Below are 72,089 nucleotides of genomic sequence, written 5' to 3' on the forward strand. Positions count from 1 at the left end.
GGGGGTGTAGTTTAATTTAACTTTTACAGTGCCTGAATAGCCTTTTTAAAGGCTATGCACGCATATGTGGGGCTCTATCTGCAGGATTTTGCTGATAGAGCCCCTTTAAGGGAATAAGGTTAATGGTAAATGAATGCTCTATTGTTCTGTAGGAGTATTTGATAAGACAGTACAGCAGTACTATCTTAAAGTTACCCATATATCATCAATAGTTGTTGGCCACACACTCATTTACTTCTTTATCCCAATATTATCTATTGGTATAGAGTTGGGACACCCCCATACACAAGGTCATTGGTCTCAATGAAATCAGCAAGTTTGGCTAAGTTTGATCTTATGTGTATGGTTACCTTAAATGTATTGGCATACCTTCAATAGTTGTCGGACAACAATTATTCCTCCTGACTAACCCATACACGTATATGTTCTGTTTTAAAGAGCATTTATTTGTTATTTTTTTAACCACTTCCGGACCACCCATAGACTTTATACGTCCGGGAAGTGGTTGCCTTGTTCTGACAGGACGTGCCAGTATGTCCTATCAGAACACAGCAGTTGCACAAGATTGTGCAGCTGCAGATACTGAGAGCCAGCTGTAACTTCAGCCGGAGCTCCCCCGAGAGCTTCCCTTCCCTGCTTTCTCAATCGCTGCGTATACAGCGCTCAATGAGTGCTGTATACACAGCTATGGGCGCCGCCATGATGCAGCCGCCCTCTGACCTGGCGGTCACGTGATCCACCGGGATCAGTGTCTTAAAAGAGCATCTGGGTCCTACAGGACCCCAACAACACCATACAAAATAAAAATTACCATAACAGAGAGAAAAAACAATTTTATAGAGTTTTTCAGTGGCACTTTAAGTTATTAAATAAAAAAAGGAAAGTGAAAACCAGACACAATTTCCCTCCTATTTTGTTTATATTTTCCCAGATATAAAAAGAATTAAAACACATTCGAAAACAGAAACAACATAAAAATAAAGCCCTATGTGTCCCCGAAAAAATTAGTTGAATGAGACATATGAGAAAAATGTTACAGCCCTGTACATTCAAAATAAACCTAAAATGTGCCTGGTCCTGGACCACAAATTGGCCCGGTACTGAAGTGGTTAATAGCAAACGTTGTTGAAGGAAAACAAAAGGATAGGGAGTTAAAATTCAGCAAGCCCTGGGGGAGAGTCGAGAGCCTCCTATATATTAGATAGTTGGTCAAACTTCCTGAAATTGGCGGATTCAGACGACTGATGTGTAAGGGGTCTATAGTTTCCACCTCTCCCCTGCCAGCACCAGGTCCGTATCAATGCTTGCTTAGATATAACCTCTACCCTCCTCTTTCTGAAAAAGAATTGGTGTTAAAGCCTAAAAATACATATTAGTGGCGACTCTACTGTATAGAAATCTTCACCAGCCATACAGTCCTATGAAAAAGTTTGGGCACCCCTATTAATCTTAATCATTTTTAGTTCTAAATATTTTGGTGTTTGCAACAGCCATTTCAGTTTGATATATCTAATAACTGATGGACACAGTAATATTTCAGGATTGAAATGAGGTTTATTGTACTAACAGAAAATGCGCAATATGCATTAAACCAAAATTTGACCGGTGCAAAAATATGGGCACCTCAACAGAAAAGTGACATTAATATTTAGTAGATCCTCCTTTTGCAAAGATAACAAGTGATTATGAAGATAATCTTGTTTCCCTTAGTCCTAACAGCGGCACAATGTGGGGGGGGTATTTCTGCCCCTGTGTGCTGGTAGGACAGGCGGATTTTTAATTAGCCAATCAAAAGCGTGGCTGGCCCTATAAGAGGGCACAAGAACCTCCCCTCTGCGTGTCAATACAAAAGTACCTCCATATTTATACACAGTTTTATACGTAAGATATGATTCCCAGGGTGGGAAATCTTGTGCCGCTGTTAGGACTAAGGGAAACAAGATTATCTTCATAATCACTTGTTCCCTGTCGTCCGTACCAGCGGCACAATGTGGGGATATAGCAAGTAGGCCCAAAGATGGGCGGGATTATTCCATGACAGAGCTCAAAATGGTTTGGGCAAAGGCAGAGGAATCGGACACCCGGTCCCTCAGGCGGTAATGCCGAATGAACGTGGACTCAGATGCCCAGGAGGCAGCTGCACAAATCTGATCCAAGGACAACGCACTCCTCTCAGCCCGAGAGGTGGACACTGCCCTGGTCGAGTGGGCATGAAGAAAAGATGGGACCGGACGCCCTTGGGCGGTATAGGCGACTTTTATGGTATCGGAGACCCAGCGGGATATCGTGGCCTTGGCGGCCTTGGCGCCTTTATTCTTCCCCGTATAACTGATTAACAGGTTTTCGGCCTGCCTAAAAGGGCGAGTACGCTGCAGATAAATTTGCAGACATCTGATAACATCCAGCCTGTGCCATCTTTCCTCTTCAGATGAAGAGGGGAAGGGAAAAAATGCTGGAAGAGAAATAGTTTGGTTCCTATTTGCAGCGGATGGAATCTTGGGACGAAATCCTGGGAGGAACCTAAGCTGCACATGGTCCGGAAAAAATATAGTATATGGCTCCTCGGCAGACAAGGCTTGTAGCTCACTAACTCTTTTGGCAGTTGTAACTGCCAATAGTAGAGCCATTTTGCCAGTTAGTAACTTAAGTGAGACTTCTTCCAGGGGTTCGAATGGTTGGTCGCAAAGAGCGTTCAGGACCGGAATAAGGTCCCATTGGTGGACAGGGGTGTTCACCACCGGTCTCAGCCTAGTTGCCCCTTTAATAAAGGTGCTCACTAAAGGATCCTGAGACAAACGCCTCCCCAGATAGGCGGACAGGGCCGCTACGTGTACTTTGAGTGTGGCCGCAGCCAGACCTCTGTCTAGTCCGTCTTGAAGGAAGTCCAGGATCGCCTCAGTCGGGGGACCAGTGGAGTCCACTTGATGCTGCAGACACCAGGCATTAAAGATGTTACTAATTCGACGGTAATTCCTGTTAGTCGAATCCGCTCTGGCGCTGGATAGGGTCTTCAAGACGGCTTGTGACAGTCCTCTATTCCTCAATAGGGACTGGTCAACCTCCAGGCTGTCAGGTTGAGTCTCCTCAGATCCTGGCATCTCAGCTCTCCTTGGGTTACCAGATCTGGGAGAGGGGGAAGCCTCCAATATATGCCCTAACTCATTAGTATGAGCTGAGCAAACCAAGCCCTTTTTGGCCAGAACGGGATTATGGCTATTCCCGAGGCTTGGTCCTGTCTTATTTTGATCAATACCTTCGGTATGATTGGAATTGGAGGGAATATGTAAAACAGCCTGAACCTCCATGGGATGGACAGGGCATCCACTGCCAAGGGATTGTCCTCCTGGTATAGGGAGCAGAAGGTCCCTACCTTGGCATTGAGTCGGGTAGCCATTAGATCGACCTCCGGGAGACCCCATCTCTGGACGATCTGTTGAAAAACGTCTGGATTGAGAGACCATTCTCCTGATACGGTAATACCCCGACTCAGATGATCCGCTACTATGTTCAGGGAGCCCTTTATGTGAACAGCGGATAACTGGGCTAGGTTCTTCTCTGCCCAGGCAAATATAAGATTCGTCTCTCTCAGTAAGGTTGGTGACCTGGTGCCCCCTTGTTTGTTTATGTAAACTACCACCGTCATGTTGTCTGACCTGATCTTGACAGACTTGCCTCTCAACTCCGGGGCAAAGTGCACTAGGGCCAAGTACACAGCTCTGAGTTCCTTGAGATTGGAAGATCCCAGCTCCGGACATCTCCATCGTCCTTGTACAGTCCTGTCCTGGCAATGGGCTCCCCATCCCCACTGGGATGCATCTGTTGTCAACAGGGTCCACAATGTTGGGACCGTGGACCTTCCGTCTTTCAGGTGTATCCACCATCTGAGGGAAAGACGGGTAGCGGGAGAAAGGCAGATCTTCTTGTGCAGTCCCCGTGGAGACCTGTTCCAGGTTGTCAAGACTTCCATCTGCAGGGGACGCAAATGCCATAAAGCCCAAGGGACTGCTCTGGCCGAGGATGACATTAGGCCGAGGACCCTCATGGCGGTGCGGATAGTTACCCGCCGGGTGTGTAATAGAAACCGTGCACCGGCCTGGATCCTTTCTTTCCTTGGGCTGGAGAGGAAGATCTGCATCGTTTCTGAATCCACTATGAACCCGAGGAACTTCCTCCGTGTGGAAGGAACGATTTCGGACTTCTCCCAGTTGATGATCCATCCTAACTCTTGTAGGAAACTGATGGCAAGGTTGAGCTGCTGGAGGAGAGCAGCAGGAGACTGAGCTTTCAGAAGCCAGTCGTCTAGGTAAGGAACGATGAAGAGGCCCTGTAGTCTGAGGGCCGCAGCAACCGGAGCGATCACCTTGGTAAATACCAGGGGGGCGGATGTGATGCCGAACGGCAGAGCTGTGAATTGAAAGTGCTCCCTGTGGCCGGCCATAGAAACGGCAATCCTGAGGAATTTCCTGTGGGAGTGAGCAATAGGGACATGAAGGTAGGCGTCCTTCAGGTCGAGGGTAACCATCACGTCTCCTGGCTGGAGAAAAGCAGACACGGAATCCACGGTTTCCATACGGAATGACCTCTTCTTGATAAAGCGATTGAGATACCTCAGGTCTATTATCATTCTCCAGCCCCCGGTGACTTTGGGGACCAGAAAGACGGGGGAGTAAACTCCCAGACCGAGATCTGAGGCTGGGACCTTCTCCAGGGCGCCTTTGATGACATACTCGGCGACCAAGGCCTCTAAACTGGCCTGTTGGGAAGGTGGAAGGGTTCTGGTGACAACAAACCGATCTGGAGGTGGAAGGTGGAATTTGATAAGATAACCGTGCTGTATAATTCTTAGCACCCATGGATCTTGAATATGGGTGACCCAAGCTCTGAAAAAAACCGAAAGACGTCCTCCCACAGGAAGGGGGGCCACAGGGAGCTGCCCCGCGTCAAAATTCCGGCTTCCTCTTGGTGTCCTCCCTGGAAGCACCACGTCCGGAACCTCTAGGACGATATCTGGGACGCCTTTGCTGGGTTGGGCGTCTATAATTAGAGGCGGAACCTCTGCCTCTAGAGGGGGCACGTCTGCCCCTGGCAGCTTGAGGTAAGGACTTCCCCTTACCTTCAGCTAATCCCTCTATGATAGTATCCAAGCCCTGCCCAAATACTCTTCCTGGCTCAAAAGGGAGCGCGCAAAGAGCAGCCTTGGATGCAAAGTCTGCACGCCAAGGCTTTAGCCACAGGGGTCTGCGGGCCGCAGTGGACAACGCCATCGACTTGGCTGAAATTCTCAACTGATGGCGAGAAGATTCTGCCAAAAAATCTGCGGCCCTATGAATATTCTTCATGGAAGCCAAGATGTCATCCCTGTCCACACCGGAATCAATATCCCGCTCCAAGGTGGCTAGGCGGTTACGAAGAAAATCGCCCACAGTGGTAGAGGCTATGGCTACTGAGGCTTGGGCAGAGGAAGCAGAATAAACCTTCTTTAGGGTGGCGTCAGCCCTGCGATCCAAAGGATCCTGAAGATTTGATCCATCTTCAAGGGGCACCAGGGTTCTACGAGACAACTTCGCCACGGCTAGATCCACCTTCGGGGGAGGCCCCCAGGAATCCCACTGAGTTGAATCCATAGGGAACAGATGCTTAAAGATCCTGGATAATGAATGTCCTTTTTCTGGCTGCTTCCACTGCTGCACCATGAGGTCGGTCAGCGTGGCGTCCGCATGGAAGGCAATATGTCCCCCAGAGGCAGACGTGGAGGCTTCCCCGTCAACATCTCGGCCCACTGTAGACCGGATGGACTTCAGCAGCCTGCCTGTTTGTTCATAGTGGAACACAGGTCTGCTGGAAACTACAGAGTCGTCCTCGGAGGAAACATCCTCTGCCACCCGTAGATGTTCCAGGGGAGGGAGGGACGAGGAACGATGCTCTGTGCATGGTCTCTTGGCGAGCTGAGACAAGGTAGACTGTATGCCTTTAAGGGAATCATCCTGCAAAAATAAAGAGAGAGTACAAGCAAGGGAATTATCCTTACCCAAGCGATGCCCAACTCACCATCTCCTTGACCCAGGCCATCATATCTCTAGGAGAAGGCTCCTCAGGTGGGGGGCCTCTGCAACCACGACAACGGGCCCACTCATAGCCTAAAAATAATAGGCGGGTTATAGGGCCGGTAGTACCCCAGAGGGATAACCTCTTAAGCCGCTACCTACCATCAGGGAGCGGTGTGTCACAGTCAAAACAGGAAAGGTGCTTCCTTTTGGCAGTAGATTTCCTCCTATAATCCCCAGGGGGGGTAGTAGAGGAAGACATATCCTACAGAGAGACCATAGACCATGCAAAATTGTCACCAACATATTCTACCAAATATCAAAAGAAGGGGTAGATCTTACCGTGTCCTAGACCGGACAGCAAGGTGACAAGAAACTGAAAGTTTGGTTTGGAGGCAAAAGGAGACTTGAAGCTAAGCAACAACCTCTGATGCACAGCCTTCCGCCTTAGAAAGGAGAAGGTAACTAATAACCGGCCGGCCTGACCTTTAACCCGGCCGGCCGGAAATGGGAGGGGCCATAATCACATGTACCCTCCAGGAAGAGAAAAAGGTTACCCCCCCCTCTTCATACAGCCCCAGCAGGGGCGCCTACCCCCTCAATTCCTGGCCCGGACGTGCGTGCAGGCTAGATTCTGCAATAAGCAGAAAGCCGGAGTAAACATCCTTCGCCGGCGCCAGGACTTTCAATGGCGCCGCTATACTTCCGGGCACAACCGGAAGTGTGCGCCCGGCAAATGCGGACGCAGGAAACTCTCCGCCGGGAACCTAGTTCCGGCAGAGCACGTCCGCGAGCGACAGCGAGAGAGCCCCGCGGCAGAGTGCCGGGCCAACTCACCAGCACGAGATGTGCTGACAGGTGAGCCAGAGGGAGAAGGAAGGGAGGGAGGGAGGTAGGAGGGAAGGAGCCACGCAGGCTAAACAAAAAAACTTTTTTTCCCCAGACAGGGGAAGGAACCTTCAATCAAGAAGGTCAGAAACTGAAAAAAGAAGAATTATGCTCCAAAGGTAGGTAACCCATAGAGCCTAAAATAAGAGGACACAAGTCCTCCCCACCTGTCCTTGACCACACAGGACAGAAAAAAACACGCAGAGGGGAGGTTCTTGTGCCCTCTTATAGGGCCAGCCACGCTTTTGATTGGCTAATTAAAAATCCGCCTGTCCTACCAGCACACAGGGGCAGAAATACCCCCCCACATTGTGCCGCTGGTACGGACGACAGGGAACAGCCTCTAGTCGCTTCCTGTAGCTTTTAATCAGTTCCTGGATCCTGGATGAAGGTATTTTGGACCATTTCTTTCTACAAAACAATTCAAGTTCAGTTAAGTTTGATGGTCGCCGAACATGGACAGCCCGCTCTCAAATGATCTGAAAACAAAGATTGTTCAACATAGTTGTTCAGGGGAAGGATACAAAACGTTGTCTCAGAGATTTAACCTGTCAGTTTCCACTGTGAGGAACATAGTAAGGAAATGGAAGACCACAGGGACAGTTCTTGTTAAGCCCAGAAGTGGCAGGCCAAGAAAAATATCAGAAAGGCAGAGAAGAAGAATGGTGAGAACAGTCAAGGACAATCCACAGACCACCTCCAAAGAGCTGCAGCATCATCTTGCTGCAGATGGTGTCACTGTGCATCGGTCAACTATACAGCGCACTTTGCACAAATAGAAGCTGTATGGGAGAGTGATGAGAAAGAAGCCGTTTCTGCACGTACGCCACAAATAGAGTTGCCTGAGGTATGAAAAAGCACATTTGGACAAGGCAGCTTCATTTTGGAAACAAAAATTGAGTTGTTTGGTTATAAAAAAAGGCGTTATGCATGGCGTCCAAAAAGAAACAGCATTCCAAGAAAAACACATGCTACCCACTGTAAAATTTGGTGGAGGTTCCATCATGCTTTGGGGCTGTGTGGCCAATGCCGGCACCGGGAATCTTGTTAAAGTTGAGAGTCGCATGGATTCCACTCAGTATCAGCAGATTCTTGAGAATAATGTTCAAGAATCAGTGACGAAGTTGAAGTTACGCCGGGGATGGATATTTCAGCAAGACAATGATCCAAAACACCGCTCCAAATCCTCAGGCATTCATGCAGAGGAACAATTACAATGTTCTGGAATGGCCATCCCAGTCCCCAGACCTGAATATCATTGAACATCTGTGGGATGATTTGAAGCGGGCTGTCCATGCTCGGCGACCATCTAACTTAACTGAACTTGAATTGTTTGTCCAAAATACCTTTATCCAGGATCCAGGAACTGATTAAAAGCTACAGGAAGCGACTAGAGGCTGTTATCTTTGCAAAAGGAGGATCTACTAAATATTAATGTCACTTTTCTGTTGAGGTGCCCATACTTTTGCACCGGTCAAATTTTGGTTTAATGCATATTGCACATTTTCTGTTAGTACAATAAACCTCATTTCAATCCTGAAATATTACTGTGTCCATCAGTTATTAGATATATCAAACTGAAATGGCTGTTGCAAATACCAAAATATTTAGAACTAAAAATGATTAAGATTAATAGGGGTGCCCAAACTTTTTCATAGGACTGTATCTATTGAAAATTATTGATATTTAACAAACATGACTGAGGAATTATTCATTCAGCATTGTCACTGTTAATTCTGGCAAGATAATAAAATTGTAAATGCAAGGAGGAAAAATATGTAGAAACAAAACCCACCGAGCGTGAAGAAATGTCCATTATGCGCCTATTAGTGGATTTTGTTATTACAGATTCCACTGCCAAAGCCACTGACTCTACGACTTGTAGATAAGGGGAGTTCACAAGGAGTAACGTGCCGCGTGATGTGGCACATATACGGCATGTGAGACTTTGAGCGCCGTATACGCTCCCATTGATTTCAATGGGAGCCGGGATCGTATACGCCGCAAAATCACGGCCGCATAATAACGCGGCGTATACGATCCCGGCACCCATTGAAATCAATGGGAGCATATATGGAGCTCAAAGTCTCACACGCCGTATACGTGTCACATCACATGGCACGTTACTCCATGTGAACTCCCCTTAGGATAATAGAGGCAGTAAAGGAATGTATGGGGCTGTATTTAAGGTGCTATGAACATACTATAGGCTCAGCAAATGGACAGAGGGGAGGGACTAACATAATATTAATGATACTACGAAAACAGTGACAATTCTATGTTAAAGAAACAGTGACAATGCCATGTTCCACATCACTGAGGTCTATTGTAGTACCAAACTGTATTACTCAAAAGCACTTAGAGCTATAGAGACTAACTACAGATGGAAAGCAAGAACATTTTTAGACCTGAGTCCAAGGTTTAAACAAATCCGTATTAAGTAGACTGTAATACTATTATTAGGGTGCAAAATATATTGATCTTAACCCCTTTTTCCACCCCACTTTCCAAACCCGTGCCATAAAACATATAATACATCTCATATTAAGCAAACTCCAGAAACAATAGATGTGCAAATAATCCACAATGATACTGGAAATCCATTTGTCAAACATTTGTAATTCCTATTTTACAGTTCAGGGATTGAAGCAGCTATAGATTAACCTGTGTAATCCTAGCGCATAAGATTGAAGCAAACAATATCACAAGTCCCCGGCATCTTTATTCCCATAGGTCTTTGTTTTTCTACATCTGAAAGAAGACTTTAATGTAATTTACTCGTTGCAGTAAATCCTGATAAACTTAATTGGAACAATGGAATTTCAGGAAATAGAACCAGCGAGAATTACGGTTTGTTTGGGAATACAAGCGACGTTCTTTCTACCATTTATCTGAGGGCTGCGTTATCTCATGGAAAACACGCTGCATTGTGGGGCAACGGCGAGTCTCGAAGGTAATTTATTATACGCTATTTACTGTAAAGTCTAGACAAGTTGTGAGTAATTGGGAAATATTTCTAAACCACAACCATCTTGAAGGCAGTTTCAGTCTCACTTCCACCTATAAGGAGATCAAAGGTCAGTAAAACTGCAGAATGTTTATACCTTTCTTATAATAGAAGGGGAAAGTGTTGCGGTACGAGGAGACGCACACCTGGTTTTATACTTAGAAAAGTTTGGGACTTATTCCATAGTGGTTTTCCATGTTATCAGCCGAGCATTGTTTCCATCAAACAGTGGAAAGTAATTAGTTCTAATCATGTAGAAAGGTCTCTGCTATATGTCCGCGCAGCAGAAGTTCTACAATTTTACCTAAAGATCTTGTTATACACTCATCGGTATTTGTAAAAAAGAAGATTTATAAGAAAGAGAACGTACCCACTGCAGCAGATGCCAAAATACCAATGGGAACATGCCATCATCTGCCACTTGCTTATTATCCCTATTCATCATAAAGGAGGAAATAAATAACAGCTACAATGCAATGCTGTCCACTAATGGTCAGTGGCCAAAGAGGATCAGCTCTGCGGGTAGTAAGTGGCTGAATGGCAGTTGTGGGAAGTAACCATGGGGGCTCATAGCAAAACTTAATGTGATAGAGCCCCTATCTACCATGATCACCTTAAGTCACGAGTTCTGAATTGGAAAAGTGTACAATTATTTTGGTCTCCTATACACACAGGGATAACACACACAGTGATTTTATAGTGCAGGTAATGTACACAGTGATGTCACAGTACAGGAATAATATACACAGTGATGTCACAGTACAGGAATAATATACACAGTGATGTCACAGTACAGGAATAATATACACAGTGATGTCACAGTACTGGGATAATGCACACAGTGATGTCACAGTACAGGGATAATGCACACAGTGATGTCACAGTACAGGGATAATACACACAGTGATGTCACAGTACAGGGATAATACACACAGTGATGTCACAGTACAGGGATAATACACACAGTGATGTCACAGTACAGGGATAATACACACAGTGATGTCACAGTACAGGGATAATGCACACAGTGATGTCACAGTACAGGGATAATGCACACAGTGATGTCACAGTACAGGGATAATACACACAGTGATGTCACAGTACAGAGATAATACACACAGTGATGTCACAGTACAGGGATAATGCACACAGTGATGTCACAGTACAGGAATAATATACACAGTGATGTCACAGTACAGGAATAATATACACAGTGATGTCACAGTACAGGAATAATATACACAGTGATGTCACAGTACTGGGATAATGCACACAGTGATGTCACAGTACAGGGATAATGCACACAGTGATGTCACAGTACAGGGATAATACACACAGTGATGTCACAGTACAGGGATAATACACACAGTGATGTCACAGTACAGGGATAATACACACAGTGATGTCACAGTACAGGGATAATACACACAGTGATGTCACAGTACAGGGATAATGCACACAGTGATGTCACAGTACAGGGATAATGCACACAGTGATGTCACAGTACAGGGATAATACACACAGTGATGTCACAGTACAGAGATAATACACACAGTGATGTCACAGTACAGGGATAATGCACACAGTGATGTCACAGTACAGGAATAATATACACAGTGATGTCACAGTACAGGAATAATATACACAGTGATGTCACAGTACTGGGATAATGCACACAGTGATGTCACAGTACAGGAATAATGCATACAGTGATGTCACAGAACATGGATAATACACACAGTGATGTCACAGTACAGGGATAATGCACACAGTGATGTCACAGTACAGGGTACACAGTGATGTCACAGTACATGAATAATGTACACAGTTATGTCACAGTAGAGTAATAATATACACAGTGATGTCAAAGTACAGGAATAATATACACAGTGATGTCACAGTACAGGGATAATTTACACAGTGATGTCACAGTACAGGGATAATACACACAGTGATGTCACAGTACAGGGAGAATACACACAGTGATGTCACAGCACAGGGATAAAAAATACAGTGAAGACACTGGAAAAAGGTTATCAGCAGTGGGGGTCTGACAGCAGTAGCTACATGGAGAAAAGAGGCATCTGCTTCCATCTCAGGTCACCATATAGCTGCTGTTGGGCAACTTCATTTCCTCTGCGAACTTTCTCCTTCCATTATACCTATAGGGAAACCGACAGTATTTCCATAGGTATAATTGACATTCTGCCATTTCCAAAACCGTGACTTTTTGGAAATGTACGTCCACTGTGCGTATTTTTACGCAATGTGTGGATGAGATTTTCTAGAGTCCCATCCACTTTGCAAGGACTGTAAAACGCCATGTTTATATTCCAGTAAAATAATAATAATATAACACATGCACTTTCCTATATTAAGGCTTCTGTGATCAGTGCTCTTCTGGTATCATGTAGTGGACATGTCGAGATCAGAGAAATAAAATGTAAGCAAATCAGATATGTTTCCTATCCCTCCGAAAGAAACACCAGTTTACACACAAAGATTACTGGTAAAATCCATTGTAGTCAATGGCAGGAAGACTCAGAATATTATCACCATGCTGTACAGTACGCATTATTAGCAGATGGCTGGCTCTCTATGGCCTTATACCTTTAATATAAGAATAATATGTTGTTGTCATTATACCTTCTAACATATTGCTGAAATGAGTGCTTTATAAATAGAAATAGTGTTGCAGTATGTATGGACCATAAGTATCCATCATCTTCCTTAATAGTAGTTATTATGGGATGTATACTATAATACAGCCTATTCCTACATCACCTGCCCTATGAATGGCTGTACCGCGGGAGGTCTAGTAACTCATTTGTCTTACAATGTATCACTGCACTTCCTAATTACTCTATTACAGACAACATTTAGTGATCGGATTCCAGATCACTAGACCTCTCTATGACATCTTGGTTGCAGCGGCTTTCTCTGATATAATTAATGTCACTATAAATAACACTTAGAGAAAAGAAAAAGCGATAGTTGACATAAACACTAATCTCACATCTGAAGCCGAGCCATATTTCATTATTTGGGCCATACAAAGGGTTCAAGTGTCACCTGGCTAATGTTTTACCTTGTAATGAGGGAGGGCTCCGGCTTTGATGTTACAAAAAATTACTCTCAATCAAAGCCGTGTAAACTATCTGTGACTTCTATCTAGTCCAGTCAAGTAAATCAATGACATGGCGGCTGACCTAGCTTCTTCTTTCATCTTTCTCCATTTCTACTCTACTTACAGAAAAGAACATTTTTTTCAAAGATTCTATTAGGTAATTCTCAGGTAATAAAGTTCTCTCTCCCAGAATCAATAAGAACGACTTTTGCTCCAGTGGAACCATCGTATTTATCTATTTACGTAGTCTTTGACTAGAACCCAGATAGGTAGGTTACAGTCACCTGAATCAAACAGGTTTTTCTCCTTGAGTATCGCTGCCTGCATTGCTGTTTTTGTCAATATGTGTCTAAGATCTTTGGAGCAATGAGGATGTTGTTGTTGCTCCAAAGAGGTAAGTGGCAACACCCTCATTGCGCCAAACACATAAGGGCTCGTTCACATCTGCATGTGTCCACACTCCGTACTTCAGGTTTCCGTTTCCTGCCTAAAACAGAGCAGGAGACGGAAACCTGCAGGAGTCTCTCTCACCCATTCATTTGAATGGGTGAGAAAGCTGTCCAGCCGTGAGCGGCGGTGAGCGTTTTAGGCTCTCCGCCGTGAAACCGGGTTTTATAATCCGGACACAGAGTCGGACATGCAGTACTCTGTGTCCGGATAAAAAAAAAAACGGTTTTCGCGGTTTGGCATGCAGAAGACGGAAACCATAGAACGGAGACCCTGAACGCAGGTGTGAACCTAGCGTAAGTGGCAATACCCTCCTCATTGTTTACATGCTGATTCAGGTTGACCCACAGGGTTGATGTGCTGGGTTCTAGTGACAGACTGGATTTAGGGCAAAATGAGTATTGCATTAAACGGTGTAATGGTCCATTTCTCCTGTAGTGGCGCTGTAGGCTACTAGGAAACATTGCTGCCTTCTTCACCCATCTAACACTAGGTTCACTACTACATTTGGGTCTCCGTTCTTTAGGTCCAATTGGGGACCCAAAAAACGGAAACCCAATCCGTTTAAAAAGCGGTTATCCTTGGAAACCTGTGGACCCCATATACTATGATGGGGTGTACTTGGTTTCCGCCCCAAAAATTGCAGAGAGAAAAGTTTTGCTCGCATGTGGAATGTAATCCCAAAACAGAAACCAGACGCAGGTGTGAACTCATCCTAACAAAGATTGTGTAAAGAAGACAATCCATTTAACAGGGGTTTCTAAGTATACAAATAACTCAAAAAAATTAAAAATCTGTTTCCTACACTGTGATCATTAAGCCTAAGCAATTTGGGTGCAAATTTTCTCTTATTACACTCACCACATTATGACTGGTTTCCTGATGGGGGGAGGTGTTGCACGTTTCACCATCATGTAAGTGATGTGGCTTCTCTTTGTGGATATATTGACCATGCAGAGGAATGAATTGACTAAGCCTGCAGTCTGAGTCAAACCCAATACATGACACCTCTGATGACTAGGGTTGAGCCGATCTTTAAATTTCAGGATCGATTTTAAAATCTGATTTCCAATCATTTTCCAGTCGATCCAAATCCTGATCGCCGATCGGAATCTGATTTTTTCCAATCCCGTTTGTTCAACCCTGGTCAATGCTTCTCTATGGGAAAAGTCACTTTTAGGGTTGAACCGATCTTGAGATTTCAAAATCTGATTTCCGATCATTTTCCAGCCGATCGGGATCCGATCTTTTCCGATCCTGATCGCTCAACCCTACTGATGACATAATATACATTGGAAAGGAAGAATTTCCTACTATGTTCTAGGGTTCTGATAGTAGCTGCTACTTGGCTCTTGCTTTGATCTATGGCATTTTTAGCTCTGTGAGCTGGGTATATGTGCCCACACAGCGGCAGGGCTCAGGCAGCAGCAAGATGATTGGTGATTGGGGCCCCTGCAGTGTGATTAAGAAGATGGGGCCAAGGAAGAAAGTATACAGCAACTCGATCCCATGTCAGGCCCGGTTCACATCTGCGTTTGGTATTCTATTCAGGGAGTCCGCTTGGGGACACCCTGAACGGAAAACTATACGCATTAAAAAGCCACACCGACCTAATAGAGACTATAACATGCTCCATGTGGTTTCTGCTCGGTTTCCGCACAAAACATACGCAGATAAAAGTGACGCTTGCAATAGTTTTCTCTCTGCATGATTCATGCAGACACCGAGCAGAAACCACACAGACCCCATTATAGTCTATGGAGTCTGTGTGGTTTCTTAGATAACCACTTCTTAATGCATATAGGTTTCCATTCGGGGGGTCCCCAAGTGGACTGCACAAACAGAATACCAAATGCAGATGTGAACTGGGCCTCAAGTGCCCATGGTCTGCATGAAATACATACTGTATATATATATATATATATATATATATATATATATATATATATATAATAAACTGGATATCTGGTACTGTATACTAATCTATAGCCCACTTGAGATACTGTATATGAAATATCTGTATAAAGCACAATGAGCATACTGTGACATGTTAGAGTTAGCCGGGGGCCCATCTGGTGATTCACCTGTTCACTTGAGGGGCCAAGTCTGTGTATTATCAAGAATATGGAAGGGACTATGACTGTAAGATTAGACTGCACACAGTTTGTTTGTAGTCTGTAACCATGGAGACATATAGATTTACATATGAGCTGTAGACAAATTATAAGAAATAGTTCATTTGCAAAGTTGGATTATTTTCCATTTACCTTTCACTGGGAAATAAATCAATCTGGTAATTAAGTTGGACATAGAATGTATGGATAGAAAATACAAGAAATGACTACAAGATGATTAAATAACAAACATATAAAGTATAAAGCCAGCACCAATAGCCCGACAACAGCCAGAACATCTGATGACCTGAACATACTCATTTAGCTTTTATTGCTCCTTTGTGTTGCTACAAATAACTATAAAATAACATTAACATTCCTTTCTAAAAGGGTTTGTGTCGTAAATGAATCACAAAGGTGCAATTGTTTCATTAGCAAATATGGACATTTTCTTTACTGACGAGGTGAAAGAGAAAAATGAGGCAGGGGGTGACACCCAATCCTAAATACACAAGTTATTAATACATAATAGGGGTTAGTTCGTGCACATAGTACATGCTATTACCACACTCCTTTTATATGTCTCTCTGGGCAGGGGCTTTAATGGCCTCACTAACAATCCAATGCATTTTCTTCCACCTGATAGTGAACCAGAAATACCCGTTGTGTTACATCTATCACTGACAAGAGGGATGAAGGTCTCAATCATTACATTCCTGCCTCCGAACAGAATATTTACTCAAGTCTGACACATTTCCCAGTAAATCACCTGTGAGTTGTCAAGAAAAAGAAATCCGCTTGTCTATGTGGTTTTACGTGTTATGTCTGTGCATAACCAAAAAAAATTGTCCTAGATTTATTAATAGTATAAATAAACCTAAACCAGTAGACTGAAAATACACCAGGTTTATCACAGTGACTAATGTTGGATAATAAATCTGGTGTATCTTTACCAAATCAAATCAAACAGGCTTTATTGGCAAGTCCAAATAGATATTTGGCATTGCCAAAGCTAGTAAAGTGTGGGGGGGAGTGGTGGGTGTCTAGTATATGTTTATAGCACCTTTTAGTTGCAAGAATTTTTTTTTTACACAATTTTGCCATATTGTGGCCCATTTAAATCCACAAGTCTAGCGAATTGAAACAATTTTAACCCAAACTAGATTCACCAAAGATGCGCCATATTGCACCAATAATGAGAAATTCGCCAGAAGCACCAAATATTACATATATAGATTAAAAGTTGATCATCTTGCTTTATAAATGATTTTGGTAGTGGTAGAATTTTTTTTAAGAAGATGACAGTATATAGAAGAGAAATAATGGAGGCTCCACATAAGAAACTCTTTTTATAATCAGAATTCCCTAACAGACAACCCCATGAGTGTCAGAAAGTCTTCTAAAGGTTCTGATTTCTCCCTAAAAAGAGGGCAAGAGAAAGTTAGCAAGTAGGGGAATAGTAGCCCTGCACTACTCAAGACAGCAGTGATAACATTGCCTCAAGATAGCAGTGAGGGGTGATGGAAGACTTGGACCACTTGAGGGTGGTGAAGCCTGGGACGCAGGAGGATGACGGAACCTGCACCCAGGATGCCCCTGACCCTTGTTGTAAGAAAAGTGCAAGATGAAAGATATACTCTCCTTGTGTGGCCAGGGAACCATCTAAGGTGTGAGAGGTCAGCTCCATGAGATTACTGGTGGAAGATCAAATCCCATTGCCTGAAACTGATAAGAAACTAAGTATTGTGAAAATGGGTGAGCCATGCCCCATAAAACAGTAAGCTATATAGTGACCAGCCAGCCTACTACCAAATGGGGGTCAATATCCAATATAACGAGTTTGTGGGAAAGACCATAAATCACTCTGTGATAAAGGTGTGTACTGAACCATAGCCATATTGTACAGCAAATCACAGTGAGGCCAGGACAGCATGAAGTTGTTACTATATTCCCACCTCAGCTTTGCCAAGAGAGAGAGAAAGAAAGTGATGGAGAGGAAGACATGTAATGTAGATTGTGAGCCCCATATAGGGATCACAATGTACATTTTTTTTTCCTATCAGTATGTTTTTGTAGAATGGAAGGAAATCCACACAAACACAGGGAGAACATACAAACTCTTTGCAGATGTTGTTCCTGCTGGGATTAGAACCCAGGGCAACAGGATATTTCTGTTAGACCAAGTTATGGAGTCAAACCACTAAGGACCAAGCCTCGGCAATAGTCTAACTGCAACACCCTTACCATCTCTGAGAGGCTTTTAGTAACCGTAAAGCAACCAACTTCTTTTACAAACTTATTGTTTCCTACAAATTCCTTGAAACCACCAAAATTGTTGCTTCATAGGGGCGTTTCTATGGGGGGAGCAAATATAGCAATCGTTACTGAGCTCCAGAGTCTTAAGGGTCCAAGACCTCTCTACAACATAAGGAGACACCGGTATTATACGTAACACATGGTAACTAGCAGTCCACTTACAAATTTTGATCTGGGGCCCAGAAGCTTTAAGTCATGCCTCTCGCCTCAATCTTTGACTAAACATCTGTTCCCGCTATATTCTGTGTTTGACTCTGTTACTTTGCCATCCTCATGTGGGGTCCTGAGACAGACCACTCACAAGGCCAATAATCCTGGTAAAGAGTGAGACTAACCCCAAATCATGATGTTATATAAAGGTAGTGATCCGGCATAACATGGTAAACAATGGCTACATTCACTGCTATCTCAACCCTAAGAGTTAATGTAACAATTGAAATGTATCAGCAAACTGTTACATAGTGTAAGACGTCTTACTTCTCCCACACAGGAAATAGCGGCTTGGCTAAGATATGGAACTATTACCAAGCAACATTATTACAAAATATTTGGAAACCTAAGATAAAGTTGGGGATTATTATAAAACCAGACATCACATTTCATAAATACAGATATGAAACATGATTCAGTAGTTTGGGATTCATCACATCTTGGGTATTGACCAAGTTCTAGCTCAACAAGACAATCATGTTATTAGGTTTATCACTTTTTTTTATTACTATCTTATTTTTAGCTAAGATGTTTTTTTTCTTTTTTTATTCTTACATTTTGCATATGTCTAGAGGACAAGTAAAACATTTGATAAATTTGACAAGTCCCATATCTGTTCCTTTCTAATACATGATCGAAGTGAGGTTTTGTCGCTTCCAGATGTGCCTCATAACAGAACATCTTATGCATGTTTTTGAATTCTTCAACTCCTCTGCAGGTTCTGCCATCAAATTTAATCTAAAACCCATATCAAATCTTCTCTGCAACCATGACCAAACCAGCTGTCCTCTCCTATTTATCCAGTTTAGCTCCTTGACCCATTAACCTCTCCCCTTACTTCTCCACTTCTTGTCAATCCTCCTATTGACTTTTATCTCTGAGAAAATCCAATTTAGAGGGAATCTGTCAGCAGTCTTGATCCTGAAAAACTGCTGACAATGCTAAATAGGAACAGCTTAGACAAGATAAACCAACAGCACCAAGTGAATGGTATATAGCGCCATATTGTTACCACTATCAGAAGGTGTATATCAAATATAGAGTTGTTTCACCTTAATTAGTTGTGGGCTAGGCCACAACCTCCATATCACAATATAATTGGTGGTGAAGTGTTCACCACTGTTCACAATAAGACGTTAGGTAATGTAGCAAAAGGACCAATCCACACCAAACAACATGGTCAAGCCAAAAGAAAAAGAACTGCGCTCATCCGGGTCAATTTTTCTTAGAATCCAACAACACTATGCGTTATAGTAATATATCTCCCCCTATTCAAGTGTGAATAGGAAATACCATGCCATTACCTATTCACACTTGAAAAAGGGAGAGCGCGGTTCCATTTCTTCTGGCATGACTATTTGGTTTGGTTTGGTCCTTTTGCTACAAAGCTACGTAGAAGAGCTGTTTACACACATCATAACTGTGAAAAACCCAATTAATCCAGGGCTAAAAGTCCTGGGAGTGCTATGAGGGCGGTACTGCACCCTGAAGTGCTCTCTGCAGTCAGTTACTCCACAGCCCTCCCTCTCTGCTCTGGGAACTGAGCTGCAGTAACTTGGCATGGCCACTAGGCAGTAAATGGAGCTGTCTGCTTCTGGCTCTGTACACTGTGCCAGTTGACAGCCATGACTCATAATAACAGTTGATCGTTTTTGGGTGTCAGACCCCCACTAATCTGATATTGATGATCTATCCCAAGGATCTAAATTCCAGGGGGGAAGAAAAACACATTAAGGGTGAATTCACACTAAGTAAACGCTAGCTTATTCTGAACGTAAAACACGTTCAGAATAAGCGGCGTCTAAAGCAGCTCCATTCATTTCTATGGGAGCGGGGATACGAGCGCTCCCCATAGAAATGAATGGGCTGCTTCTTTCACTCCGTGCAGTCCCATTGAAGTGAATGGGGAGTGCCGGCGTGTACGCTCCGGCATGAGCAGAGCTTGCCGTATACGCCGGCACTCCCCATTCACTTCAATGGGACTGCACGGAGTGAAAGAAGCAGCCCATTCATTTCTATGAGGAGCGCTCGTATCCCCGCTCCCATAGAAATGAATGGAGCTGCTTTAGACGCCGCTTATTCTGAACGTGTTTTACGTTCAGAATAAGCTAGCGTTTACTCAGTGTGAATGCACCCTTACTTATTTATATATATTTCAATTGATCTTCAGAAAACTCAAACCAACCTGCATTCTGCACAATGTGTTTCTATCTTGTGTTAGCACCCCAAAGTTTTTGCCTCCACCCTTCAACCATATTTCCTACCACAAACACTTCATTTTCTCTCACAATTGTGCACCAACGTTATAATAGGATTTGGATTGAAACTAGGTTAATAAAACGAGAATACAAAGAATAACATAACATATATAGATAGGGCTCACAGTTTCTGTGTGCATAGTTCTTATCCATATTGAACTGAACAAAACAAACATCTTTACCAAAAGATAATGGAACATAACATTCACAAAAATAATAACATAGTTTCCCAGAGATTACATATATAAGATATGCTGCCTTCTTTCCTTCATCATCACGCTTTATCTCCAACATGAGCAAATTCAGAAATAGTGTGTTAGTATAAGATAGACCAATAATCCAGTTAGCTGAGATAAGATAACTTTGAAGCAGGGAGGTGCGAACGAATGTAACACCTGTCACATTTCCATTTTGCCGAAAACTCGGCTGTTGTCAGAAAGCAGATTGTAGATTAGCTGTTAACTGAATTTCTACATGTTGTGTTTCCTGATTTATTCCGAGGATATACATTACAATAATTATCCATGTTTGTAAGCCAGAACAGAAGTCGCCGCGCGGAAAGAAATGGAGAGATTATCTCTTTACTCTTGGTTTGTTTGACAAGCTCTTGCTGTTCTTTCCAGGTATAGAAATGAATTGCTTGCCTGGGGTTCTCTCTGTCAGTATATCTATGGTTGGTCACAGTCAGTCATTCTATACGAACATCAGAAAATTACATATTTTTATATAATATTTTTTGGTAGAACATTTGTTTTTTTTAAATGTTTCCTTTTGAAATGTCTTTGTGTCACAATCTATACACAAAAAATAAAATATTGTACTTTACACTAAGACGACTAGAACATTTACAGCAGAAAAACTTCCTGCTTTTAGTTTGTTCAGGTATCTCAGTTTGCACCTTGGCTCTACATACTAGATGTGCTATCAGATTCACCTACTTATCATTGGAGGGAGGGGTTCCCATGACAGGTACTACTGAGGTGTTAGGGTAAGTTCACACTGGGTTTTTTGGCCCGGAACATGAGGCGGAGGCCACCTCAGGTTCCGGTCCAAAAGACAGGTAGCCGCAACTGAATGTGCATCCAATTGCGCACTCCGCTCCAGATTAGGCCCAATGAATGAGCCTAGTCGGGAGGAGGGAGTGTCTTCGCGAGGCAAAACAGCCTGAAGAATGAGTTGGAACAAACTGGCTCCCGGAAACAACACCTGACCGACTCCCATTGATTTCAGCTATCATTTTAAGGTTGCCATGGCTATTAGTCAAGCTTTGGCTGGACCTGCTCAGGCACTCAAATCTTTGAGAAGCAGAGTCAATCAGCCTCAACACTCAGTCCAGAGCTGAGCCGGGGTATCTAGCTCTGGCACTTATTTATTGCCTGTATATACAACAACAAAAAAAAAATAATGGCAATGCAGTAAGCTTTACGTGCACTCCCATTGAAGTGAATGGGAAGTGTTTAGAAGTGCTCGCGTGTACAGCTCGGAATGAGCCGAGCGCTTACGCCGTGTGAAGGGGCCATAGTAAACAGTACCAAACACACACAAGGGTCAAACAGGTTTTCCTAAAGCTGCATCTAAATTCAAAACTATTATGTACCATATTGAATCTGTTTAACATCTAACACGTCCAGATATGTACATGTTCTCCTTTGTATTTACAGATTTGATATGTCTCAAGATATATTGAGATATATTGAGATCTTCTCAATTGCTGTATAGTCTTCCTAATAAACACGTTGGGACACATACATTGAACTCCATAAACCAGACCTGTGCCTTAGCATAAGAAAAATTGGCTCAAGATATAAGTCTTATCATAAACCAGGCTAGTAAAAGACTTCATCTTCAACATCAAAGAACAAAAAAAACAAAGGACACATGGATGTGTCCCCACAACCAATGATGCTAAGTGGGAGATGTAGCATTAACCATAGAGTAGCCATAGAGTAGAGAAGTGGCTGTGGATCAAAAGGTCCTTTCTTATGATGGTACATAATACAGGAGTGACGTCACCTGTACCCAGCAGTGATTGGCCCCAGCCATCATCCAACCAACCTAATGTGTGAATCAGAGGGAATAGAAGATCTGAGGAATGAAGGGTAGGTGAGTATCAATGTCTTTTTTTATTATTATTATTTTGAGCGAACACTGTTCGGAACAGCCGTTCTGAACAGCACGCTCACAGTACGCTCCCATAGAAATGAATGGAAGCGGCCGGCACGCGGGGGGTTAAGCGGCCGGCCGCTGGCAAAGTCTGCGTGCCCGGTGCTTCCATTCATTTCTATGGGAGTGTGCTGTTCAGATTGGCTGATCCGAACAGTGTTCGCTCATCTCTATATTTTACCCTTTGCCCCTGTGACGTTTTTAACTTACCCCAAACAACACCTTTCAAAAAAAAAAAAAAAAACAACAACTTTAAAAAGTGAACCACAATGAGAAATTAATCATTATTATTATTATTATTATTATTATTATTATTATTATTTTTTATTTATTTATTTATTTATTTATTTATTTATATAGCACCATTAATTCCATGGTGCTTTACATTTGGGGTTACATACAATTTGGGGGTTACATACAATACACAGAATATATAGGTAGATATAATACTAACAATGACCGACTGGCACAGTGGGGTAGAGGGCCCTGCCCGCGAGGGCTTGCAATCTATGAGAGAAGGGGGTAGAGACAGAAGGAGATGGGGAGACTGTATAGATGGCAGTGCGGTGATAGTGTTATTGGAGGTTGTAGGCCTTCCTGAATAGGTGAGTCTTCAGGGCCTTCTTGAAGCCTGTGATTGTGGGGATCAGTCTTATGTGTAACACTTATATATATATATATATATATATATATATATATATATATCCTATCCTATTAATATTATAAATGTGAAAGTTTGTGGGTTTGTGAGTTTGTGTGTGTTTGGATGTTCGGATGTTTGTTCCTCAATCACGCAAAACCCGCTCGACTGATTTGGCTGAAAGTTTCCACAAACATAGTTAATACACCCGATTGCGCAATAGGCTACTTTTCGTCACAATAGCGCACATACATTTGTGCCAGGAACCCCACAAAACCCAAACTCACACCACCATCTCTGCAATCTCACACACTTTGGACCATAGCAAGCCACAAAATTCATATTGCCCTCTACAGCAGAGGTCAGCAACCCCACACAATCACATATACATATACTTTACCACTTTGCCCCTCACCTTAACGATACTCCAGGAGGCACTCTATAACGCTCCGGAGCAGCCATGTTTGCCGACCCCCAGCGCTCTTACAATCTGCGACACCGCCCACCCATGTCAATACCCCTAGGCGGTCTAATAAATGCAAAAACAAAAGTTTTAAAAAAGTTTAAAAAAAAATTAAAACAAATAAAAAGGATTAAAAATTCAAATCCCCCCCTTTCCCTACAACACATATAAAAGTAGTTAAAAACTGTGAAACACATACATGTTAGGTATCCCCACGTCCGAAATTGTCCGCTCTACAAAGCTATACAAATATTTTTCCTGTTCGGTAAACGCCGTAGCGGGAAAAATGGTCAAAAGTGCCAAACCGTCGTTTTTTTACTGTTTTGATTCTGATAGAAATTTGAATAAAAAGTGATCAAAGCAATAACATTTCCCAAAAATGGTAGAACTACAAAGTACACCCGGTCCCGCAAAAAAAAGACGCACTATGCATCCCCGTACACGGACATATAAAAAAGTTACGCCTGTCGGAATATGGCGACTTTTCCAAAAAAAATTTTTTAACATAGTTTTGGATTTTTTAAAGGGGTCAAAATGTAAATAAAACCATATAAATTTGGTATCCCCGGAATCGTAACGAAACACAGAATACAGGGGACATGTCAATTTGGTTGCACAGTGAACGCCGTAAAACCAAAGCCCGTAAGAAAGTCGCAGAAATGCATTTTTTCTTCAAATCCACCCCATTCTGAATTTTTTCCCTGCTTCCCAGTACATTATATAGAATAAATAATGGTGGCATCATGAAGAAAAATTTGTCCCAGAAAAATTAAGACCTCGGCGGGAAAGGGTTAACTTCAAATACCTCTGTCCCAAAGTCACTATGTAAAGTTTCTCACAACACCGAATATATAGCAGCTCAAATACAAATTACATCCAACACAAAAGTCTCACGTATTCTCAGAATTACAGCAAAAACAAGATACAAAGTTACATTTCATATCCCATACCTTATACACAGTACGAAAACCTTACCCGCGCCTGTATATACCCACTGCTACAATCACCGCAGACGAAGTCGCAGGTACCAGCTAGTTAATATTATAAATGTGAAAGTTTGTGGGTTTGTGAGTTTGGATGTTCGGATGTTTGTTCCTCAATCACGCAAAACCCGCTCGACCGATTTGGCTGAAATTTTCCACAAACATAGATAATACATCCGATTGCGCAATAGGCTACTTTTCGTCACAATAGCGCACATACGTTTTTCCCAGGACCCCCACAAAACCCAAACTCACACCACCATCTCTGCAATCTCACACACTTTGGACCATAGCAAGCCACAAAATTCATATTACCCTCTACAGCCCCGCCCCTAACCCCACACAATCTCATATACATAGACTTTACCACTCTGCCACTCACCTTAACAATACTCCAGGAGGCGCTCTATAACGCTCCGGAGCAGCCATGTTTGCCAACCCCCACCGCTCTGACAATCCGCGACACCGCCCACCCATGTCAATACCCCTAGGCCGTCTAATAAATGCAAAAAAAAAAAGTTTAAAAAAAAGTAAAAAAAATATAAAAACAAATAAAAAGGATTAAAAATTCAAATCACCCCCCTTTCCCTAGAACACATATAAAAGTAGTTAAAAACTGTAAAACACATACATGTTAGGTATCCGCGCGTCCTAAATCGCCCGCTCTACAAAGCTATACAAATATTTTTCCTGTTCAGTAAACGCTGTAGCGGGAAAAATGGTCAAAAGTGCCAAACTGCCGTTTTTTCACTGTTTTGATTCTGATAAAAATTTGAATAAAAAGTGATCAAAGCAATAACATTTCCCAAAAATGTTAGAACTACAAAGTACACCCGACCCCGCAAAAAAAGACGCCCTATACATCCCCGTACACGGACGTATAAAAAGTTACGGGTGTCGGAATATGGCGACTTTTCAAAAAAAATGTTTTTAACATAGTTTTGGATTTTTTTAAGGGGTCAAAATGTAAATAAAACCATATAAATCCGGAATCATAACGAAACACAGAATACAGGGGACATGTCATTTTGGCTGCACAGTGAACGCCTTAAACCAAAGCCCGTAAGAAAGTCGCAGAAATGCATTTTTTCTTCAAATCACCCCATTCTGAATTTTTTCCCCGCTTCCCAGTACATTATATAGAATAAATAATGGCGGCATCATGAAGAAAAATTTGTCCCAGAAAAATTAAGACCTCATATGGCTCTGAGAGCGGAGAAATAAAAAAGTTATGGGGTTTAGAAGGAGGGGAGTCAAAAACTAAAAACCACAATCACAAAAATGCCATCGGCGGGAAAGGGTTAACTTCAAATACTTCTGTCCCAAAGTCACTATGTAAAGTTTCTCACAACACCGAATATATAGCAGCTCAAATACAAAGCAACTGCAACACAAAAGTCTCATGTATTCTCTGAATTACAGAAACAACAAGATACAAAGTTACATTGCATATCCCATCCCTTATACACACACTACGAAAACCTTACTCGCACCTGTATATACCCACTTCTACAATCACCGCAGACGAAGTCGCGGGTACCAGCTAGTATATATATATTGTATAGATCTCCAATTATGGTTCCAACATGTTACATTATGAAGTGTTAATAGTAGCACAGTCAGTGTTATAATAGGAATACACATCATATTGTATCTATTGGAGACCAATCTTCTGATCTGCAATATGATAATATGTTAAATGTGTTCCGATTAATAAGTTATATATTACTGTACTATAATAAGGGACATCAATCACAATAGGTAAACAAACTACGGGGTTAATGACCCTATTAGGTCCACAATTAAAAAGATAAAACATCAATTTATAGGACATTAAGAGAAAGCATCTTTTTAAGATGATAAGATATGGATTTGGTTGGAGAGGCCAGATGAATATAATAATATCTATACTTATTATTATCTTTATCGCAATTCCTAAGGACTCATTTACACATTTATGCAGGGCTGATTCTAGCCCGAGGCAAAAATTAAAATTTCCCCCATTACCGGCTGTAATGTTCCCTTCGCTAGGTAATTCTGGTGTGGTAGAGAGAACCTTGGCCTCCTCAGGCACCATGGCCCACACACAATTGCTCCCTAGAGACCTCCAAGGCTATGGCTATGTGTAAACCCGGCCTCAGGCCTTATTCAGATGAGTATTATACATCTGCATTAGTGATGATATTATAGCTAAAAAAAAAAAAAACGGACCCCCAGATTTCAAGGAAACCCTGTGTAGATCATTGTAATGCTACATACATTTTTCACTTGAAAAACTGACCTGCATGAGCATTTTCATATCAGCACCATGTCAATTTCTCCTGTGGATTTCTATTGGAAATTTCACCCCTTCCAATGTAGTACTGCAAAACTGGAACGTTACGAATGCAGATGTTACAGTAGATTTGCAGTAGAATTACTGTTAGGGAACCCTGGAACAGGGACACAAGAGACAGTGAGCCCTAAGCTTATGCCCCCCGCTCTCCCTTCCTATTGCCAGGCCCTATCCTACGTAATAGGCGGCAACCACGAGGACGTTCCCTCCCTTAGTATGTGACACACAAAACGCAGACAAGACGAACAACAACAATGGGAAGTCAACTTAGCCAAGGGTCAGTAACAGTCGGGCAATACAGTACCAAATCGGAGTCCAAAAAGAGAAGTCAGTGAGGAAAAGCCAAAGGTCAAGTATAATAGAGTAATCAGAACAGAGACAGTAAAGAGCAAGTATATGCACGGCAATAACAAGCACTGGTGTGACTGGGAGCCAAGGCTATATAGGGAGGAAAAACCCGCCCATGGAGTTGACAGGACGGCAGGCCGTCAATCACAGGGCAATGTCAGATTAACCATTAGAGGATCAGAACCAACTGAAGGTGAAGGAGATGGGTGTGGTGGGAAATCAATTACCAAAGAAAAGGCATAGGGCAGTGTTCAGACAGTGCAAAGAGAAACCAACAGAATAAATTATAACTGAACACATCTCCTGCGCCGGATGATGACGCCAACGCCCGGATGGGCAAAGATGTTACAATTACATCCAAGTCTTGACTTACCCATGTGGACCCACCCATAAGCTATAGTCCTCTGTGTGGCACCTGTTTTCACAGAACTTTCAGATTTCAGCCTATTCAAGGGTCTGTGAAAAGGGGCCAAAATAGGAGATGCCGATCAAAAAGGGACCTGTGAATATTGTCGACCAATGGCAAATAGCCCCATAAATTGTCATGGTTTTGTCAGGCTGCCATTTTTCTCATTCATGTGAATAGGGCCTTAGGCCCGTTTCACATCTGCGTTTGGTATTCCATTCAGGGAGTTCGCTTAGGAACCCCCCGAACAGAATACCAAACACATTAAAAAGCGGTGAGCAATGAAACCTCACAGACCTCATAAACTATAATGGGGTATGTGTGTTTTCTGTGCGGTGTCCGCACGAATCATGCGGAGAGATAAGTTCTGCAAGAACTACTTTTCTCTCTGCATCATTCATGCGGACACCGCACGGAAAAAACACAGATCCCATGCAGTCTACGGGGTCCATGTGGTTTTATTGCTCACTGCTTTTTAATGCATTCGGTAGTCTGTTGGGGGGTCCCCAAGTGGACTTCCCGAACAGAATACCGAACACAGATGTGAACGGAGCCTTAGAGGGCTTATAAAAAATAGAATATGAAATATTACAAAAAGTCCCACCTGATGACTGTGTATTCTGTGTCCCCGATAGTGCATACTGTATATAACCTTTCTGATTTCCAATATTAGTTTTCTTGTTATAGAAAATTTCAATCATTTCTCGTTGTAAACTTTAGTTTCACGAGCTCATCTGAGTTCTCGCATAAATACATGCACCTGCTAAACGAGATGCAAATAATATGCAAATATGACTCAACCTCCTGCTCCCTAGTGTATCATAGCAAATATTCCTGGCAGATCCCAGCAGCCCATTCTCTGTACAGTATATTAATACCTGGGTGGGCTGCATTCTCCCCCATCTGCTATGAGACCCCCAGCTGGGTTCTAAATGTACTTTATGTTATTTGTTGCTCACATTCTCCGTGATATCCTGTATTTAAACACTACTAGTTTCCATGTTTTTAGTGATCTGAAAAACATATCAGCATGTCATAACAAAGCCATCTGCAGGATCATTATATCAGCGTACTGGGGAGTTCCCAGCTCACTTTTATGGCTCCGCATCTGCAGACCTTCCCTGCGTCAGATCCATCTTTTCATTATGGTAAATCACGTGGGAGGCGTATGTTGTTGCAATGGGTTAAATGACTGTACGGTTTTCTTGGGTTATTATACAGTAGATTATATTTCATCTTTGGGATGACGGAATTTGAAATTTAGATTAGTCCAATTATCCAAATTTGTAACCCAAATCCTCAGGAAACATGACCTGATAAGAAGTGCTCATTAACATCTAAAGGTCTAAATTAGGAGATTTCATCCCATATTTATGAGATGTCAGAGATGTGGTAGTAAGAAGATGCAGATTGGGTGACTTTTTTTAAATTCAGGAGTGAACTCAAAACTTAAAAAGCCCATAGACCCGAGTCGTTTTCTGCCAAAAAGAAATTGTGTCCTATCGAAGAGGCGTATAATGTTATAGTCACACGCCCACATTTTGTTATGATGAGCTATTCACACTGCTTATCTGTGGGCAGTGTGCTGTCCATGGTTCATCTGGTTTTCACGTCTGTGAAAATCAGATCAACTTTTTAAATTTTCTATACTTTCTATGTCTCTGGGTCCATGAAAAACAGATGACATGGATGATATATATATATATATATATATATATATATATATATATATATATATATATATATATATATATATATACACTCACCGGCCACTTTATTAGGTACACCATGCTAGTAACGGGTTGGACCCCCTTTTGCCTTCAGAACTGCCTCAATTCTTCGTGGCATAGATTCAACAAGGTGCTGGAAGCATTCCTCAGAGATTTTGGTCCATATTGACATGATGGCATCACACAGTTGCCGCAGATTTGTCGGCTGCACATCCATGATGCGAATCTCCCGTTCCACCACATCCCAAAGATGCTCTATTGGATTGAGATCTGGTGACTGTGGAGGCCATTGGAGTACAGTGAACTCATTGTCATGTTCAAGAAACCAGTCTGAGATGATTCCAGCTTTATGACATGGCGCATTATCCTGCTGAAAGTAGCCATCAGATGTTGGGTACATTGTGGTCATAAAGGGATGGACATGGTCAGCAACAATACTCAGGTAGGCTTTGGCGTTGCAACGATGCTCAATTGGTACCAAGGGGCCCAAAGAGTGCCAAGAAAATATTCCCCACACCATGACACCACCACCATCAGCCTGAACCGTTGGTACAAGGCAGGATGGATCCATGCTTTCATGTTGTTGACGCCAAATTCTGACCCTACCATCCGAATGTCGCAGCAGAAATCGAGACTCATCAGACCAGGCAACGTTTTTCCAATCTTCAATTGTCCAATTTCGATGAGCTTGTGCAAATTGTAGCCTCAGTTTCCTGTTCTTAGCTGAAAGGAGTGGCACCCGGTGTGGTCTTCTGCTGCTGTAGCCCATCTGCCTCAAAGTTCGACGTACTGTGCGTTCAGAGATGCTCTTCTGGCTACCTTGGTTGTAACGGGTGGCTATTTGAGTCACTGTTGCCTTTCTATCAGCTCGAACCAGTCTGGCCATTCTCCTCTGACCTCTGGCATCAACAACGCATTTCCGCCCACAGAACTGCCGCTCACTGGATGTTTTTTCTTTTTCGGACCATTCTCTGTAAACCCTAGAGATGGTTGTGCGTGAAAATCCCAGTAGATCAGCAGTTTCTGAAATACTCAGACCAGCCCTTCTGGCACCAACAACCATGCCACGTTCAAAGGCACTCAAATCACCTTTCTTCCCCATACTGATGCTCGGTTTGAACTGCAGGAGATTGTCTTGACCATGTCTACATGCCTAAATGCACTGAGTTGCCGCCATGTGATTGGCTGATTAGAAATTAAGTGTTAACGAGCAGTTGGACAGGTGTACCTAATAAAGTGGCCGGTGAGTGTATATATATATATATATATATATATATATATATATATATATATATATTATATAATTATTATTATTATTGTTTTTAGATACTATGGGGAAGTTAGCTCGGTGGCAGCATCGGTGCGGACCCGACCAGTCAAAGACAAGGACACAAAAATATGCAGGAAACCGGTTTATTTAGAAAAAAAAACAAAAAACTGAAAACTAAATAAACCATGACTTCAGGCAAAACAATAAGAAACAAAATCCTGCTCGTCTGAGCAATTAACTGAACAGTTATAACAAACAAACTATAAGTGTGGCTTACTAATAGCCACACAAACAAACCAATAACCACGATACAGTCTCATCGGACTCAGAGTAACAGGACAGACCCTGGCGTCTCCTCTCACTCCCTGGATCTGCCCAATATATATATATATATATATATATATATATATATATATATATATTTTTTTTTTTTTTTAACAGACCCATAGATTTGCATCAGCCTCAGTAAAAGTAAATGACCTTGCATCCAATGTTTTGTGGACCAACGTAAACCTCTATATACTGCTCAGTATTGATAGTGTCTTTCAGGGTGTGTTATCTGCCCATACCATAGGCCTAATGCAGCCCCATACCATCAGAGATGCTTTTGTACTGTGTGATGATAATAATGGATGAACAGAACAGTTTACCATTTTGCCTCAGTCTATTTTAAATGAGCTTAGGCCCAGAAAAGACAACAGTGCGGCGTTTCTGATTTATATGTGGCTTTTTTTTGCATGACACAACTTTACCTTACATATGCGGATTGCTCGGCCAACTGTGCTCACAAACAATTATATCTGGCAGTATTCCTGAGCCCATACAGTGATTTGCATTACAGGTTTAATGCAATGTACTTGAGGGCCCGTCTTGTCCATCCAATACTTACTGTCTGCCTTGTCCATTTTGCACTTGGAATTTTCCATATTTGTGGGATATTTTGCAATTTTACATTGAGGAACATTTTTCTGAAATTGTTCTACTATTTTTAGACTGGTGAACTTCTTACCAGTGTCTAGTGTCAGACTGGGATGTCTAGGGCCCAGTGAAATTGTTTTTAGGGATCCAGGACTCAGAGCATCTATAACAAGATAGCATGGCTACAGGTAATAACAATGCTATGCTGTTCACCCGCCATATAATGTGCACCAATAAACTACATAAACCCATCACTACTCTCCACTAACTTATCATCTCCTTGGTCACCTCAGGGGTCTCTCCAATTTATGGACAACTTCCTTAAAGCCCCCATGTAGTGGCCTCTTCATTGGTCCCCCATACTGGGTGAGGACTAGTGATGGGCCAATATATTGTGTGGGGGCAGTGACGGGGACTAACATCTAAAGGTAAGAGACGAATAGCCTTTCTAAAGCCTTTCTAAAGGCTATTCCAATGTCTTATCCACAAAAAAAGAGGTTTTAATGGTAGAATCCCTTTAAATCTTGATACTCTTCTTTGGTGTCTGAAGGTCCAAGAAGGCATCCGACCCATCTCACGCCATCTTATGGTCTCCTGGTCGATGACACTGACAATGGGCATCTGTCACAGGCTTCAGTGGGCATGCAGAGCTATTGAACGTCATGACCGGACAACACAGCAGAACCCCGAAGATGTGAGGAAAGGTGAGTATCAAGGTTTGGGGTTTTCTTCACACACCTCCCGGGCACCCCAAGTATGATAATAGTATAATAGTATAGTATAATAATAGGACTTTGTTTCATATCAAAACAGTTTGATCCAAACCAAAACTTGACAAATTTCATAAATATTTGTGATGCAAATCTAGCAAAGTTCACTTACCATTATATAAGAGAATAGTATATAATCTGTTTTTCCATTAAAATATTTTTTATACTAACCTGCAGAACAGCAGGACATGTGAATTGATATAGTCTGCGGTATACAGGACATCTGCAAATCAAACATTTCCTTCACTTCTGCAGGTTTTTGTTGAAACGTTTCAATAACTAATGGAAAAATTTGGTAAATTTCAAAATATATTTTTGAAGCAGCTCCCAGATATCTCTTTAAGAACTTCTGCTTGTCTGTATAGAGCACGACCAGGGGAAGGTCCTTAGACTATCTTGGGATACATACCGTACAATAATGACTACCGGGTTTGGGGTCACACGGTGGCTCAGTAGTTAGCACTGCAGCCTTGCAGTGCTGGAGTCCTGTTGTTCAAATCCTGCCATGGGCAAAAAACCATCTGCATGGAGTTTGTATGTTCTCCCCGTGTTTGCATGGATTTCCATCCCATATTCCAAAAAAAAAGACATACTGATAGGGAAAAATGTACATTGTGAGCTCTATGTGGGGCTCACAATCTACATAAAAAAAAAAAAAAAAAAAATAATGACTACCGGGTTTATGGCGAGTTGGGCTGAATTAAGAACAGACTGTGTGACTGTTTTTTACATAAGCGTATCACTTGACAGGAAATGTTTAACACGGTGGAGGATGAGACTTTTATTGTTCCCATAACGGTTCATTTTATTTTAGCCCATAGAGACGTATTGTATTTAACCTTCTATTCCTGTTGGTATCAATTTCTCTTTCGGGAGGTCCACCCTAAAAAGTCTCTGCTTTTTCAAAGCCAACCTGCGATTTACAAGACCGTCATACAACGTAACAATGTTTTACAAGACTGTGTTAATGACATCAAAGTGACTTTTGCAGATGGAAGACACCTGTATAGGGGATACACATATATGCTATACCGTAGTGAGAACATTACTAAACCTTATATTAGTGTTGATGGATCCAATATCTCGAAGCCTGCTGCTGTAACAAACCAGGTACGAATGTGAAATACATTTAGGTCTGAGCTCTGGAAGTGTAGACTCTTCTGAATGGTTGAATTGCTTCAATGGCTTTTAAAAGAGGCCATAAAATGAAGAAGGACTAGAAATATTGGGCACATTAATTTCATTATGTGCTCATCTCCCCTCCTGAAAGTAATAGTAAAAGGCATTACTTCCAGGCAGCCTCATCTCATGGCTATAAAAGGGCCTCAACATCAAGCAATAATTTAGTCCTAAATGATATAAGGCGGGCACATTTCTATGGTAAGTACTTGCCTACTTATTGTATAAGAGATCTGCCGTGTATTGTAGACCAACATTTATTCGGAAAAAATTGTATTCGGCAAATAATTTAGGTTTTTGTGTCATTTTATTGCTCATTTTTTTTATTTTTACATCACTGCTGATCGTAAAGAAGTGGTTAGGAAAATGTAAAACTAATAAATGAAATAAAATGACTTAGTGTAAGAGCTGGAACATGGGCAAATAAAAAAGATGCTTGCATCCCAATGTTTATTACCTGAAGTCTTTTTCCTGGGTCTGATGACCTGGTTTTGCATTTGTATTCTAATCTGACTATGTTCCTCTGCACTAGAAATATATGTGTGTGTGTGTGTGTGTGTGTGTGTGTGTGTGTGTGTGTGTGTGTGTATATATATATATATACACACACACCGATCAGCCATCAACCTTGTTTGTAGATCTATAACTAAGGTTGAGCGATTGGGATCGGGAAAGATTGGAGCCTGATTGACGATCAAGCAAATTTCACAATCGGGATCAGTTGGAAAGTGATTGAAAATCGGATTTTAATAATTATCCTGAAATCTCAAGACTGGCTCAACCCCACATATCACTTTGTGATAACATGGGTTAAGCGATCGGGATCAGGAAAGATCGGATCCCAATTGGCAATCGAGCAAATTTCACGATCGGGATCCGATGGAAAATGATCGAAAATCGGATTTTTAAAACGATCCTGAAATCTCAAGATCGGCTCAACCCTATCTATAACAGCTCTGGGCTATTAAGATGTACGTTCTATAATACCTCTGTAGGTGTCCTGTGGTTTCTGATTTGAAGACATTAAATGCAGATCCTTTAGGTCATGTAGGTTGCGATATGAGATTAGCAAATATAAGTTTCACAAATATTTCAGGTTCAGCCACAACTAGATTTTTGGGGTTTGCTACCCATGAATATGTATTATTCTTTGGGATCTCTTCAGGCCCCATGCCACAGGGGGGTTCCTTACAAGTTTGGTCCAAACTGAATGTTGCCAACATTCTTGAGCACCTGAGGTTGGCCCATCACTAGTTAGGCAGTAGAGCCTCCATAGATTATATTTGTCTTCCAGCACATTCCAAAGATGATAGAATAGATTAAGATCTGCAGAGTTTGGGGTCAACACTTCAAAGTCTTTGTCATATTGCCAAAGCCAATATTGAACAATTTTGGCATGGGTGACAGGGTACATTATCCTGCTAAAGAGGCCACTGCCATTAGAGAGGAAGGGGATCTCTGCCTGCAAAAATTTTAGGTAGGTGGCACATATCATAGTAACATTCACATGAGCATGAGACCCAAGGAGTCCCTGCAAAGCATTGCCCAAAGGTTCACACCACCATTGGTGGTTTATCTTCCTTCTACAGTATATCCTGGTGCTGTCTTTTCCCCAGGTAAGTGACACACATGAAGCGAGCCAGTCCTGACATTACAAAATGTGAATTATCAGACCTCCTTCAGTTTCAATGTTTCAACACCCCTTGTAAACACTTTTGAGGCTGGAGAAAGGACGACGTGGGTACTCTGACTGGTCTGTGACTACACAGCTATATACACAACTCTATCAGCTATTTGTGCTACAGTAGAGTATTATATAGAGAATTACAATAGAGAACTATTGTGTGAGGTTGGACCAGAGGGGCTATTTGCCCTCCATGAAGTTCAGTAAGATTTAGACACTCATTGCCCTGTCACTTGTCCCTCCTTGGACCACTTTTGGTAGGAAAACACCACAAGACCTGCGTTTTCCATCATAATCTGATCCGTGTCAAAGTTGTTCAGGTCTTGCCCATATTTCCAGCTCCAACTCATCAACTTCAAGAAATAATACCTTGCTGCCTCATATATCCCATTAACCCCTTGACAGAATCCAAAATAAGAAATTACTTACTGAATATAGATATTTTTTAGATTGCCGTTCACGAGTGGACATTCACTATAGCCCAGCTTTTTCTGGTCATTATCCCACATTCTGTGAAACAAATTGACAATAAATTATTTTCTGACACTTATCGCTTCCACATGGTCAGTAGGTTTCTAAATCTGGATTCTATTTGCGACACAGTATATCAGCGAGGCTTTCATCTTGCTCCTGTCCTGTAAATTTCATTCATTTGCCATGACCAATCTCTATTTAATAAGAGTCTTCTCTCTGTTCTGGCCTTTTTACTATAGGTCAAGCATCCTATTTCATGCTCACTTGTGCTTTAAAGTTTTACAATTCTTCTTCTTTTCATATCTGATCTGGGGTTTCTTGCTGTTTTATGCCTGCTCTTACCTGTATGAGAATTAATGTTAGGGGTCTACAAATAAGGCAGAGAAATTACAATGAATTTGAAGAAAATGAAGATGTTTTTGAAGTTTATTTTTTAATTCATTGATACAACAGATGAGACAAGGAGGCCCAAGCTGTATGTTCTCACCTGGCCGTATGTTCTCACCTGGCCGTATGTTCTCACCAGGCCGTATGTTCTCACCAGGCCGTATGTTCTCACCAGGCCGTATGTTCTCACCAGGCCGCATGTTCTCACCAGGGTGTATGTTCTCACCAGGCCGTATGTTCTCACCAGGCCGTATGTTCTCACCAGGCTATATGGTTTTTGAAAAGCACAAATGCCCAATGTGGTATCAAAAAACTACAAAACATCCATACTATTTCCAATCATAAAATATCAAATTTGAAGGTAACTTTTATTGTTGGTGGTCATATGGACATTTGTTTTCAGCATTGGGCTCATATATTGACAGTAATGGATATTGGCTTCATTCCATTTTTTTTTTGTAATAAATTCTTTATTTACATAAAACAAAACAGAAAAAGAAATAGCAGTGCAAAACGAAAACTGGCCCCGAATGGAGAGGGGGCTGGTAACGGCTCAGACTGATGAGAAGTGCAGCAATTCAGCAGAATGCAGCATTTCAATATTGACCATCACTGTGTGGCAAAGGGACAGCTGAGCAATAAAGAAGGGAAGCAAGGGAAAGGAAAAAAGAAAAAGAAAACAGAAAAAGAAAGGAGAAAAGAATAAAAAAAAAAAAACTGCGTAAGTGGCCATTTTCTTGTGGCTGCGGGCATAACGCTGGGTTCACACCAGCGTTCGGCAGTCCGTTCTCAGGTTTCCGTGTTCTGCATGCAGAAGACGGAAACTTGTCATGCCGAGTCCGGCCGTGAGCGCTGGTGAGCATTTTATGCTCTCCACGGCGAAACCGGTTTTTTTTAAACCGGACACAGAGTATTGCATGTCCAACTCTGTGTCCAATTAAAAAAAAATGGTTTCGCCACGGAGAGTATAAAACGCTCACCGCCGCTCACAGCCGGACACCTTTCAAACCCATTCAAATGAATGGGTATGAAAGAGTCCTGCAGGTTTACATCTCCTGCTCTGTTTTGTGTAGGAAACGGAAACCTGCAAAACGGACTCCCGGGCGCAGATGTGAACGAGCCCTAAGCAGTCGGCTCTACCTGAGGCCCGATGGCAGAGCCGACTGCACAAGCCTAGAAGATTTAAACCCAGGACGTAAGAAGACACAGGGAGAGGGCATTCCAGAAGAAGATGGAGGCGTCTCTTGCAGCTCTGTCCTAGGGAGCCCCCTGGACCCAGCACAGGTGGTGGGTGACAGAAGGATACTGTCCGTGGTGACCTCCATGCGAGAGAACAAATCCCACCCCATGTATGAGACCTTGATGGGACTTGGCAGCACTGTAAGTGACCGTCTGCTTCACCCCAAGTGTGAGAAAGAGCACTATCGCAGGTCCTTCCTTCCAACTGCGACCAGGCTGTATAATCTACATCAGACCAAGCGAAGATCACTCTGAACAGAAAACTATTGATTATGATTATGAAGTCTTCCTTCTTTCTCTTCTGTTCCTTAGCTGCTATGGACTCCTAGTATATCTTCTCTTCCCAGCATATGTGTGCCTACGTCCATAATATATTACTGTGTATTATCTTGTATCTGTATTACTATGCTGCTGTAACATGCTGAAATTTCCCCACTGTGGGACTATTAAAGGATTAGCTTATCTTATTTCTACTGAATGGCGGCATGGAGAAGACATCTAAAGGTAGGAGAAGAATAGCCTTTCTTAAGGCTATTCCTACGTTTTAGTCAGAAAAAAGGACAATGACAGAATCCCTTTAAAGCAATACATGAATAGCTTTATAGGGTCTATTGCAATCTTCACGCTGTGCTCATCTCTGCATTTTTTAGGTTTAACTCCCTAGTGCCTAAAATACTGTATGCCCTGAAAAATCTAAAAGAACGGGGGCAATGCAATGGGGCTCAGCTCCATACTGTATCTTCCTGTAGAGAATTCTAAATTGTGCAGGGTGTGGGATGTTTCAGTATGGATCTTCCATTCTCTTGTTCATGTGCTTAAGAAATCCAAAATACTAACCAAAAAGGACATAAAAATGTATTTGTCCTCTACTAGAATACCAAAAACTACCTGAAAAGGATGATTAAATTTTTTTTTATTAATATCTAATTAAAACTATTAAATAGATATAAACGCTTAGGGTCTGATAAGCTAGCTGGTGGTGTGAAGATGAGGCATGATTTTTATGTAAGCAGCACATACCAGTACAGGGTGGGGCCCTGTATACATAATGCTTGCCCCTGGCATTGGGTGCCCGTGTTATGTTTCCAATATTACTTATTTTGTAAAATAAAGGATTGAACTCAGTAATCCCCCGCACAGCCAAACATTTTATACTGGGAAACTAAACTATCATTTGGACTGTTTACATTGAGAAAAACGCGAAATAAATCCCAGAGAACTTTTATACACAACACTGAGAACTAGCCAGAGAAATGCTGAAACAATATACAGCCTTAGAAGCAATGGGATTACACACCCGGGTTATATTCCCCCGCCAATGTCTGTGCTCTGGCTGCAGTCAGGCTCTCAAAGTGTTTTGGACACTGAATGGTTATTCTCGCTGAATCATGTCTAACACATTCATGTATGAAACATCAGATATATTGGGGATGATAAGCTAAAGCCTGTGCGCTAGAAATATGGGATAGTTTGCAGCAGAAATCCAGTGCAGATAGTGTCCACCATATGCAATAAAAAAAAGTGCCAAAAAGAACAAATGCTCCACATTCATCACTTAGAATTTCCCGACTCAGCCTTATTGTGCCGAGGGTAACCTGTGGGTCCCTTGTCCTATGGGCCAAGTGGTAGTCTCAATCACTGTAACCTAAATAATAATGCCAGTGCTTATGGGCCCTTAAGACTCTTGGGCCCAGGTGTGAGTATGTAGGTGGCAGTATGCAGGCATCCAGAATCTTAAAGGAGTTATTCAGTGTCTAATATTGATGACCTATCCTTAGAATATTCCTCTCTAGCAGAAAACTTCATTGCCCAGCTAGTAGAAGAAAACATGAGAGGAACATCCATTTTGGACCTAGTCCTAACCAACAAAGAGCACATGGTTAAGGGACTACGGGTAGCAGGGACACTGGGATTCAGCGATCATGCTATACTTGAGTTTGGGGTTGCAAGAAGAAGAAGACCTGAGAAGACACAGACTTCAAGGCTCGACTTTAGCAGGGCAGACTTCAAGAGCCTGAAGGCAAGGGTTAGCAGAATTCCATGGTGCAAAATTCTTAAGCACAAAAATGCACATGAAGGGTGGGAAATCTTCCATAGGGAAATCATTAAAGCACAGGAACTAACAATACCTAGAAGGAAGAAAAATGGGAAGCACCTAAAAATATCAGGATGGATGACCAAAAAAATACATAACCTGCTAAAAAGGAAAAAGGAAACATACAAAAAGTGGAAGTATGGAACTATACCTAAGGAAGAGTACACAACAGTCTGCAGACTCTGCAAGACAAGCATCAAAGGAGCTAAGGCTGAACACGAATTGAAGCTTGCAAAAGAGGCAAAGAGTAAGGTAAAAGGATTTTGGGGATATGTTAAAAGCAAAAGAAAAGTGAAGGAGACCATTGGAGTCCTGAAGAATGACAAAGGAGAAACAGTTAGCATGGTGGAACAGCAGGTGGAGCTACTAAATTCATATTTTGTATCCGTCTTCTCCCAAGAAACTAATGGAAATATCAACATTAATGGTGATGGAGATGAGGGGAAGGAGGACTCCAAGCTGACTATAAGCGAAGGTCTGGAAAGAGAGCACTTAGCCAAGTTACAGGAAACCAAGTCCCCAGGACCAGATGATTTACACCCTAGAGTCCTGAAAGAGATAGCAGAGGAAATAACAGAACCCCTTGCTATAATCTTCGGTAAGTCATGGGAAACAGGAGTGGTCCCTTTAGATTGGAAAAGGGCAAATGTTGTCCCCATCTACAAAAAGGGGAAAATGGACGATCCAGGAAATTACAGGCCGGTAAGTCTGACCTCGATAGCAGGAAAAATCTTTGAGCAAATTGTCAAGGAACATTTACTTCGGTACCTGGATGGGAAGGCATTAATTAACCAGAGCCAGCACGGCTTTATGACCAATAAATCTTGTCAGACTAACCTGATTTCCTTCTACAACAAAATCACTGAATGGTTGGACCAAGGGAATGCCGTGGACATAGTATATCTTGACTTCAGTAAGGCATTTGATAAAGTATCACATAACCTTCTTATTGAAAAAATGATTAAGTATGGCTTTGACAAAAAATCAGTTAGGTGGATTCACAACTGGCTTAATGATCGGGCACAACGAGTAATACTAAATGGCTACACATCGAACTGGAAGAAAGTCAAAAGCAGGGTGCCGCAGGGCTCTGTTCTGGGCCCAGTACTTTTTAATATCTTTATAAATGATCTGGACGATGGAATTATTGGGGAACTCATAAAATGTGCAGATGATACGAAGATAGGAGGAATAGCCAACACTAGAGAGGAGAGAGAGTGTATTCAAAAGGACTTAGACACACTAGAACAATGGGCTGAGGCGAACAAAATGGTATTTAACAGGGACAAATGCAAAGTTCTACATCTGGGTAAGAGAAATGTAAAAAACATATATAGTATGGGAGGAATAGAACTAAGTGATAGCATAGGGGAAAAGGACTTGGGCATAATAGTAGATCACAAATTCAACATGAGCCAACAGTGCGGTGCTGCTGCAAAAAAGGCTAATAAAATTCTGGGATGTATTAAGACAAGCATTGAATCTAGATCAAGAGAGGTCATTATTCCGCTGTACTCTTCCCTGGTCAGACCACACCTGGAATACTGTGGACAGTTCTGGGCGCCTCAATTCAAAAAAGACATTGATATATTGGAGCAGAGAAGAGCAACCAAAATGGTGGAAGGTCTGCAAACCATGTCCTATGAGGAGCGGCTAAAAGAACTGGGATTGTTTAGTTTGCAGAAGAGAAGGCTGAGGGGAGATTTAATAGCAGTCTACAAATATCTGAAAGGTAGTCACAGTGCAGAGGGATCTACCCTATTCTCATTAGCACAAGGAAGTACAAGAAGCAATGGGATGAAACTAAAGGGAAAGAGATACAGATTAGACATTAGGAAAAACTTTCTGACAGTGAGGGTAGTGAGAGAGTGGAATAGGCTGCCACGGGAGGTGGTGGGCGCTCCATCAATGGAAATCTTCAAGCGGAATCTGGATAAACATATAGCTGGGATGATTTAGGAAAACCTGCACTTGCAGGGGGTTGGACCCGATGGCCCTTGAGGTCCCTTCCAACTCTACCATAAGAAAAAAAAAAAAAAAAAAAGAATACCACATAGACGTCAATAGGATAGCACTGCCGTCCCTAAAGCCGCAGCCGCTACACTTTGTACAGGAAGTGAACAGCACGGTTTCTTGGTGGATAGCCCCTAAAGGTTTTACCTTTGTTTTTGTTTTTTTTTACTTTTCCCAAAAAATTTTATAGAAATAAAGCTCCTAAACATTTAGTCTGTTATTTTCAATATTCAAAGGCGTATTCTGATCATAGTCAGGTGAATATCTAATAGATAAAGTTCCCACCTTCGGATCTTTATGTCATGAATAGAGATGAGCGAGTAGTGTTCGATCGAGTAGGTGTTCGATCGAATACTACGGTATTCGAGATACTCGTACTCGATCGAACACTACTAGCTGTTCGAAATTTAAGGTTCGATGCAGAACCAGTGTTGATTGGCAGAATGCTATACATTCTGCCAATCAACGCTGGTTCTTCTCTTACCTTTAGAAGTCTTCTCCGTGCAGCTTCCCCGCGGCGTCTTCCGGCTGGAATTCACTCTGCCTAGGCATCCGGCCTAGGCAGAGCCGACTGCGCATGCACGGGCATGCCCTCACATGCGCAGTCGGCTCTGCCTAGGCCCCGATGCCTAGGCAGAGTGAATTCCAGCTGGAAGACGCCGCGGGGGCGCTGCAGCGGGAGAAGACTTCTCGGAGAATCCAGCCCGACCGTCACTCGTGGACTTGGTAAGTATAATTTTATCGAATGTTGCCTACCCCTGAAATGAGCATTTCCCCCCCATAGACTATAATGGGGTTCGAAATTCGTTCGAACAGTGTGCGGCTGTTTGAATCGGATTTCGAACCTCGGACATTTTAGTGTTCGCTCATCTCTAGTCATGAACAGATGCTTCCCCCAATCCTAGTTTTATCTGTGAAGTTGAACTTGGTCAATGAATAGTGATGTGGCCATACATATTTCTGTATTCCTGTCTATAGGAGTTGCAGCAATAGCTAGGAATGCTTGTTGAGCTGCTTCCCTTTTCCCTATAGAACATTATAGAGATATACTGTATATATGTGTATATGTCATTATTGCCAGAGCCTGGAACATTTCTTTATAGTGGAACTGCTGTCACCATTCTTGTCTATTTTAGTAACTACCTGCAATCCCCATGAAATAAGAATAAATTGTGGAACATTTTTCTTAGAACTCTGAAGTGTTCTGTTCCTCTGTTACTCCTCCTAGAAATGTATGAACTAATGGACAAGTGGGTGTTACAAGTTGAGAGTGTGTCCATAGGCTGTCTGACACTGTCCAGTCAGTGTTGTCAGTGTCATACTTTGAAGGTATGGAATGGAACCACCGAGTTGTCAATGAATTCATAAATATGCAAGAGAAATAAAGATTTATTCACATGACTGTTCCATTTTTCATTGACCTAACAGTCATAAAAACTAGTTGAGTCAGTCTGATTATGACTTTATTCACATGACATTGATAAATAGCCATCAAACCAATGGAAGCCAATGAGTGTATTCACATGTTTACTAGGGTTGAGCGATCGTGTTCGGAAAAGATCGGATTCCGATCGGCGATCGAGAAAATTTCACGATCGCGATCGGAATTCCAAACATGATCTTTTTAGGTGGCATCAAGATCGATAGTATTTCCCACAATGCTTTGCTTAGCCTTCACACTGAGTATACGCTCCGCTCATTCTGAGCAGAGTGTATATTCAGTGTGAAGGCTCCGCTGCGGTTCCATAGGAATGAATGGAAGCAGCCGGCACACAGCCTTAACCCCCTGCGCGCCAGCTGCCTCCATTCATTCTAATGGGAGACTAAACTAACATCTCTAGTAGCTACTTACCTGCAGAGATGGCTGGTCCGGTGCCCGATGTTCTTCTTCGCCTCGCTGCCGCTCCACGCTGCTCTTTTCGCCTCGCTGCCACCGCCTCCCAGGTTAGTGTTTAAAAGCTAGGAAGGCGGGACTTGTGGCTTAGGAGGGTGTGGGCGGGTACAGGGCGGAGAGACTAGGGTGTTCGGAAAAGATCGGATTCCGATCGAGAAAATTTCACGATCGCGATCGGAATGCCGAACACGATCTTTTTAGGTGGGATCGAGATCGGTACTATTTCCCACAATGCTTTGCTCCCCTCCCAGTACCCGCCCACACTCTCCTAATCCACCCACACTCTCCTAATCTGGGAGGCAGGGGGCAGCGAGGCGAGAAGAGCAGCGTGGAGCGGCAGCAAGGTGAAGAAGAACACCGGGCACCAGTGCAGCCATCTCTGCAGGTAAGTGGCACCAGGGGGGACTAAGTAGCCAGAGGATTAGAAAAAATCCTCTGGCTACTTAATGATTCACTACACAGCGTGGATTCTAACAATTAAAGCGTTCAATTGTTAGATTCCATGCTGTATAGTGAATAGGATTGCTTTTAAAATCCGATCTCTGATTAATAAAAAAATCCCAATGACTTGCATTGGGATCGAGATCGGGTTCGAATGAAAAATGATCGGATATCGGATTTTAAAATCGATCCTGAAAAGTCAAGATTGGCTCAACCCTAATGTTTACTCATGTATCCGTCAAAAGGGACAAACATAGGGCACATTTGTTTTTATGACTATCATGTAAAATGTTGTGTAGGAGAAACAGACATGGGAATAGACCCATTCACTATTAGTGCTTTTAAAACATCTGCCATGTGGCCATTTTTAATGTGAATAAGACCCTACAGAGGAACATCACACTGAAGAGGTCTAAGAAAAGATATTCCATATTGTTAATACAGGAGGGAATACAAGTAGCGAGTGGGTTTTGTATTTATTTTGACAATGGAAAACTCTTGTTTTTTGGTGTGTTTTTTTTTTTTTTTTTGCTTTTTAGTAATGTTAACAGAAAATATATATAATCCATTATATATCTTATATTGAATGTAGTAAATGGCTGTCTTGGATATTGCATTACAAGAAGTCTGATCCGAATGGTTGCAAATAAAATCCCAAACTGTCCAAACCAACTTCGTAGTACGTACAGGATGGCTAAAAATGTGTATAGTATTAAGAAAAGACACAACTCCATGCACAACAAGAGGCATTATTAGTAAAACGTGTCTATTCTAGGTGATCGTATTGCATGTTACATTCAGATCAAGGCGGCAGAAGATGTCAAGAACACGGTCTATGAAATCACTATACACTGAGTAGTTGTAATGACATGACCCTATGAACAACATGAATGTTTGCAGCTGTATCACATTGCTGTAGCAGAGGTTTGCAGTAAGGATATTGATCATAAAGGTCTCAGCTGGTTCTACCATCTGCTTCTCATCTACTAAAAAGTACAGTTGACTGTAAAACATGATGTGCTGCTCTGGAGCCATTTGCTGAAATTGTTAATATTTAGCGAAGCCAAAGTATTGGCACAGTCAATAAGCCCAACTTCCCACCAACCATTTTATGGTCCGCATGGAGAAGACAGCAGACTGAGAGCAGTATAAAAAGTATAAAACTAAATCAGAGGATAACAAAACAGGATCATATAAAACCCAAGCTTTATTGGCTCCAAGAAATACAAGTCATGTGATGGAATGATTTCCACCTTGCCCAATTTACCACATATAAGGTTGTTTTTCCCATGGGCTAGAAATGAAGTATCTGGGCTCTGATGCCAAAGCTATAAGAATTAGTAGGAATAATACTGGGCCATCGGGTCTCCTATGGCACCGGAGCCCATCAGCAACCCCCTCATGTAACCTTCAAAAATAAATGAAGTACAACGCCTCACATTTTATTCCATTTACATCAGTTACAGTATATATATATAAAGTGCAATTGTGTTGTGATATTGCGAATAGTAGGGTATCTCTATGTTCTCTTCCTAGATGGTCAGAGGTACTTGACATGTTTCCTTATACCATAAAAACAACTTACACTTGGGTCAAACCTGCGTTCAGGTTTCCATTCTTTGGGTCCACTTGGAGACCTGAAAAACAGAAACTCGCTTAAAAAGCAGTTACCTGTGGAAACCTGCGGCTACCATAGACTATAATAGGGTTTCCACTGGAAAAATGCTTGCAGGACTTTTCTCTGTGTATTTTCCAAACAGAATAGGAAACGGAATTCCCAAATGGAAACCAGACGCAGGTATGAACTTACCCTTAGCGTATGTACCAGGTTCAAGCTCATTTCATCAACGACTTAACCATGAAGGTAATTTTCATATATTACCTCTACTGCATTTTTTTTTTTATTTACTTATTTTACTGGCTTAAATGGTGCAAATATATACCACAATACTATACAGAGATTGTCTTTGCTTGTATGGAAACATGGGAAAAACATGCAAACTTTTGGAAGATCTTGCCTTTGGTTAGACTCAATCCTACAGCCCAGCATTGTAAAGCAATAATGCTAACCACTAGGCTCTAAACGGGGCTGTTAAAGGCGCTATCCTCGGGTTCTCCTTTACTTACTTTCTGCCAAGGTTCATTTGTGCTAGTCATGTGATCAGAACAAGGACCTGCCACCTGAGTCTATTCTCCTCCATGTTCAGTGCTATTACATAGTTACATAGTAGATGAGGTTGGATGAAGACATCAGTCCATCAAGTCCAACCTATAACCCTACAATCCCTACAGTGTTGATCCAGGGGAAGGCAAAAAAACACCATGAGGCTCTTGCCAATTTCCCAATGTACTATAGGGACCAGTAGACCAAATAATTGTAATTGTTAAGGCAGTGCAAATAGTACACGTAATACCAGTAAGCAAGGAGAAGGAACTTGGGTGCTGGATGTTGATAATGATCTTGTGACCCGGTGTTTAAACAGCCTGGAGACCTGAAGTTAAGAAAATAAAGAACCCGGGCAGAAATTATGTAAAAAAAAAGAGTCCCCAGATATATCTTAATACAGCAGCCTCTACCATAAAATCAAAGATTGGTAAAAGTATTTGATATTAAAATAAGTGCCAGGACTTGTTTGAAGACCCAGCTATGTACGCTTTACAGATAGAGCAATGAACAAAAAGAGTTGGTAGCCAGATAGGGAAATATAGTCAAAAAGACCTCAAATCTGTTGAACTGTCCAGCTATTAATAAATGTGTATGTATGTACATTGGAATACTTGGCATTTCTCCTGATACAGCTCAAGAACTAGTAAGACAGAAGCTTAGAATGTCAATGATAAGAGGTCTATCATTTCAAATGCCAATCTCTATACTACCCTGTTTCCTCGAAAATAAGACATGTTCTTATAATTAATTATCTAACGAAATATATGACCTTTCTTATTTTCGGGGGATGTCTTATGCAGCACCTGGAGCGGGGAACAATCAGCAGTCATGCTGATGCTTCCTTAGCGGAGTGCCGGCATAATTGCCAGTTGTATGTGATCCAGAAGGTGAAAGGGGGGGTGTCTTATTTTCGGGGAAACAGGGTAGATCACTCCACACAGAAAACTAAATGATCCTGAGTCTCTCTTTCTTCTTAGTTGCTAGGACTCCTAGAATATTTTATATTATCTGCTATGAGTTGTATGTGTTCTTTCTTTCTTGTAATATATTACTGTATTATCCATGCTGCTGTAACACACTGAATTTCCCCATGGTGGGACTATAAAGGATTATCTTATCTTATATTACCCACATCCCAACGTCAACATTATGAGTTCAGGTGCTGTAACTTTTCTGATTCTTCTAACATTCTCTGAAAAGAGCCAGGGTACCACTTCTCATTTCTCCTGGTTCAGCTCAAGGAAGAGAAGGACAGAAACTTAGAACGTCAGTGATAAGAGGTCTATGAGTTCAAACAAGACTTTACTCCAAGGAGAGAGACCAGTAGGACAGAAGCTTAAAATGGGAATGTAGAGAGGTGTGTGGGGGTTCAGTAATGCATAAACTATACAGTGGTAGATTTTGAAACAAAACTTTATCCCAAGGATTAAAATAAATTTATTCCCTTAAAATAAATGAATCACCTATTCTTACAAACTTCTTGTGCCCGTAGTTGTACGGAGAAACAGTGGACTTGGCGCATCCATTTTAGTTAATGTGGGTTTGCCATCATACACTTCTTACCTGTCCTGTGGCTTTTAGGGGAGAATATGCTTGTAAGAAAGAGGAAAGATGGTTGTGGGTGTGAAAATATTACACTGTCCATATAAGCTAATAGTGTATGTGTACAAGAATTTTCAGACAGTTCCTTTAAGGCATCTATTCCATACCCCGCACATCAGTAACAGGTACAAAGTATCATTAATAGTTAATGTTCCTAGGTGAATAATCTCTTACCTTTTATCTGATCACATCTACTATTGTATGTGTGTTCTTTCGCAGTCCCTTGTTCCTTCTATTGATGCGATATTGTCAAAATTTGCCGGTGATGAATTTCCTGTTGTGCTGCTCTAGAATATATTATATTTTATGTAATGATTTGCCCTTTAGCACAGCGCTCTCCGGAGAGGCCCGTTTCACTGGATATATATCTTTTTTACTACTCGGCTGTTTTTTTCCCTTTTATTTCCTGCTTGGGATGTAACAGATCTTGTAAATTGTGTTAGGCTAACATTAAAATGGAAAAATAAAAGCTATAAAGACGGTGGTAACAATGGCGTTTCTAATGGTTTAAAGAAGTAGTAACCGGGCCAGTTTACCCTTATCTGAAGGTTACGAAAACCAACTTCTAAAGAGAACTTTTACTTCTATCTGTATTATCAGTGTTATTTCTATACTCTTTCCTTTCTCTGATACAATAGTACATTAAACATGGCGTATTTTCTTTGGGGTGAATTTCTTTCTATGTACAGTACTATAAATCTGTTCTTATGGTATGAAGGCGATTGTGCTTTGCTATAAGGGCAGTAAAAATGTCTGGTTATGACAGTAGGTGATCTACAATAGATTAATTTTCACATCACTCATATTAAGCGCCAGTGGGTTTTTACATGTTACACACATTGATTGATTTCAATGATTTAAAGAGCAAGTTCACGTCTAGACAAACTTCAGCCAGTAGCAATACAAATAGCACTTTGTGTTGTATCATAATGACCTATCTGCTATTAGTCCTGTATCACTGCTGGGAGTGTGAAGAAGGAGGTTAACATGGCAGCTCTGACTACAAATAGTCTGCTTTGTAGTCAGGCTCTGTTAGTAGAAGCTCCCCACCATACCTACCTTCTTTATCATTATTGATTGCATCCTCTTATAGGCCCCACATTGCAAAAACACTGAAAAGTGGACGGATTCTGGCTAATCCCATCCACACATTGCAGAAGAAAAATCTGCAGCGGAAATGCTGCGATTTCAAAAACACTTGCGTTTTTTTTAAGTCAAAGCATGTCGTTTATACCTACAAAAACGCTGACCCCCTCGTTCACATCTGCATATGGTAATACATTTGGGGATTCTGCATGGGGACCCCCCGAACGGACTATTGAACCCATTTGCAAACGCTGTGCAGTAAAAGCACATGGACCCCATCCAACATGGAGCCCAATCCTAAAAATTCTGTTTCCTTGCCATAGTGGTTTTGCCTGTACTGTTCTTGGCTGTTGTAACGTGATACAGAAGCTATTCATTTGGGATGGACAGAAGTGGAGAGGGCATAGAGTCTGCTGGTAGCACAGTGTCTTCTGCTCACCACCATTAGCAGTCAAAACCAGTAACACTCAAGGATTAAATCCAGTGCTTACCTTTAGCGTAAACCAATGACATGACTTTTATGACACACTCCATGGAATCTGCCAATATCGTTAGTTTAATTTTGGGTGTGTTGGATCATTACTATTACTATCATTACTACATGGGAAGAATATGCAAATCTGTCTCCCAAGATGTAAACAGGGAGACAGTGCCTCTGTTATGCTGCCCTCTATGGGAAGCACCCTGAACATCATGCCCGACTTTCCCAGAAGTCTTTACTGCATAATGCGGGGTTATAAGCAAATCAATTTTTCAGCTATGGATGGCACCGTTTCTGTCTGGTTGGACTTCATCAGCGCACCCTAGAGAGAACTGATTTGGTAGACAGATTTGCATATTCTTCCCATGTTCCCTTGCAGTGGAGCAACTATGGCTGTATAAGTCTCCACATACCTGAAAAGGTGGTCTCTCCCTAAGGATGGACGTTATCCCCACAATCTGGTCTCTCAGCCGCTCATTTCTACCAAATCAGTTCTCTCTAGGCTGTGCTGTTGAAGTCCAACCAGACAGAAACGGTGCCATCCGTAGCTGAGAAATTGATTTGGTTATAACCCCACATTATGTAGTAAAGACTTCTGGGAAAGTCAGGCATGATGCTCAGAGTGCTTCCCATAGAGGGCAGCATAACAGAGGCACTGTCTCCCTGTTTACATCTTGGGAGACAGATTTGCATATTCTTCCCATGTTCCCTTGAAGTGGAGCAACTATGGCTGTATAAGTCTCCACACACCTGAAAAGATGGTCTCTCCCCAAGGATGGACGTTATCTCCAGAATCTATCATTACTAGATAATATCCTTGGGAGCCGATGAGGCGTCCAGACACTCCTATCATTCTGAACCCAACTTAGCCATTATACCTACTGGAGCAAATGAGTAAAAAGTTATTTAATTTTCCCTTTCTGTAAAAATGACAGATACCTGCATAATGTACTATGCGGTGTATTACACTATTAACTTACATGTCCACAAATATGCTGGGATTTAATACATCTATATATGTATACTATTATATATAATATATTCAGTGTATTGGCCGATTATTTTTGCACCATTTTGATTATTTGATAGCAAAACTATTCTTTAAGAACACTCTTATGGCTCCTGCAGAATCCATTCATTTCTCACAGCAGGGGAACTTCACCTTTAAGACCTTCAGTATACAGATCCCAGTGCAATGTGTTATCTCGTTGGCAAAGCTTTCAGTCCATCAAGACCCACTTGATTTGTTTTATACACTTGGCTGATCATAAACTTCAGGATATTGTCTCCTCTCATTGAAGTTCACAGCCACGGCTGACACAAGTCAGAGATGTCTCATGAAATAAGACAAGGTCACTGGGGGGTTTGGATGAAAAATCATCTCTTCTGTTAATAATTTAACACGGATGAGAGTTTTTCTGTGTTCAAACCAATTCTGTCAATGGTTTGCTATATACTAAATCTGCCAAGGGTTGTCATTGGTTATAAAATCAAAGCTAACACATAAAAGATATAACTCATTTCCACGGTTTGAACACTTTTAGAGTCGCATGTGAACCCTATAAATTGTATACTGGGACCCATAGCCAGGGGCGTAACCTGAAACCCGTGTCCCAATGCAAAATCTGTCAGTGGGCCCCTGTATTCCTCATGCCATTGAGAATTGTTGTATATTTTATGTGGCAGAGGGACCTTTGGGCCCACTCAAGTTCCCTGTCTACAATTATATAGGAGGTGGCTGCTCTTAGGCTAAGTGGCGTAACAAATGTCTTGTGGGTCCGGGTGCAGACTTTTTGTCTGAGCCCCCCTTCCCCCAGCGGAGCCCCCTCAGTATTATATGCTCCCAATAGCCCCCTTCTGGTCTACAGCTAGCCAGTGGACCCCAGAGTATAATAATTGGAGGCCCAGGGAAGGTGAATAAAAATAAACACTAATTTTCACCTTGCCTCGCCTTTCCTGGGCATCCTGTCTCCGGCTATCTTCAGCATCTTCTGGACGCCTCTGTTGAGGCATGTGATTGGTCCTCAGCAGTCATGTGGGGCGAACTGATGTCATTACGCCATTGCACCCCATGTGACTGCTAGGGCCTAATCACAGGCCTCAGTCACATGACGAAAGAGTGTAGGAGAGGATGCTGAGCCTAGGAGAGGATGCTGAGCCCAGGAGAGGCGAGTATAACTATTTATTATTCTAAGTCACCTCCCCTGGGCTAGCATTGTTTGAAAAGGTGCCCGGTGGCAGGCCAGGGCCTCTTTTCATATACAATATGTATTGCAGTCTGGGAAGAAAGCTTTCCCTGACGGCTTACATAGTAATCCGGGGCACCGGCCATCTCTAGCTGACCACGGGCTCCATAGCTCGACAGGCCTGGTTGCATTTCCTGCAACCACGATCACTATGCCACTGCTTTCAGTACATTCACATATATCAGTATCAGTTTTCTGTCCCTTAAGCCATTAACTGATGCCAAAACTAATGCAAAAATGCTTCAGTCATCATCAGGCTTTTTTACAAATTTCTACTCCAATACATACAGTGTTGGCCAAAAGTATTGGCACCCCTGCAATTCTGTCAGATAATACTCATTGTCTTCCAGAAAATGATTGCAAGCACAAACTCTGGTATTAATATCTTCATTTATTTTGCAATAAATTCCAAAAATGGTCCGGAAAAAAGTATTGGCCCCCTCAGCCTAATACTTGGTAACACAACCTTTAGACAAAATAACTGCGAACAACCGCTTCTGGTAACCATCAATGAGTTTCTGTAAGTTTCTGGGTAAGAAGTGGGGTCTTCCTGGGTCTCCTACCATACAGTCCCTTTTCATTCAGACACTGACGGATAGTACGGGTTGACACTGTTGTACCCTCGGACTGCAGGGCAGCTTGAATTTGCTTGGATGTTAGTCGAGGTTCTTTATCCACCATCTGCACAATCTTGCATTGAAATCTCTTGTCAATTTTTCTTTTCCGTCTACATCTAGGGAGGTTAGCCACAGTGCCATGGGCTTTAAACTTCTTGATGACACTGCGCACGGTAGACACAGGAACATTCAGGTCAGCACTAGAAAATGGTTTGAGAGAAAGCACTGGAGACTTCTAAAGTGGCAGCAATGAGTCCAGCCCTGAATCCCATAGAACACCTGTGGAGAGATCTCTTGATGGCAGTTTGGAGAAGACCCCCTTCACATCTCAGGGACCTGGAGCAGTTTGCCAAAGAAGAATGGTCTAAAATTCCAGCAGAGCCTTGTAAGAAACTCATTGCTGGTTAGCGGAAGCGGTTGTTCGCAGTTATTTTGTCTAAAGGTTGTGCTACCAAGTATTAGGCTGAGGGGGCCAATACTTTTGTCCGGCCCATTTTTGGAGTTTTGTGTAAAATGATCAATGATTTGACTTTTTTTTCATTCTCTTTTGTGTTTTTTTCATTGCAAGCAAAATAAATGAAGATATTAATACCAAAGAGTTTGTGCTTGCAATCATTTTCTGGAAGACAACGAGTATTATCTGACAGAATTGCAGGGGGGCCAATACTTTTGGCCAACACTGTAAGTTGTCATCAGTTTTTACTATGATGGTCCACGAGGCCAATAGGGCAGGTGTACTTAACTACTTTAAAGTAGTCTGGATTCCATCATCAAAGAAAGGTCTGAACTGAACAGCGGATGAATATGAACAGTATTTACTGTATTTTTCAAGCAAAAAGATGCAACTGACTTTAAAACGCACCCCAGGTTTAGATAAGTTTATACTGTGCGGGGACACCAACATGGCATTATACTGTGCGGATTGCTAACATGGCATTATGCTGGGCAAGAACACTAATGCTCCATTCACACGGGGAGCAGATGGGCGGATTTTGACCCCAAAGTGACACGGGAAGCCGCGTTACTCTCGGGCGAAAATGCGTAGCTTCCAACAGTCGCGGCTTCCTCCTCCTGAGTAGGCTCAAATGAATGGGCCTACTCCGGAGGGTGCTGCCGCGAGGCAGACGCCGGGGCTGAATCGCGGAGTCTGCCTCAAGAAAGGACAGCTCGTTTTTGGCAGTCTACATAGACCTCCTTTGTGAAGGGGCAGATTATGACATGGATTCAGTGCCATAATCCGTCCCTTCTTTGCCCGTGTGAACTAGCCCTAACATGGCATTATACTGGGCAGGGAAACTAACATGGCATTATACTGGGCAGGGAAACTAACATGGCATTATACTGTGCTGAGACACTAACATGGCATTATAATGGGTGGGGATACTAACATGGCATTATACTATGCGGGGACACTAACATGGCATTATACTGTACAGGGACACTAACATGGGTTTATACTGGGCAGGGACACTAAAATGGCATTATACTGGGCAGGGACACTAACATGGCATTATACTGGGCAGGGACACTAACATGGCATAATATTGGGCAAGGACACTAACATGGCATTATACTGGGCAGGGACACTAACATGGCATTATACTGTGCGGGGACACTAATATGGCATTATACTGGGCAGGGACACTAACATGGCATTATACTGTGCGGGAAGCACTAATCTGATTTATACTGTACAGGGAGCAGTGGAATTGTGCTGTGGGTGGGCACTAATGTGGGATTATACTGGGCATTGGGTAAATAATGTGGCATTATACCTCCTTATATCTAATAGTTATATCTATATTATCTCTTGCTGTACCCAAGCCTGGGAGATGAAAGTTTCTTTCATTCTGATAGTGGGCAAGAGGCAGGGGTGCGGACACTGACGGCTCCCTGCTCTCTTACAGTAGTGAAGCCTGTAATTGGAATTGTTGCAGATGTGAGGTCACAGGGGGCATCATCATTGTTTAGGTGCCATCACAGCTAGGGTTTATAAGGGTGGCAAGTTTCCTGAAAAATTGTTGCTGGGGTTTTATTTTTTGCTTTTTTTTTTTAAGCACCCAGCATGTTTTCACCTGATCAACCTGCCAAAACTAAGTTTGTCAGATTTTCAGTTTTTGAAGCTTTTGTGGGGCGTATTAGCTATGTAAATCTATAACAAGTACAGCCAGTAGGGGGAGCATTGCTTACAGGGAATGTCTGCTCTGTAGTAACGCTATCTCTTGTTGGGACAGGTTTTATCCTGGGGGACAAGAGTAAATAATGCTATGCTGATGGCTGTCACAGTATCTAGGGCACTGCGACTGTCACTGTGTTTAGAGCACAGTGACTATCATTTTATTTCGGAACAATATAGCTGTCACTATATGTGAGGGCACTGCAGCTGTAATTGTATTTGGGGACATCTCGCGGTCATTACTTTATAAGCTAAAACGTGCCATATCTAACCTGCATAATGTAATGTGTCCTCTATTTTTTCCTATATTTTAAGTGTGTGTTTCTGATGTTAATATTGAGCTGCTTTTGAGTTATTCTTCCGATCACATTTTACTAGGATTAAACTTCAGACCTGTTGGGTCCCCTGTATGGCCCCTGCTTGATATTTTTAAGGACAAAAAATAGGCAAGGACAGAATATATATATTTATACAGATGGCAAGGGTATAGCTTGGGAGGCATGATATTAAACTGTCAAACCCAAAGCCGCCAGACAGCTGTTATATGTCTCTATTGTGAGGTTCACTGGACCATGCCCGAGATGCGATGCATTCCCTATAAGTTTCCATAGAAGTAACAGCTCTGTGCACTGTGTAGCTCCAGCTCTGGCAGTTCCCACAGTCAATGGTGGTGGTGCCCAGTGTCAGTGCCATAGTGCTGCTTATAAATGAAAAGGAACAAAAAAAATACAGATCAGTCAATATAGAAAATTGTAAGAACTGTTCTTCATGCTTCAGTTGCACGCCTGGGGTGTCTAAGGCCCACGAGTAAAATTTATTCTGGTGGTCTACTATAACATGTCACCAACATAATTTTCTCCCAGCAGTAGCTTGTTGTCTAGCCCTTGCCTCTGGTTGTTTCTGTCCTGGGGTTGTATCAGTAGCTGCTGTCTGGGTCTTGCATTGAACTGAGACCCTCTTAGCGCTATTACTTGGGGTTATGTGCTCACACAGCAGCAGAAAGATGCTCTGATCCTAAGTGCACTAATATAAACCATTATATGCTTTGATAAAACAGTTTATATTGAGGATCCCCACAGGTAAGTCAGACTGAGACTAACCTATATGGCACAGTGGAAAGGTACATCAGATTTACCGGCCTCGGAAATCATAATGTTAATAAGCTCTGAGATTACAGTAAATTCAAGCAGCAGAAAAATATCAACTATTTCAAGGAGACTGAGTAACTCCAGAGTCTGTGATAGAGTTACTACAAGGAAGACGGTATTGCGGGAGAAAAATAGACAGTAGGTAATGCCAAGCCGGGATTCAACAGACATTAACCCATCTTATACTGACGGATAGTGGACTACTGCTACATGCCCGGGCAACCTGGCTGAGGACTATCAGAGAGAGGGACTGACTGAGCAGAGGATTGTAGGAAAGCCATGAACCGGAAATGGAGAGGGCAGATATATGGGCTGCACTTTTTGTAAGTACCAGAGGGCACATAATTTGCCACTGGGTAACCCAGGATATAGAGGAAGCCCTGAGATGTTACAGGGAAGAAGCCCCAACCCTGCAGCAGCATCACCTGTTGTCACGTTATGAGTGGTACGGGATCAGGAGTCCAGTAGTCAGGTAAAGCAGAGGAGGCTGGGAACAGCACACGGATAGCCCGTTGTATCTCAGAAGCTGAAGTGAAGCTATAAAAAGCTTGCAGCCAGCAAAGGTGAAGTTCCAAGGAACTGAAAGAAGATCTCCAGCAAGGAGGTCCCCTAGGTGTACAGCCTGTATTCAGTAAACTGAACACAATACTAACACAAAGCAGAACGTTTCAGAGTCACCTATACAGTATATAGGCAGTAGGTTCAACACAATAGTCCAGCAGACAACTATTCAAGCAGCTGAATTGAACAGCAAACAAGGAGACACAGAACAAGGCACAAGAACACAGGTTCAAATCCTGACACCTGTCAAGGTCCATCAGACCCCCAAGAGATATCCAGGTCTGCATTACAGGAGATTCCTTCCACCCACTCCATAAGGCTGGGTTCACATGTGGTTTTTTGGAACGGATTTTTAGGTGGAGGCTGCCTCAGAATCCGGTTCAAAAAACGGCTAGACACGACTGGATGCCAGTGCAATGCATGTAGCGCACCAGCATCCAGTGCCTCATGAGAAGTATAGATACCAAGCGCTATTCCTTCAAAAACTAAATTTTTTAACTGTGCTGCAAATTTTGCTGTGGGGTCAGTGGGCATCAGCTTATAAGTGGACTTATCCTGTAGTATTTTTAAACAGCTGGCTTCATAGTCTGATTTGTCCATAAGGACAATTTTGCCCCCTTTGTCTGCTTTTTTAATTACTACTGTATCCCTATTTTTAAGTTCTTCCAATGCTCTATATTCCTCTTTAGTGAAATTATTAGCCCTTCTATCATGTAACATTTTTATGTCTTGTTCCATTTTCTGCTGGAATAAAGTATAACTACTTCCTCTAGATTTTATAGGGTAAAAGCTAGGGTTTGAGACTGGAACTTGAATCCTATCTATGTCTCTAATTTTTACTCCCTCATTACTTTTCTCTAGTTCCTGCAGATTTAAAATTGCCATTTGTTCTGGGAAAGTTAATCCCAAAAATGGAGTAACTTCTGTTTCAGAAATAGTATCACTTTTAATCTCCAAAGTACTAGGACTATTAGAAGCATCTGAATTTTCCAAAAAATTTGTTTGTTTTTTTTACAGTTAATAATCTCATGAATCTATTAACATCTAATAACGTCTGGAATAAGTTAAAGTTCTTAGTAGGGACAAAATTAAGTCCTTTGTTGAGTACAGCAATTTGTTGCATCGAAAGGTCCACTGAAGATAAGTTGATGACACTGGATTCCTTCTTAATTATTTTTTCTGTCGAGTTGGATATTTTCTCTGCGTAGTATTTTCTGCGCTGTCTCCTCGACCTCCTCTGTCGTTTTTTTTTTTACCTATACGATTTTCTGAAGGAGTGATTAAATGCTGTATCTGAAGTGTCCGAAGACACCTCCGAGCGACTTTCTTGAAAAACTGAGGAGTCCAGGTCTGTGTCAGTGGAGTTAAAGGACACATTTCTTCTCTGTTTTTGCCGTGCACCCATGTTATTATAATTTTTTAAAAAAGATCTAGGACGATGTTGATTTTCCTGTTTGTGAACAATATAAATATCACCAGTGGCATAATCTTTAGAGTCTCTTATAAATTTTCGTCTTTTTATGGACATGATTTTTTCTTCTAATGTGTTTAATCTGTCCATAATTTTTTTATCCAGTTCTTCCAAATGTTTAGGTAAGGTTGAGTAATTGATTTTAGTATTTAAATCATTTAGTTCTTCTTTAATAGTCACCAGTTTTTTCTCTTCATACTGTGTAATCAATTGCATTAGTTTGTGTGAACAGTGGGATAAGATCTCATTCCATTTGGTCAAAAAATCATCATCATAAACCGTGGATGGGACCTTTTTTATCCTCAATCCCCTTGGGATCATCTGTTTATTGATATATTTTTCAAGGGCGGTATGGTCCCAGAAAACTCTCAATTCCTGAGACAATAACTCTTCCTTTTTATATAATAAATTCTTCATGGAGATCTCAGTCTCACTATTAACCAGAGTATCTTCTCCGAAGACTGATGCTATTTTAATGGAGCGTGAATTGTCCATGGTAGTCATTTTATATCAAAAATTAATCAGTGGTAATAAATGGAGCTGAAAAAAAACAAAATAAACCCAAAAAAAAAAAAAAATAATTGACAATACTCAATCAAATATATATGGGTAAATTCCCCGGGAGCTTGAACAGGAATACAAATGCATGAAAAAAGATAAGAAAAAACGTTCAGCTCACCCACTAGTTGATTTCCAACATCGGCTTCAAGTTGATAATTGCTCGGGGTGCACGGCAGCACACTCTATTCCACGAGTGTAATGTGTCCACAATAAACAAAATAGATATCTCCGGCAGCTCTCCGATAATATAAAATATAACTTTTAATCAAAAAACATCATAAAATGACAAAAATTGATGTCAATGCAAGAAAAAGAAAAGAAAGATAAACCCCCTAAAAACCGCAGACGTGTTGCGGAACCATCGTTCCTTCCTCAATGCGTATTCTGAATAGAAATGACCTGAGTTTATATAGGTTACTGACATGTCAAGGTTTCCGGTTATTAGAGTGATTGGGAACCACCCTAGTCGCTAATGCAACACCTGGACTTCAGCTCTCATAGTTGTTCAAAGAAGTAAATAGAAACCTTCTCCCACTATACAAGTCTAAATCATGTTATACAATCTTGTTATAAGGTGTAGAGAGATATATAAATGTTCAACCGTATATCGATATCACAAAAAATAAATAAATAAATGCTTAGACTTAACCAAAGGTGTCCATGATCTTTAACCAAAGGGTAAGTATGGATTAATTCACACTACTTATTGCATTTCTCCATACGTTTTTAGTAAGATTTCTTACAACATAGTCTCCATGATCAACAGTTAAACCCACAGCTATCCCTATCGGTAGCATAAGATGCTGCCGCCAATATTACTTTCCTCTCAATCTCCTACTATAAAAAAAAAAAAAAAAAATATTTTATTTTTTTCCCCCTTTCTCTTCCCTTTTCTTCCTTCCGGAGATATCTACCCGGAGAGCTGCCGGAGATATCTATTTTGTTAAATAAATGGGCCTAGTCAGGAGGGAATGTTCATGCCGCGGACTCTGCGGCGGATTCTGTGGCAAGAAAGGGCAGGTCGCTTCTATTTTCCGTGAGTGGCACAAAACTGCTAGCGGAAAAAGGAATTGAACGGGTCCCATTAAAGTCAATTGGAGGTGTTTTTTTTTTAGCTGGATTCTGACGTGGATTCCGCTTCAAAATCCGGCCCAAAAAATCCCGCGTGAACCGAACCTTAGTGTCCTCTCACTTAAAGATTGCAGCGTCCAGTGGGACCCCAGGCTGGCACCAAGTTTTCTACAAGGGTTAATGAGTAGATACTTGTAGTACTGCTGTTAGGAAGCTAGAGAGAAATGTTACAGAAAGAACTATGTTGTGTCTAAGAGATTAAAATATATTAATTTTTTGTGAAAGCATCAACGTCCGTGGCAAGTGGGCTCCAATGGTTCGACTGTGTGCTTTGCATTGCTGCAGCCGCTGTCATATTTACATTGGGTGCTGTTAGGTGCAGGTGATAGCCGTAATATAAGTGTATGTGTGATCACTATCATCTGTGGATTGCTGTTATATGTGCTGGGTCTGCATCTTAACCCTTGTTCTCCCCCATAGTTAATATAGAAAATCTCAATACTGCTAGTCCAGGCAGGCCTGGGGTATAGCCTACTCTCACCACTAGGGGTTCAATGATATATTATTGTTATATGTACCTGTGCATTGTTATTTCAATTTCTGCACTATTTTCTGTTTGCATCATTCTTACTCAGTTTAACATCTTTTACCTTCCCATAATAAACCTGTTTTTTTTTTAGTATTTTTAGGCTTAGCTCTGTGAGTGTGTATTGAGTTTAGGTGGGAGGTTCGACCCCTAGCAGAAGAGAAAAACCCTCCTGGATTCCTACAGAGCTCCCAGTAAGATTGGGGTGGAAGCATTGGGATATATTGAGGTAAGAACTACAACACACCCTGCCTACAGGGGGCAGGCCAACGGGGATTGACATTAGAATGATGGTACAGAAATCTATAAGTCGATATGTCCAAATTTGTGACTTGAACTGGAACAAAATTGTATGGGGCAAAAAACACTGAGGGTACTACATAATCTATTCTATAGGTACCCTAGATATGTGTCTAATATATCCATAAGGCCAAATTTTGTTTACCCGGTAGATGGAATATGATAATAAAATGTCAGCCGGAACAAAATGAAATAGAATTCCGAAGGCTCAACATAATTGTGTTAAATCACAGCCAGCAAGTCATCAACAAGGTGGAAGCGTGAAAAAGAAAACGCAGCTTAAATGTAATGCTAAATGTAAATGATGCACCTTGGCGGCGACGGGAACCATAGTGCTGTTTGTAAATTAAAAAGGAATAAAGGCGGAGACGACTTGGGCATGTGCCAGGCGGCTGTCGCTAAAGCAAATAGAAATTTGAGTTGCATAAAATTTAACAGATTAAAAACCTGTGATTTAAGTATCCATATTTCACAATATAAATCACAGTGAGACTTAATCTTCAATATGGGATAAGGTTTTGTCCATTACGCTGCAGGAATAATAGAAGAGTCTGAAAAGCGGATCACAGGGAATTGGAGGAATAGACGTTAACTGTTTATGCCAAGATCTACAGAACAAACATGTCCTCTGACACACATGGACGGAAAATATATTTATCTTCAAGATGGTAAAAAATGAAAGTTATGGCAAGAACTATTATCTGTACGTTATGTGAGCGGAGGTTGTAATAAGCAAGTATGGAATTCACATTGAGGTCATTTATCAAAATGCCTTTGCAGGGCAAATGTCACCATAAGCGTTTTGTTTTTCCATCTGCTCCAAATAGCTTGTTCTAGTCTACCTGGAGAGAGAAACGTAAAGAAAGAACTTGGCGTATATTCAAACACAGCAAAACTGTTGCAGAAATTTTTGCATTCATTCATTCTGAGTTGCATTCATCTAAATTCAGTTGTTTTTGCACATGAATTTCTACAGGCCCCCCTGCAAATAAGGAGACTTTCTTTTAATAAAAACAGAGACTCTGCAGCGACCAGTCCCCATTCCTAGGCTTTTAAACAGGTCATCTAAACTTTGACCGATCAAAATTGAAAAGTTACCTGCAGAGCAATGCACCTGACGGGACGTACACAGACCAACGTTCCTCCATGCTGCCCCTCCTGATAGTGCCGCCTGAGGCTGTCACCTCATACAGGTGTGCCCCTGATTGGGTTTTTGAGAGACCCAAATGTATATTAGTAAGAAAGCTTATCCAGCACAAGGATTGCATAAAATATTTAAGGCTGAAGCCTCACGTTGCGGCTTTTTTTGTTGCAGATTTTGTTGGTTTTTTTTAAGCCAAAGTCAGGAGTGGATTGAGAAGAAGGTAGAAGTATAAGAGCTTACTATATATTTCCCATTCCCTTTTTAGCCACTCCTAGGTTTGGCTCAAAAAAACACAGCAAAATCTGCAACCAAAGAAACTGCGTTTCCGCAACGTGGGGTCTCTGCCTAAGTCTAAGGCCCCACATTGCGGAAAAGCAGGTTTTTTTGTTGTTGTTGTTGTTGTTGAAAAGCCAGGCATGGATTGAGCAGAAAGAAGTGTAAAAACTTCCTATATATTTCCCATACCTATTGAAGGTACTCGAAAAAATGCAGCAAATCTGCAACAAAAAAAGCTGCTTTTCCGCAACATGGAGCCTTACCGTAAAAGCCAAGGGCAAATTATAATTGTGAGTGTCCAAAACAGAATTAAGTGAATCATATCTTTTGGTTCTTAAACAGAATATACCAAGAAGATATGAATACAGTATATCTATGTCTATGTGTGTAGATTGCACAGTTAAAGGACGATCCTATAGACCAGGGGTCGGCAACCCCTGGCACGCGTGCCAAGACTGGCACGCAAGGCATATTTTGCTGGCACGGCAGCCAGCCTGAGACTTCACACTAAAATTGAGAGAGAGAGCGTCCTTTCAGTGCTCTGCTAGAGCTGAGGTGTAGGACACGCCCCCTTCTCTCACTGCCCACCAATCAGAGGTGAGCCTCTCACTGCACGGGATAAGGGCTCCCTGGACCTGCTGCTACACGTGAGGAGGAGCTCCTGTCGTCTGCAGCCTTGAGGAGAGGAAGCTCCGGGGAGCAAATTGAAAGTAAAAACACCAGGTACGTTTGTGTTACTAATTATTCTTATTAATGTCAGGCATTTGGTTTTATTAATTTAGTTTTAGTAACTCCATGTGCCTCACATTAATAACAGTAAACCCCATCATGTTCCTCACATTAACCCCTGTGTGGCTCACATAAGGGTTACTGAGGTGTGAGACATATGGGGGTACTAATGAAGGACCTATATAATGAAGATATTCACTTATTACCTCCATATGTCTCACATATCAGTGTCCCTTATGTAAAGCACACAGGGGGTTAATGTGAGGGACATGATGGGGTTAACTGCTATTAATATGAGGCACAGTGAGTTGTAACCTGCAATGCACATGACCAGACTCTTTATCTACAACTGTGGATAAAGTACAGACCTATATATTTCAATTGACCCATATATACAGCCATTCTTTTTGTGGCTGTGTATCTGGGCCAAATTGAAGAGCTGAAAACTATTGAGCAGGTCCTATATGTGTCCTATACATCCCCTATATGTGTCCCATACATCCCCTATATCTGTCTGCATTTGCAGCCCTGTCAATTCATTTCTAATGTATAGGTCAGTGAAAACCACATGCGTGCCATTTGTGTGCAGGAGGCGTAAGGCTGAGGCCCTACATTGCAGAAATGCAGCATTTTTGTTGCAGATTTTGATGCGGTTTATTTCAACCAAAGCTAAAAATGGCTACAGAAGAAATGGGAAATATATAGGAAGCTTCTTATACGTCTCCCTTCTGCTCAATCCACTCCTGGCTTAGGCTCAGAAAAACCCAGCAAAATATGTAACAAAAAAAGGCTGTGTTCCAACAACGTGGGGACCTTAGGCTAAAGCCCCACGTTGCAGAAACAGCTTTTTTTCGTTGCAGATTTTGCTGGTTTTTTTGAGCCGAAGCCAGGAGTAGATTGAGCAGGAGGGAGACATATAAGAAGCTTCCTATATATTTCCCATTCGTTTTCTAGCCATTCTTGGCTTTGATGGAAAGAAAAACGCAGCCAAATCTGCAATAAAAAAGCTGCATTTTTGTAATGTGGGGCCTCAGCCTTAGTGTGATTCTATTGGGTGGTGACACTGTAACTAGATGCAATTATAGCCAAATCCAGTTCCTGGGCACCAGTGCATTCACTTTGTTGAAAGTGTGACACCCATTAATTCCTGGCTGGGGTTTTGCTGTTACTGCACCGCCAGGAACTAAAAGTGACTGAAATTAATCTGTGTTTCACTTAGGGAGTGTTCACACTACCGTTGGTGTCCGACAGCTAGTGTCCGCTGCTAATGTCTGTTCAAAATCTTGTGCGGACATTAGCATCGGACACTAGCTGTGTCTGTGATTTAAATGGACATCGGGTGCGTTCGTTTACTGTTCGTGGGTGCCCTTAAGTGTCCGTTCCCAAAGATGTCCGACTTTTCAAGCGGACAGAAAAACCTACATGTCGGGTTTTGCTGTCCGCTTGAAAAGTCGGACATCTTTGAGAACGGACAGTTAAGGACAGGCACGGACAGTAAAAGAACGCACCCAGTATCCGTTTAAATCAATGCAAAATGTCACGGACACAGCTAGTGTCCGATACTAATATCCGCAAAAAATTTTGAACGGACATTAGCAGCGGACACTAGCTGTTGGACACTGACAGTAGTGTGAACGCTCCCTTACAGAATACTGAAGTTACTAAGGACTGGATGGAGCATACAGGCACATTGTGTGTCAGCTCTTTACAGGTATGACCTTACTCTACTCCCAGTCACATACATTACCACTAATTGTGGGTTACGCATGTACTTACATTGCTTCTAATGGAAAAGAACATGTGTATCCAAGCAAATAGTGGTAAGTGCATGTGGCTGGGAGCGCAGTATGACAGCGCCCCTATGTTGCGGTTTGTGCTCTATGACTTTAGTGTAGGTGTCGTCAGCTTTTCAATCATTGCCCGGCACTCCGAGGACCTCATCTTTGATTTTTTAATTTAAATCGGCACGCCGAACAGAAAAGGTTACCTACCCCTGCTATAGACATTAGCTGGTCAGGCGGTCCCGCTTATATAGTTGTATTCATCCGACGATCATCTAATATGTATAACTTTAAACTGCAAACAAAAAAATGTCTAGCAACACCTAATTCAGTGCAATATTAACCCTTATAGCTACCTTGTCCTTAGTTATCGTACATTCAATTCAATTTCCAAAAGTAGGAAACAAATCTATTCCTCTAATATTAAATTACTCCAAGGGCCATGTTTTATAGAATTGTGTACTTTATATATCCCAGGAGAAGTTGAGCAGTACATCTGCACTTCACAAATGATCTCCAAACTTGTAAAAAAAGAACAATACAGGATTAACCACTGCCCAGAAAGTCATTACAGTCACTACGTCAATGGCGGAGCAGAAGAGGAAGCAAGGGCTTTATTGGGATATTTTATTCCATTTTAATGATGTCTCAGGTCTCATATTAGAACAGTGGAAGAATCATCTTTTGTTACATATTAAAATAATCTGTCACCAGCCTCTCTAGGCTGCTTTTACTGTTATAGTGAATGTAGAGCCTTCACATGGAGCAATACTGCAAAGAAAAGCACAATTTCTCTGTATCTGGGTGACACCGTCCCTGCCCATGTACTAAAGGAACTGTCATCGATAGTCTGGAGACACAATGATCTTATTCAGTATATTTGTATTTCGTTTTGTAATGTACATACATAGAAGGTTAGACTAATAGCCTCCTCTCCTAAAGTACCTGAGAAGCCTTAACTTGGCTATTGCTCAGGTATAGAGATGAGCCCAAAGGTCCAGGAGCACCGAATACCATTGGGGTGACTTTGGACCCATTGGTTATGGGTTAATCCAAAAATAACCTGAGAACCTGAGACATGTAGGCCTGTCCTACATGTGCAATAATAACTAAAACTGAGATACAATTGAAAGTAGACTTGTACATGTTTTATATAGATGAAGGATATCCCTCAGAATCAATGATGGATGCTAAAATTAGAACTTTTCTCATATAAATAATAATCAGAAATATCTTAAGAATTTAGTCATTGGTAATACATTAACTACATATGTTTTTTGCAGGAATCTATCAGTTTACAGTAAAGTCTTACAACATCAATGCAATTCCCAATATACTGAGTGTACTACTAGGCACTGTTAAAGGGGTTGGCCACTTTCAGACCAATATTGACAAACAAATGTACAATAAAAAGATATACAATTTTCCAATATACTTTCTGTATCAATTCCTCACGGTTTTCTAGATTTCGGCTTGCTGTCATTCATTCTGTTACTTCTAGAGGATAAAAGTCTGACCATGGTCATGTGATTTACAGTCCATGGTCATGTGATGTACAGTCCATGGTCATGTGATGAGCCCACAGGTGCCGCTCGTTATAGTCACCGCAGAGTAATCAGACATCTGCCTGGTAATCAGCTGTGCACCTGTGTGCTCATCACATGATCATGGACTGTAAATCACATGACCATGGTCAGACGTTTTATCCTCTAGAAGTAACAGAATGAATGACAGCAAGCCGAAATCTAGAAAACCGTGAGGAATTGATACAGAAAGTATATTGGAAAATTGTATATCTTTCTATTGTACATTTGTTTGTCAATATTGGTCTGGAAGTGGCCAACCCCTTTAAGGAAGAAATTAGATGCAGACATACGGTAAAGTACTTGGTGTCAAACGCCGACTGGTCTCCACGCTGGGGTTTATATAGAACCTATGCGTATAGCAGGCATGCCCCCTTACTGCATCACAGAGGCTTCCACCAATCACATCACGGATCGTCTCTTCCATCAGGGAAAACCCCTGGTATTTTGAGACACCTTAGCTGATTATCCTCTCCTGATGAGAAATAGCAATTTGAAACGCGTAGAGATCTTGTAATTAGGCAACCCCCTATCCCCATTCATCTGTGAGTGGGAGTTTGACTTTCAATAGGTGTATCAATATTATCAGTTAAAGATAGGCTCTAGGGGTCTGACTCTTTACATACTAGGTGGCAGGGTCAACACAGTCAACGGTGTAGAATCAGGACGCAGTGGTAAAAAATTGGGGTGAATATGCCCAGTATGTGTATCTGACACTGCAAAATCTGAACGAGTTCACTGTAATTAACCCCTTACCACAAGTTTGAATCTAAAGCTAGATCTAATGTCTAAGCAACAGAAGAGGTCATCAATGAAGTAGTTACTCACCATGTTATCTGACCATATCTTTCTTGCATTAACACTGTATGGAAAGATGGAATCAATGGTCTCTCTTACGCCAAGCATGGTGACACGTAAACTGAGGAAAGCCACATTGACCATCGAGATAAACTTAGGATGTGCCAAGTCCTTCATTCACATTAATAAATGACTTTTTAAGATACAAAAGGGTACAAAATTATAATTCACTGCAGAGAAAAAGGTCTGCACGCCATATCAGGGGTACCCAACTACTTTTTGTAAAGGTCCACTTACTGGACCAAGGTGAAGATCCAAGCTGAACAGTGAACATGTGCAGTCTTTTTCGGATGATAAGAACCACCTGACTATAAGATGTACTCTAGGTTTAGATAAGAAAAAAAAAATATTTCATATTAATTTAACCTTCCCTGCTGGTCAAATGGAGTAGAGGGGTTAATATCACTAAATAGAAAAAAAAAACAATCCCATTGAAATGTGAGGATATGGGTAGGGGTCCGAGCAGTCGTTCAGGATAAGTTTCTGAGCTGGGTAAACTAAGAGTCCTGTTGACATACAAATATTACAGACAACTTAATAAGAGAGTGATATTTTACATAGAGATTGACTTTAAAGTAATGTTTTCGGCCATTCTTTGGGCTACGGATGTTTGTATTATTAAGTCCTAGATACAAGAAAGCAATTTATCCAGCAATAAAAAGAAATTCAATTCACAGATAATGGAAACAAGAAAAGAAAATGAAAACGGAAGCATAAACTATCTAATCTGATTATGAGGATACAGGGAATGCGGAATATGACAATAACTTCATTATGTATGAAAAGCAAACAAACTAGAAGAAGCAAAACAAGGAGAGGCACGGAGAGGAAGTCATAGAATATCTCCTGATACATTATAGAAATACAAAAATTATTAAAAATAATAAGGCCAGCTCACAAAAACTGCAAAAATTTACTTTATTAGCCCACAAATGCAAAGTTTTAGTTCAACAGTACCTTTATAAAATGTGACTGAAATGTTGCATTTGTGGGCTAATAAAGTGCATTTTTTTCACTTTTTTGGTTTCTAATCTTTATATTGTTGGTTGGCCACTAACTAACATAAGAAAGTTGCGTGAGAAAATGTAGAAAGGTCAGATCCGCAGCTCTTGTTCGTAGTAAAAAATAACTTTTATTACTTCATGTTAAAAAATGGTAAAGACACCATGACATACAAGTGAAAAAAATGCCCGTGAATGGGCATTCAATAGGCTATGAATAAGAGACCTTCTTGTGTCTCGAAACGCGTCAGCCAGCCAGACATGTAACATCTGCGGTTTTTTATTTTTATTTTCACCTTTATGTTTTTTCCAGTTCTTTTTTTCACTTGTATGTCATGGTGTCTTTACCAATTTTTAACATGAAGTAATAAAAGTTATTTTTTACTACGAACAAGAGCTGCGGATCTGACCTTTCTACATTTTCTCATGGATTCCTTTCTCCTTTAAAGTCCGGGAGAACCTAGATCGTGCACCTTGTGTCGGGATACGGTGAGCTTTTACAACCAAAACTTTTCTTGATAAGAAAGTTGCACCTGTGTTTTGACATTTTGGATTTTTTTGCATTTCTATTATTTATTTACCAAAATTGTTAGAAAAACCAACATGTCGCACATATAGTAAACTATGGACTCACTTATTAGATGTTACCGTTTTTAAGATGCAGTTCACACTGGGACTTGACTTCTATTTTTTAAGGATTTATTACAGATTTAATGTATCCACTTTCTGCATTGTGCTGGATAGGATAACTTGTTATTTTATTAATGATTAACAATTGCAACTTAACAAAAAATAACTTTTCCGCAGAGAACTTAAAGTAACACAAAGGAAATGTTGACATTTCTTAAAACACGTTAACTAGGAGTATTTTAGCTCTGATTTTCTCAGTATGATGTCTTGTTACCTAAAAAGTCTGTATTATAGGTTTTGTTGGTAAGGAATATTGCCCAGGAGTCAGAGAAGTGGTGTAACTAGGAATGGCAAGCTTTTGACATGGGGGTCCCCCCTAACAGAGGTGAACCTGCCCTTTTCGCCGCCTGAGGCGGACGACAGAAAGCTGCCCCCACCCCCGGGAGGAGGGGGCGGAGCTTGTCCTGGACTGGCTTAGGTAAGCAAAAATGCCGCCCTCCCTGGGGCCCTGACATAGCGCCGCCTGAAGCGGTCGCTTCAGGTCGCCTCATGGGAGGTGCAGCGCTGCCCCCTAAAGACCCCGACCAACCGCCTCCCCCCTATCCCCTGCTGCATTCCTGCAAACGCACTATCATGCCCCACACAGTATTATGTACTGTAATACATAACATATATAGTATCTGTGAAGAGTGTTCTCATAGTTTTCACTTAAAACACTCTTCACAGACACTAAATGTGGCATTTGTAACCCCTTCTTCCCCAGGCAGCAGAAAGAGCAGCAGGCAGCTTCCAGCACAGTACTGTGTGCTGACAGCCTGCCCTGCACACAAGGGTTAAACAGACCAGTCTTCATTCACTCTTCAGAAGACCTCAGCGATACGCTGCTCACTCCATAAGTTGAATTGCCCGACACAGTTATCTTCTTCCTGAACGATATCTCCACCCTGCCCCATTGTCAGGATGAATCCTGAGGCTCTCCCCGTCCGGAACCTGACACCTTAGGTGGCCTCGGGCTTCAAAAAGTAAAAATTATTTTTTATTTCTTTTTTTGGCGTATTAACTAGTGAGGGGCGCAGACCCTCTAAGGTGTGGGGCCCTGTGGCAGCTGCTACCACTGCTACCGTGGTAGTTACACCACTGAGTCAGAGATATGGGCATTCTGTATACCCAAAACATGTTCTTCGCACGTGTCGCCGTAATTCCCTTGTGGTAAGCCCTCTATGTTACAACAAGTCACACAGTCACCACATGGTTTGCAGCCTAGAGAGGGTCCTTTGGAGCCAAAAATGTATGGTTGGACATTTGCCTGATAGTGGCTCCGAACCAAGGTGTCTGTTAAATTACGACTCCTCCTGTATGTGATGGTAGGTTGTTTACCCACGTAATGCCCGTTTCTGAAAGTTGTCTCATCTACAAGTGGAAGCGGCTCTTTTGAAGCCTTGTACGATGTAGTCCTCATTATAACCTCTTGCACGGAATCGGCATCCCAACTCCCAGGAAGAATTAAAGAAGGATTCGTCCGTAGAACAAATCCTCTGAGTGCAAAGAAATTGACCTGTTGGAATATTCTTGACTAGATTTTTTGAATGAGATGAAGTAGCATGTAACAAGGAGTTGGTTGCAGTTTGTTTGCGGAATACATCCGTATTCAAGTTTCCATCTGCCGCAACCTTAATTTTAACATTGAGGAAATCAATCTCATTCCGACTGTATCCATAGGTTCTTCGATGTCTGACATGAGGAGAAATGCACATGTAGCTTCTAAACCATCTGTATGGCGAATTGATGTATAAAGCGATTCTACGTCGCATGTAACCAGCAACATGTCAGGCTCTGCAAATGGGTTCACATAAGCTTCCATTACCGGAGACAATAGGTCTACCTGGTGGGCACGCGGTATTTTTGTGGACTTTGGGAAGTAAGTAAAAGGTGGCAACGGATGAGTCAGAGATATGACAACTACATTACTGGGCTTGGACAAGAAAGGAAAAAGTGCACTTAAAAAAATAACCTTTATTGATAGTATTAAAAGTCTTAATAAAGTGGACTCAATATATTGCCACTCGCAAAATGGGGCTAGTAATGTGGTGTATACCTTCAAATAATATTAGCTCAAAGGCTCTCCCTAATAACTAGACTCAGTTGAGTATATAGTTAGAATGCTAGATTCATTGGGGAAGGAAGACCCACTTCCACAAACATGAAGTGACACCATACACACACACTAGCAGGGTATTTGCACCATGCCCATACACCCACAATGATAGGAAGGACAGAGATACACCTCCTATGACATTGACTGCTTCACACAAACACACACAGCAAAGACACATAACACAATAATAATTGACGCGTTTCACTGGACCACTGGTTTATCAGAGGCAGCAACGAGCAAGCCTAACATGCATACAAAAGGGAACAAAGTAGCGCAGCGTCTGGCCGCCTGGCTGTGATGAATAGCCACGTCAGTGGCGTCTGCTGCCCGTCCTGATAAGCAACAAGCTCCACCCCTCCGAGGGAATGTTTATTAATTTTCCACAACCCACTCGGCCTCCAGTTATTATATTCAATGGTCTGAAGAGATCTACGAGTATAATAATCAATCATGGGTGGCAAGCCCCAAATATTTCATGTGTGACCAAACCCGAAATGTTTGGAAATTTTGTAACTACCCCAGCTTATTACGAAACAATTCCCAAATCTTTATTCTCACCCTTATGATGCTGTAAATAATTTGTAGTCTTCCTAGTGGTACCTAATGCTTTCCTACACCAAAAGGTAATGGTCTTATCAATGTGTCATAATTAATAAGAATATACCGTATATACTTGAGTATAAGCCGAGGCCCCTAATTTTACCACAAAAAACTGGGAAAACTTATTGACTCGAGTATAAGCCGAGGGGGGGGAAATGCAGCAGCTACTGGAACATTTCAAAAATTAAAATGGTCGGAATTTTTGGGTGCAGTAGATGCTGGGTGCTGGGGAAGGGGAGGGGGTGTTCTGGTTGTCTGTCTGCCCCTTCCCTGAGCCTGAGGACTGTTTTTTTTTCTCCCCACTTGGAATTCAGTCTGGCTGAATATAGGGTATCTGCAGTGCTCCTATTAACCCATTCCCGATGGAACAGGAGCACTGCAGATACCCTATATTCAGTAGACTGGGCACTGTCAGACACAGGGATACCTAATGTGTATGTGTTTCACAGTCATTTCCTACTTTTGTATGTATTGTAGGGAAAGGAGGGATTTAGAACTTTTATTTTTTTATCTATTTTTATTGCACTATTTTATGGGAGATTCTATACATTAATATTGTGGCTGGTCATAGACCTCCCCTTCTAAAAAAAAAATAAAAAATTTTTTTTTGCTGACTCGAGTATAAGCCAAGGGGGGCTTTTTCAGCACAAAAACTGGGCTGAAAAAAATTTGGCTTATACTTGAGTATATACGGTAAGTCTCTTATATGGGAATGTTTAGCTATGAGATAGGATGCAGCACCCAGTGTACTGTACCTCTTGGCACTGGAGGATCTCAAACAGTTAACCGAAAAGTATTCACTTTCAGTAACATTTTCAAGGGGGTTGGGGACTTTAAATAGAATTGATGTTTTTAAAACCCCTAAGACATATAAAACTTTATGTATGTTCCATATAAGCGACTCCTATTGCTAGAGAATTGTGGCCAGTATAAATCTGCCTTAACTTCAGGCAGCCCATCAGCTATAAGTACCATAAATTGGGGAATAATTCAATGTTCTGGAAAATAATTAGCTGTTAATATCTCATTTTCTTCCCCATCTGCATTAAAAAATAACTCATATTGCCAATTAAAAAGATAATGATTTCAGCTTTATTGTTTCGTTGGTTGTGACTTTAGTTAATTGGTAGATAAATAAGTGCTCCTAATATCCTTACTGTCAGTGCTTCATTTGTTGCCCTTTAGGGAGCTGGAGCTAATATATTTAATGTAGAGACTAATAAGGGAAGAAGCTGTGAGGCTTACTGCGATACTGTTCTTTAACATTGAGATTATTCTGCTTTCCAGACCTTAAAGGACCTCCCTTTATGAACCAGAACTAAGTCAATGCAAGTCTCGTTCTTCCAGATCCAGACCATCCATATATTATAGTCATTGAAACTGTTCATCCATAGAAGTTGCTGACAACCACAGCTG

This window comes from Leptodactylus fuscus, chromosome 1, assembly GCF_031893055.1.
Source record: "Leptodactylus fuscus isolate aLepFus1 chromosome 1, aLepFus1.hap2, whole genome shotgun sequence".
Taxonomy (NCBI): Eukaryota; Metazoa; Chordata; class Amphibia; order Anura; family Leptodactylidae; genus Leptodactylus; species Leptodactylus fuscus.